The following is a 70,536-nucleotide window of genomic DNA, read 5'->3' as shown; positions in this document are numbered from 1 at the left end:
AAGCAAGTGCTGCATGCTGTGTCTTCATCCAACAAGATATAATCTGATGGTGTTTGATAAACTTCTTTTTCTTGTTGAAATACATTGGGGCAAATTCCCTAACCGGCGAAAATTCACCAGTGACAGCTTTGCTTCCACCGCAACACTTTGCCAGGCGTAAATTCCCTAGGACAATGCCAATTCACTAAAGTGCGAAGTTGCGTCCAGGACGCCGAACTCTGGTGAATCTTCACTAGCGTTACTTCAGCAATCAAAGTGAAGATAGCCTAATTTGCATACGGCGGGAAATGATAAAGTTACATGGACGTATATGTTGCAGCAAATACATTACATTACACAAGTCCAGGGAACCTTAATAAAGAAAATAGAGTTGTTATATTGCCCTACACATGAGCCCACTGTATAGTTTATGTTCCATATATTAGAAAATGGAGGGCGGAACACGGTTACCCAAAAAAAAAAATGACGGACCTTTGCAGGCTATCACTCAAAAAAGGAAGAGTCGCCAGCGTTTTTTGGGACTTAGAAAAATTTTGCACTAAAAATTGAGGAAGTCCTATGCACTCCATTGCACTTCGTCTGGTCTGAGCTGGGAAGGCAAGTCTGGCGAATGAGGTAACGTTCAGTAAAATCCGCATCTTAGTGAATTTGCGGAGTTACGTCCGTTCGCCAGAGTGAACATTCGCCTGGCAGAGTGCGAAGCAATGCTAGCGCCTATCTCCTTCACTAGCGAAGTGACGCCTGTGCCCATTAGTTAATCTGCAAAATTCCGAAATGACATTATGCTGGCAAATCTTTGCTACTGTTAGCCACTTTAGGGAATCTGCCCCATTGACTGTTGGATGTAGATGCATGAACAATCTGCCTAACATTACAGTTGTGGGGATCAGATTTTGTAAATTCCTACATCTCATGTTACGTGACAAGATTTTGTGGGTTGGATAAAATGACAAAATCTGATCGAAATCTCCTGTGTAGTTTAGCCCTACTATTTCACAATATTTCACAGCCCCTATATTATTTAGGATGCACCTCAAATGTTAGCATATTGCGGCATTTTGGAAAACCGCTTAATACAACTATTATGATAACTTTGTACACACTGGTTTGCCATAATAAACTGTGGGACCACATACACCTGCGTAGCCAAACCCCAGCCCCAATTTACCCAAATCTCACTCCTGTTACATGAAGTCCCATTTCATAACCCAAATCCTACCTTGTGCAGCACAGTGTCTGATTCAGTCTTTGCATTTACGAGACAATTGGCAATTGACATTGTTGTTACCCTCCTATCTGTATAGCTTATTACCCACACCACTTATATTTTAATCTTAAAACTGTATATATATATATTTTTTATTTATTGCAATGTTTGTTTTCCCTGTCTACTAATAGTAATTTAATTTTTGTGTTGCATGTAAAAGAATTGCTATATACATTTAATGCTCACATACACAACCAGCTACTTTATGCATGTACAGTACCTACATTGAAAACAATAAGGTTTTGTTAAAGACCATGGCCATTTAAGCTTTTCCATGCAAAAAAACTCTGTTATTTCCTCACTGTTTGCCAAGTCTAATTCAGCAGTTGTCATAACATAAAACTTTCTATGTAACTATGGCCAAGATATTCATCACCATGGAGATTTGTAACCATTCTTTAGGGTGTAACCTGCTGCCCTACAGTTGTAGCAGCTGTCTTTTAGCAATAAATGGAAATATCTTACAAATATACATTTTAAAAAATGTTTTTGTAGAATTTTGCATTTTGGTTGACCGTTAACCCATGCAAGTAATCTGCACTGTACTTTGCATGTGCTCCCACTTCCCCAGTTGCTCACACAGTTCTCAGCAGTTTTGCAGAGTTCACGTTCCTTTGGAATTTTTCTAAAAAGGAGTGCACACAGTATGATATGTTCACCTTTACATATCTTCCGCTTCAATGTTGGAAGGATTTCAGCAGGAATGCTGTAATTCTTGTAACATGCTCATACAGATCTCACAGTGGCTAAACAATTTATAAACAACCAGAGCCCATTTGAGTTCTGGACTGAAGGAAAGCATTGTGTGTGAGCTTTTGAGGCTTCTAGCAAGAAACAGACATGCTTGAGTCTTTCCTGAACATCCCTCATATACGGTTTTGTAAATTTAGGGAAAAATGTATTACTTAAGTTTTGACTTTTTGACATGTCTCTAATTTACATAGTGATGGAATTTGTTGAAACAGTGCAAAAGATTACATTGAAACTATACCATCATTTGTATTTCCCCCCACTAATTACAATGTATCAAGATTGGAGGCAGTAAGTCATATATGACTGCAAATTGGCAAATGTAAGAAATGTAAAAAGCATTGTATGTTCATAAAAGTCCAGATATGGGAATTGGGTAGAGGCTCTGGCCTAGCCACTTGCCAGTGAGGAATATGAAGCACTTTACAAATATATGAAGCACTTTACATGCGTTGTCAGATCAATATAGTTATTTACATGAATTCTTTATTGGCAAAGATAAAATAATAGCACATATTTTGTATTATATAATATGATGTACACATGTATGTTCTTAACAATATGTTTATTAAATGGTGAAAAATGTTTTTATATGCACATTTGAGATGACCGCCACTAGGGGTCACACTAGTTTTGCCTATAAAAGTTGTACAATCTCTTATGCTAATTGTCACTGAGGAAGGGCCATGCGGTCCCGAAACGTTTGAACATTGAAGTGTTGTGAGCACCATGGAATAAAGTTTGGGATTCACCCGTTTTGTAGCAGACAAGGTATTGGCTTTCCATTTATTTTTGACTATTTCAAAAGCATTGTATGTGCCACTCTTTATGAAAACATTGTTTATCCTCAAAAGCTGAATTATAAGACTGCAAATCCTTTTTTTGTGGTAGATAGTCCATGATGATTAATGGTGTGAACTTTTATGTTTACTCAGTAATATGTTTGTATGCAATTTTATCATTGGATTTATATTAATAAATGGTAAATGGTTTAAAAAAAAAAAGTTTGGACGCAGTAGTTGTATTTTAATAGTTTTTTCCTCCTTTTCCTTTCCTAAGAACGAATAGCACTAAATCCTTCGACTTCGATATTCGAAGACCAAGGATTTAACTTCGACAGTCGAATATCGAGGGTTAATTAACCCTCGATATTCGACCTTAAGTAAATTTGCCCCCAAGTTTTAACAAAACGATGAGTCTGATTGTTCTTCTGCAATGAATGAAAAATATTACTAGACCTGGGGAAAATGTATAATCAGTATCATCAGTACGTCATGTAATACATCCTTATGAAACACACTGATGATGAGGTACAACAGCAGGTCTCCACAGCCCCCAATATTGATCCAATTGTTGGTCCAGGGCCAACCTAAAAATGGACAACTGCCAAGCTAACGCATTTGGAATGTTGTCTCCATTGTTAAAATTATAATGCAATAATAATATTGAACTACATTCAATATCAGAGGTTTCCGGGCCATAGGTTAGGTTATTTCTTGTTCATGCCAATGCTATTTTATTTTTGTGGAGGTCAGGGAAAATGTTCTTGGCACAACCATATAAATAATTTATAACATATGGGTTACTCTCATTGTTCTGCAGCCCCCAGACCTATGGAAGAAAGTCAAATAAGTTGCAAAAGCAAACAAAAAAAAAACATTTCATAATTAAATAAAGGAAACAATAGTATAAAAAATAAAATGAGTTTAAAATAAATAGAAAAAATAAACAGAAATGAAACAGAGCAAAGCAATTTATGATTGTACCCTTCCCACAATGCATGGGCCTAGTCATATGATCTACCTTAGCAGGCACAGGCAGGCACTCAAATAGGAATTAATGCTGAGGACCCCTACCAGCCAGCACATAGTTGAACTCTTAGGTTGAAAAATTCTCTTAAAGGAATTGTTCAGTGTAAAAATAAAAACTGGGTAAATAGATAGGCTGTGCAAAATAAAAAAAATGTTTCTAATATAGTTAGTTAGCCCAAAATGTAATGTATAAAGGCTGGAGTGGCTGGATGTCAATAGACAGAACACTTCCTGCTTTTTAGCTCTCTTGGTTTACACTGACTGGTTACCTTGGTTAGTAGGCAGTAACCAATCAGATACTTAAGGGGGGGGGGGCACATGGGTCATATCTGTTGCTTTTGTACTGCCAATCAGAGCCTCAATGTAAGTTGACAATCCAAATAGCCAATAACAGCCCTTATTTGGCAGCCCAAGAACATTTCTCATGCATCTGTTGCTCCCCAACTCATTCTATACTTCTGAATGTTACTCACGGGTTCAAAAGGTTGGGGATCCCTGCTTTAATGGGATAGCAGTACACAAGCAGAGATAGTGATATATTGAAGAACTGACCTCTCAATGGATAATACCACAGTTACAGCCACCTATTTCCACACTCAAAGGAATCACTTACCTTTTGTACTTGGGCTACCAATTGGTAATAGACCAGACTTTGTAAGTAGCCTGTAATAGTGATGAGTAAAAGTTTTGTGAGGCTTCGCGGAAAAAAAGATGCCCATAGACTTGTTGCCCATAGACTTTAATGCATTAGACGAGCTCTTCATTGTTTCGCAAATTTTCAGGGAAGTGAAATGGGTCAGATTCGCCCATCACTAATTATGACTGCCTGATTGAATTCAAAGTCAGAGCTTGACATTTGCAACTTCAACTGTAGCATGTGATATGGCATAAAACTGGCAGAAGTTTCATGTAGTTAAATGCAATGTGGTTATCAAAGGACTCTGATTCACAGATGGTTTGATTGTGTGTGAACTACTTGGTGTCCTCCACAGATCATTTCCAAGTATTTCAGTAGGATTTAAGCATAATAATACACTCCATGTATAGCATTGGATGTTTATATACTACTATTTTACTAAACAGCAAGCTTGGCAACAGCACTGAGTGCCACACAGCTGATTAGACTTTGAAACTTATAAATTGGGTATAGATTCAACAAAAGAAAGCCTAAATATGTATGTTTAAATCACACCGTAGAAGAGGGGAACACTGAGTTTTGGTGCACTATTCAGGAGGTATATCGTTCTGTTGTGGATCTATTGTATGTTGCCTGCGTTTATATTGTTTGCATGTTCCCCTGACGAAGGCCCCAGCTACGGGGTTGGGTTTTTTTTTACAAGTATTCAAGCACAATGTAATACAATAATTGCTACTTTCTTATACAGGTGTGCCCTTTTCTCTTACTGCTTTCTAAATCATTGGTTGAACAAAACTATGATTAAACCTTCCTCTGTAGTAACATAGAACCCCCAGCATCTAACGCTCACCATGAGGCTGCACGCCCAAAAGCCACCCTGGTTATTTGCTGTGAAATCAGGGAGTACACCCCTTTTCAGTAGTTCAGACATTTAAAGATATCTAGATAGTAGAGCGCACAGCTGAGCAGGGAAGCACTAAAGGTTTCTTAAATGTGCAGCATTAAATATCAGTGTGTATGTAGTCATAGGAATAACAAGTAGCAACCCAGAGCTCTTTTTATTCAGGCTACTGCAGCAAGGATAAAAAGAAAATGACATCCCCAAAAATATCAGGTCCTCGGGAGGGCACTTCTGAAGAAAAGATTGCATAGTACAGTGCTATTATCATTTTAATATCCAAGGAAGACTGGATGATGCAAAATGCACAGAAATACTGTAAGGGAACTTGTATCAGTCTACTAAATATCTGAAGCTTGGGTAAAAGTTAATTTTTCAGCACTCAACAATGATCCTAAATATTGAACCAATAGAACACTGGATTGATGATTAGCAATAAGATGCAGTTAAAGCCCCAAGGTCCTCTATATACAGTTGTGCTCAGAAAAATATCAGTGTGTTTAAAAAAGTGAATAAAGTTTAAAATCCTTATAATAGCTTTTATTTCCATACACAAACGCATTGGGACACTGCACATTCTATTCCAAATCAAACCATGGAATAAAGTGAAGTGAAGAAAAGGGAATACTAGGCTCTTCCAAAAAATAGCAGTATCTGCTTCTTCTTTACAAACTCAAACATTCACTGTATAAACTGAAAAATGTTTCTTTGAATCACTAAACTAATATTTAGTTGTATAATCAGTGTTTCGGAGAACTGCTGCACATCTGTGTTACATGGAGTCCACCAACTTCTAGCACCTGTTACATTCCACAATTCTTCTGCATTTCTTGGTTTTGCCTCAGAAACAGCATTTGTGATGTCACCCCACAAGTTTTCTATTGGGTGAAGGTCCAGGGATTGGGCTGGCCACTCTATAACATCAATGTTATTGGTCTGGAACCAAGATGTTGCTCATTTACTGGTGTGTTTTGGATTGTTGTTTTGTTTAAACACCCATTTCAAGGGCATTTCCTCTTTGGCAAAAGGAAACATGGCCTCCAAGTATTTTGATGTATTGAAACTCATGATCCCTGGTATGTGATAAATAGGCCAAACACCATAGTATGAGAAACATCCCCATATCATAATGCTTGTGCCACCACAATGTACTGTGGCTTGAATATAGTGTTCTGACAACTGTCTGCAGCCCCTAGACCCAAAAAGAACAATCTTGCTTTCATCAGCCCACAAACTGTTGTGCCATTTCTCCTTAGGCCAGTCAATTGGCGAATTGTAACCTCTTCAGCACGTCTTTTTCCAACAATGGGACTTTGCGGAGGCTTCTTGCAGATAGCTTGGCTTCACATAGCCGTCTTCTAATTGGAACAGTACTCACAGGTAACTTTAGACCTTCTTTGATCTTCCTGGAGCTGATCATTGATGGAGTTTTTGCTATTTTGGCTATTCTTCTGTCCACTTGAATGGTAGATTTCCGTTTTCTTCCACAACTTTGAGGTTGTAGTTGCCATTTTCTAGCATTTGAGATCATTTTTAAATAAGTTTTCCCCTCTCAAATCAATTTTTCAATCAAAGTACGCTGTTGCTCTGAACAGCGTCTGGAACAACCAATTTTACTCAGATTTGCACCAGCATGCACAACATTTATTCACGCTCATTATTCACACACTGACAGGAAACCATGATGGTCTGTCTGTGCTGCAAGGACCAGTCTCCCCCCCATTACCCACCTTTAGGCTCACAGAGTGATCAAACCCCTTCCTCACATTGTTATATTTTGGGAATTGCCGCGCATCCTTTCCAGAGAATCTGTGGATAACCCACAATGGAAAGCAGAAGGACTTCAAGTCCCAGAATTCATCACTGCACAGTGGAAAGTGGAGGGAGGGATACATTTATATATTTTCAACTTAAGCCCAACTGAAGGCGTTCATGTAAAAAAGGAGGTATAGTATCCCTTTGAAGCTGTAAAGTAAGACATTTCTTTCCATCATGTAGTGTGTTCTGACAAGGATATATGTTAAAAAAAAGTTTGTTTCTTTCCATTTCTACTACTTTGCTCCTCACTCCCTCCTTTCAGCTCTATAACACCAGCTATATTTTCCAAAGCTTTTATTCTCTCCTTCATACAACTTTTTGCCTCACTTTATTTTACTTTCCCCATAATTGCTTTTGACCTCAACACCATTTTCTCTTCTGTTATGCCTTTATTGTTTTAAGTTCTCTGCTGAAACATTACTTGAACACTCTCATACTATATTTTTTTTTAACATCTCCCCATTACTCATCTCTGAAAACTTTTCCCCTCTGCAGCTGACCCCTGTCTTTGTATGCACAGCACACCACACTTCAGGGAGAAAGTGCTATTTACAAGAACAAACAGCGCAATTTAACTTCACTGTCCATCTGTAGTTTGCAGGCAGAATGGAAGACTTTTCGGTATCCAGTGCTTGTTTAGGTAAGCTCACACTGGCTAAATTCTCAGCTCTTCTAGAGTAGGACCGTGCAGTGAACAAAGCTATTTAATACACTGCAAATTCTGCTAGCATTGTCAAAGACAGAAAGTAAACCGGAGCAAAGCAAAGAATGCACTTTATTCTAGAAACACTTTCTTTCCCCAGAAGACAGTCCATTACTCATTCAGATAATATGCATCTGATTATATAAATCTGGGTCATGGTACAAAAATATAACTGCTTTTTTTCCTATTACTTGGAGTAACCAGGATTACTGTGATGAGGTAGCCTGAGCCTAATTAAACCCAAACATTGCCCTGTGCTGGTAAAATTTGAATGCAGGGGAATAAAAGATTGCTTTGCTCAGACATGAAGGGGCCCAATCACTAAGTTCGAGTGAAGGAATAGAATAAAAAATATTTTGAATCTCGAAGTATTTTTTTGGCTACTTCGACCATCGACGACTCCTCGAACTAAAAATCGTTCGACTATTCGATAGTCGAAGTACTGTCTGTTTAAGAAGAAACTTCGACCCCCTCGTTTGATTAAAAGGATTTCATCGTTCGATCGAACGATTATTCCTTCGATCGCTCGAACGAATTGCGCAAAATCCTTAGACTTCGATATTCGAAGGATTTTAATTAACCCTCGATATCCGACCCTTAATACATCTGCCCCGAAGAGGGTCTTTGTTTGAGAAAGCCAACACAAACAATATACTGTTAAATGCAAAATGTCAGCATAATGTTAATTCTCTTGTGCCGTCTCGTTTTGCATCACTTTTGATATAGAGGTTATTTTATATTAAATACGTTTTGCAGCGAGTAAAGGTGGCTACAGTTACTGGCAGCTGCTCCACCCTTCATTTATACCAAAGCAGGGAAAAATCAAGTGTAGTGGAGATCCCCAGTCCCACAGCAGACAAATCACCATAAAATTCCTTACCTTGCCAGATTCATTAGATTCACTGTAACACTAAACACAAAGTGATCCCAGAAAAGGCACAAAACAGCATTTGGCCAGGATCAGGCCCACCAGCCCAGACCAACTCCACACAGCTGCCTGATACTGTAAACTATTCCCTGACCTGCCACGAACATGGCCACATGAAGAGATAATGTGTGCACTGGAGAGGGAGGTTGTGGCAGGGGTGGGGGACATGGGCCCCTGATGTGGCAGCCCTGGTGGGCCCACATTTGGTTCTATGCTGGTCAGGATCAAATATAGTATGTATGTAAAATATTTTAGATGTGGAGATTCTAATGGATCTGTATGGCAAGGGATTTTCATATAATTCTGCGGATTTCCCACAGGTGACATATCTTATGTGCTATCAAGGGAAATACTGGCAGAAGAGATGGGACACATGACAGTAATAAAGAACTACAGTGAGTATCTACAGCTACACGTTGCCTTCACCCATCAGTCACGTGACAGCAAGGGGCCACTTTTGGGTTTATAGGAGAGAAATCAATGGAGGGTGTAAACATACTCCTCTCACGCACTGGAGATGGCCCAAGAACATGCTTGCAAAAAAAAATAAATTAATTTTGTAGTATGTTAAATAAAATTAAAGGACCGGATAGTCTACATAAATTCTGGGCTGAGATCCAGGTAGGATTAAAAAACAAGAAGAGTTCTCTGCCAATTGCGAGAAGCAACTTTGGTATCATGTCACCAATTATATGAGAAATGGAAAGTTGTATGGAAGCACTGTGTAAAGAAAGATGTCAGGCCTAAGGCATATTCTCTCTTGGAAGTGACTTGTTAGGAATAGGTTAACTATTTGCCCTATAATATTCTTTATAAAATATATACACAGGGTTATGGGAGATAGCTCATAGTACAAGTTGATCCAGGGACTAGTCCGATTGCCATCTTGGAGTCAGGAAGGAATTTTTTCCCCTCTGAGGCAAATAAAAAAAATAAAAGGTTGAACTTGATGGACATGTCTTTTTTCAACCTTACTTACTATGTTCCTATGTATAATCTATTTCCAGTTCCAGCAATCATTGCAGGGCATATCATTTGCACTATAATAATGCACTGAATAGCTTTTGTGTTGTATCTCACCACTTTCTCCACAACAAATAAAACCACACAGCAGCTCTGGGTGTTTGTTTTTACATCCCTAAAATGCTACTGCCAAATATGGATTTATTTTGTACAAAACAAAAAATTACAAATAGTTCATGTGGCGCAGCAAATGTATGTAGAAAAATAATTTCATTTCAACATATTCTTTCATTTAGGTATATTAGCTAGACAGTGACTGGCAGTGATTTGGCAGTGAGTGAGGCCAGAGCATAGCAAAAGACAACCAAGCTTATTCTTTACTGTTACTGCATGGAAAACCATTAGTTTATAGTGGATGGTGCTGTACACCTTCTATATAACTGTGTAGAATCAAGACCTTCTAATTATGGATAAAAAGCCCAAATACTGTTATGTACTGCAGCAAAAATGTTAAGTGCTTAAAATTTGTAAAATGCTTCTGTAAGATGACATAATGGACTTAATAAAGCTGGAACAATACCGACAACCTCTACGAAGGGTTTGCCAAGCAGTCCTCTTATCACAGGGATGGAAAGGCTATAAGACGATTTTCATTACATTGAGAGGAGTAGGTGTGTTTTTTGCATTGTAGATGTCTCTGGTATGGATTCTGTAACAACTCACGCGGATATCCAAAAATAGAAACATTTTTTCATAAAAGACAACAAAAAAAGTTCTTATTCACAAAGAGGCGCAAAGCCGAGTTCAAAATATCAGAGGTTGATGGGTACATCGAAGAGATCACAAACTCCTTCACTTTCATCTAAATTATAGACATAGTCGTGATCACCGGGAGGAGGGGAGAGTCTGAGCAGAGGAGCAAAAACTGAAAACAAAAAAACAACAAAAATCATGAGAATATTTTCTAGCATATGCAGGTGCCCACATACAGGGCTTAACCTTAAGCAAGTGGTTCTATCATGATAGATATGATTTTTATATACCAAAACGAAATATATGCAAGATGTACCCATTATTAGGAACTCGCTTTAAAGAAGCAGTAAAATAAATAATAAAGCTTTGATCTGGTTTTATTGCAGCACATTCAAAAACAATCCTGCAGTGGCTGATTCGTATATAGAAGTCTGGTCTATAGTGTTAAAGGGGCAGTATGCCACCCATTTTTTTTTTTTTTTTTTGCCTAGCCTGTTGTTCAGTTGAAAAATACTGTATGTATGGTATTCATTATTTCTTGAAAAGAAAGTGCAACATCTAGAAATGGAAGTAATATTACATCTACTTCCTGTCCTACCAAGAAAGCTACAACAAATGAACAAAGAACCCTCTGTAGAATATGCTACTCCATCAATAAGGATGACAAGCTGGAGCTGGCGGTTTGCTCAGTCTTAGGGTCACATAGCACTAATGGTACAGTGAGGGAGCAGACATAAGACCCTCAAATTTCCTGTAGAATTATAATTACTGCAAGCAAATACAGTGGTACACTGCAGTTCTGTCTACAGACTATTAGAAAACGTTGTTGCTCTGGCCATGCCTTTGATTAAATCTTGCCACCATTTATTAAAAACTCTTGTAATATGATTTTAACCAAAAAATAAATAAATACAATAAACTTAATGAAGCAATACCTTGAACAGCGATACTTACCTTCTGAGGACATTAATTCTTCCAGTAAGTCTGAAGTGATACATTCTGGGAGATAAAAGAAGCATTGCATAGTTAATTTGGTCAGGAATCATCAATAAAATGACAAGAACTTTAAACATTTTTCATGGGACTTTCCCAATATATACAAACAATGACAATACAGTTTTTTGTTCATAGAAATTGACACTTAATACCTCAGTTAGGAGCAGAATATGTGTGGGCCTGTATATATGTGTGTGTGAAGGGTTATAATGAGTATGTGTATATAGACCAAGATTTCCTATGAAAAACAAACCAACATTACAATGTATAAATTCAACAGACATTTTTGGTTCAGAGATTAAAGGGGATGTTCATATTTAGAAAAAAAAGAGGTCTCTTCTGCAAAGTTCAACCACTTTTGTCAGACTTTTCTAAAGGTGAACATCCCCTTTACTATCATGCAGAGATAATTATTTTGCTGTGAAGAAGTATGCGAGTGGGAGCTGTCATATTGATTGCCTTGGTTATCATAGAGTCCCAAGCAGCAATACAAAGAGGGAATTGTTTTGTGCATACAAGAAGCTATGCACTTGGACAAACCATTGTCTGCCTGTATATAGTAAAACAGTCACTGTATTTAAAGTTCAGCAGAAAACTACCTATTTCTAAGCATTAATTCTAAGCACATTGTAATTATTCCAGTCACACATTTGCTGATCCAAACAGATGGAACATGCCTTACTATTTACTTCAGTTCAGGTTTTCTCCTGAACAGGCAATATAACTTAACATATATACAGGGGTGACTGTGCACTCGCTCTCAATTCCCAGTTTAGAAACTGGCATTTTTGCTCTTGAAGTTACCAGGGGAAGCTTTTTTTCTGGCAACCCATCAAAATACTGCAGCCTGAGCAAGATTATCACCTTGCCTCAAGGCAGGAGTGGCTCTGCATTTATACCAGGTAAGGTTTCTGCTGCTATAGTGATGAATTGAGAACTACCATATTTTAACTAGCCGTTAAAGGGGACCCATCACCCAAAAAAATTATTCGAAATCCTATTTTATCACATTAGTTAAGCTATGAACTTTGGTAACACAATATAAATTATTTGAATATTATTAGTCAGGAAATTCATAATTACAGCAAGCAGGTGGGAGCCATTTCGTGGACACTGTTATTAAGGCAAGCCTTGCATCATCTCAGAATCCTATTTGTGCAACAGAATGGGGGACTCGATGTCCATTCCCATCCACTGGCTACACAATTAAACGGTGAAGAGAACAGGGGAATGTGTGGGGAGCAGTGACATCTAGGAAGTGCTGAATGGAAAGTGAAAGTAATTGTCTGCCCCGCCTCTATGCCTAAAGGTGGGCTTAGACGCACAGATATTATTGTACAAAACAAATTTTCGTCCGATATTCGGTGTGTGTATGGTGGAAAAAGAGCCGACCGATATCGTCAGAAGACTTGGATATCGGTCGGCTCGTCGATCGGGCTGGACGGAAAATTTTGATCTGGTGCCTTTGAAGGCACCCAAACATCGCCCATTGTTAGTGCTGAATCGTCAGATATAGGTAGAATTCTATTGTTTTTACCTGTAATCTACCTGTATATCTGACGATTCAGCTCTACACTTGTGTATTGAAACAAACGATCTTTCTTGGAAAGATCTTTTCCAAGAAAGATCGTAATTGTTACGTCTATGACCACCTTTAGGCATAGAGGCCTAAACAGGGTTGCCTTTGCATGCAACATATTCTATGATAAGATATCACAAATAAAACAAAAACTTTTACATACCTTTTGTTTGATCAAAAAAATCAGAAATCATATCTTTAGGCAATTCCAGTACTAAATTAGAAAAACAAAATTAATATTTTTACAATGTGCAGACATAGCAACTCCATTTTGATTTTGTTCTTTAAAGAAAATGTATGCAAATTAAGACATTTTAAGACGTCAACACCCTTGAAAAGCATTTACCAGAGGCGGCCACACTCTGGAATCAAGAATAAACCAACTCCACACAGCTGCCTGATACTGTAAACTATTCCCTGACCTGCCACGATCATGACCACATGAAGAGATAATGTGTGCACTGGAGAAGGAGGTTGTGGCAGGGGTGGGGGACATGGGCCCCTGATGTGGCAGCCCTGGTGGGCCCACATTTGGTTCTATGCTGGTCAGGATCAAATATAGTATGTATGTAAAATATTTTAGATGTGGAGATTCTAATGGATCTGTATGGCAAGGGATTTTCATATAATTCTGCGGATTTCCCACAGGTGACATATCTTATGTGCTATCAAGGGAAATACTGGCAGAAGAGATGGGACACATGACAGTAATAAAGAACTACAGTGAGTATCTACAGCTACACGTTGCCTTCACCCATCAGTCACGTGACAGCAAGGGGCCACTTTTGGGTTTATAGGAGAGAAATCAATGGAGGGTGTAAACATACTCCTCTCACGCACTGGAGATGGCCCAAGAACATGCTTGCAAAAAAAAAAAAAATTAATTTTGCAGTATGTTAAATAAAATTAAAGGACCGGATAGTCTACATAAATTCTGGGCTGAGATCCAGGTAGGATTAAAAAACAAGAAGAGTTCTCTGCCAATTGCGAGAAGCAACTTTGGTATCATGTCACCAATTATATGAGAAATGGAAAGTTGTATGGAAGCACTGTGTAAAGAAAGATGTCAGGCCTAAGGCATATTCTCTCTTGGAAGTGACTTGTTAGGAATAGGTTAACTATTTGCCCTATAATATTCTTTATAAAATATATACACAGGGTTTTATGGGAGATAGCTCATAGTACAAGTTGATCAAGGGACTAGTCCGATTGCCATCTTGGAGTCAGGAAGGAATTTTTTCCCCTCTGAGGAAAATAAAAAAAATAAAAGGTTGAACTTGATGGACATGTCTTTTTTCAACCTTACTTACTATTAAAACAAAATTAATATTTTTACAATGTGCAGACATAGCAACTCCATTTTGATTTTGTTCTTTAAAGAAAATGTGTGCAAATTAAGACATTTTAAGACGTCAACACCCTTGAAAAGCATTTACCAGAGGCGGCCACACTCTGGAATCAAGTTGGCTGTAGTGCTGGGCCCTAAATGCTCACACTAAATGATGTCAGTGGTAGGAAAACTATTTGAAGGGGGTATTAAGGGATAAGATGACTTCATTGTAAATCATAATACTATGAATATGCGCCAGCATGGTTATATGCGTAACCGATCATGCTAGAATTATTTAATTATCTTTTATGAGGAGGTGAGCAGGAACCTCGAATCTGAGAAGGCAGTGGATGTATTCTTCTTGGACTTTGCTAAAGCTTTTGATACAATACCACACAGAAGGCTAAAAGTGACCATACATGGGGATACTTTTATCATTCTGCGATGAACGATCGTATCGTTAAACAATCATCTGACTATTATTTTACCATACGATATGCCATCCACGGAGAACGATTATATGAACAGATATAATCGTATTGCTTTGTGTATTGCGTTGTTCAACAAACGAGGAGTGGTGCTAGCATTGTGTCACTGTCAGTAGTATATAGTCAGTTTCTCCCTCCCTGCTCCATGCAGACATATGGATTTATGTCTTGCATAATAAACTTCTTTCACATATGAGGTGATAGGGTGATATTCCTGCAGTCAGCACCAATTTATTTAGCAAGTCCAGTTGTTTTTAGATTTACCTATACTAGATATACCATGACCTGGATGAATGAAAATCTTCATAGTCACACCAATTTATTTCTTTACATAGTTCATATGGTTACAAATGAAGCTTTCAGCAAAGAACGTTCAGGTCCTTCCATATACGTTCGTACAATCCTGACACGCGCAAAGAGGGATTTTATCCCTGAACCGCTAAAATTTTTAAACTCATCCGATCAATTTTGCAAACGATAATGTCGAGATGAACGTTTGTACACCATTAACCATCCTATAGGTTATCGATATAAACGGAACATTCAATTAAGGAATTAAGAAGGATATAAATGAGCTGGAGAGAGTGCAAAGACGTGCAACAAAACTAGTTATAGGTATGGAAGATTTCAATTAGGAGGGTAGATTGTCAAAGTTGGGGTTGTTCTCTCTGAAGAAAATACACTTGTGAGGGGACAAGATTATGCATTACAAGTACATTAGAGAACATTATAGACAGCTTGTGGGGTATCTATTCTTCCATAGAATGGAGCATTGGACCAGAGGCCACCCCTTTAGACTAGAAGAAAATAACTTTTATACAAAGCAACGTAGGTGGTTCTTCACAGTGAGGACAGTGAGGCTGTGGAATGCTCCGCTGGATGATGATTCTGTTTATGATTTTAAGAGGGGTTTGGAAGTTTTCTTGGAAATACATAATATCCAAGGCCATAGTGATATTAAAATCTACAATTAATTTAGATATTGGTATATATAGTTTCAGTAGGTATGTGTAAGTATGTTCTGGATTTTATTTGGAGGGGTTGAACTTTATGAACTTTGGTATTTTTTTAACCCAACTTAACAATATAACTATGTAAAGATGACTCCGCACAAAGACAGCTCTCTACCATCTCCCCCTACAAACACACCTCAACAACTCATCTTCAATCAATCATACCCCTACCACCCACACCTTTGGTTACAGCAGAAGAGCAGTCAGCACGGGTATGGCATGCAGACTTTGTCGGGCACCCACCTGCCTACACCCTAGATACGTGCCACTTCTGTGTACCCCTAGTTCCAGCCCTCATTGGCTGAATATCAGGGCAGTCCCTCAATTTCAGTTTAAATAAGGCTAAACATATAAAAACAAATTAAACCCAAAAAAAAAAAAACATCAATGATGCTGTTTCATCACATTATTTTAATCCTCACTTTTATGTAGAATAGATTTAGAACTGTGGTTACCACACTGTAAAGCTGGCCCCCCTCAGTGGCACAAACAAGTGGCTGGGTGGCCCAGAATAAAGACCCGTTAGAGAGTTTAAGAGTTATTGCCTATTTGTTTTTATAGATACACCTGCCAGCCCAGCTTGAATGTTAATTAGGGTAAGACTTAGAACACTAGCTTCTGCTTTATATATTCATGCAATAAATATATTTCTATGGGCCGGGGGGGGGGGGGAGTTCAAATGTTACACCTCAAAGAAGAAACACTTAAATGGAAAGTAGCACCAAATATAACTGCTTTGTATTCATTTAATTGTAATACACTGTTAAAGTGGACATACACTTGCCAACCTTCAAAGTATCGAAGCCAAACAAATAATACTGCAAAGGCTCAAATGAATGGATCAGTCGTTCCTTTCACTTTGTTTTCTTGGTACATGCTAAATGCAGCAGTACAAAGTGCATAGGGAGTTTAATTGAACGCTAATGTGTTTACAGGATGGCCTATCAAACCTATTTACTGGGGTGTCACCCCTCAACTTGGCCACCGACCAAACTAGTAATACACCTCTTTTACCCTGCACCTACAACTACTATTCTAACCAACAAGAACAATCAAACCGGTTACCCTCACCTTATATCTCACTTCCTCTCCCTCTTAGAATGTAAGCTCTTGAAAGCAGGAACCCACTCCTATCGCCTCCCAACAATATCCAATTTTAACTGTGAATCCATTTTGGTGTAATGCTTTGTCTATATATGTAAACCATTTAGTCGTGTGATGAATTTCATACAAATATACAAAAAAAAGAAACTATGGGAAAAAACATAAGAGCAGACTCTCAAGCTCCATTTGGGCTACAGGGCCCATATTTTTATAAGCAGATAAGCTAATACAATAGTTTTAGTACTTAAGTGAAATAAATGAGGTGTCATGTCAGTCATGGCTCTCCACACACCTATAATATAAAAATATCTATCAAAGAAAAATGTTTTTGCATGTCCTGACATACAAAATCTTTAAATGTGTTACAGGCCTGTTTCCTATTGTTAATAATAAAGACCAGATTCATAGATTACCAATACAAGTGCCTTTATAACAAGAAGACTGAATGATTTGCATGAAACCCAAGCAGTAAGTTATAACGGTGGTAAATACTAAAGCTAAGCAGCATTTATAATCTGATAACAATAAATAAAATAATATAAATGCGATAAACATTCCTACCATCTGAGAGATCTGATTTTATTGGCTGGAATGAGGTAGAGGGATCTGGTGAGTCGTTACTGTTGTCCAAGGAGGCTGAAGACTGAAGGGGACATGTATCTATACTTGGAAGACGAGAGGAAGTTGTGTTTTCCATACTGAAAGTTTGGCCAGTTGGGCAATCTTGTGACTCTGTGCAGAAAAATTAATAAATAAAAAGTTAAGTTAAGTAAAAGGGTTTACACAATGCCAACAGTCATGCAAAATACAAAAAATTATACCTTGACCTCTTAATACTTCACTTAGATATATAAAAAGAAACGTTTGTCTGTTACGTAGCCAATTTTACTACAAGAATAACCAACAAACCTGCATTTGATATAGTACTGTGGGGCACAGTAGGGGCTGGACTAGTAGCAATATCATTTTGTGGAGTCAATGCTGGCCTCTGGGGTGTACTGGGTACTGCAGGAGGTGCTTGGATGAGGTCTTCTGGAGGTGGAACAGGGACGACAACTGGAGCAGAGCTTGATGTATCTTTGTTGACTAAAAGTACTTCTATTGGCCCAGTTGTACTTTTTAAGTGAATCTGAAATTTCTTCTGTCCATTGGTATTCTGAAACAAAATGCAATATAATTGAATGCTTTAAACACAAAGAAAGGGCCTTTTAAGATGAAGAATGATGCAAACACATACTTCTGGAACTGGCACTTCTAAACATGTGCCTGATGGTGCTCTAATTGCAAGTAAGGTGTCTCCTGAAAAATATAAATTGCAAAGGAAAAGTTAAATTTGAAACTATTTGCTGAAATTATTTTGAGTTAAGGATGTCATCTTTATTCTTACTCCTGAGCATCCCCACCCCGTGAAGCTTCATGTATTTGGATTTGACAGCAATTTGCACAACTGCATTAGATGCACACTATTGTGTTGCAAATTGCCTGTGATTGTGATAATCTACACATGTTGGGAACAATAAACTTGCTGATGGCTCCAGGGTTTTCCTGTGTCAAATGGTTCACTTGCGCCCGATTTACAACAGGAGGTGGGATGGATGCATTGGCCATTATATCAACTATACAGAAGTGCAAGGGGCGGCTTCAGATGCAAGTACCTTTAATGAATGGCATTGATTTGAGCAACAACTCGCTTCCTTTGTGCACAGAGGCAGTGGTAAATGAGCCCTATAATGTTCCTTTCATCACCTTATAAAGGTGATTAAGTGATTTGGGGTCAACTATTATCTCATCTGCAAGGTATTGATGGATCCACAGCAGGATAACTTATGACTATATATGAAATATGAACGCTTTAAAGCTCACAACTTGGGAATGCCAAAGCCAGCATTATTATGCACTACTGTGTCTAAAGTGGTAAGAAGCAAATAAGACTGTGGTTGTCGTGAAATTATCCATGGCCATAAAACTGCCAAGTGTACAAATAGTTTAAAACCGAATGTCATTTGGTCCCATGCTATCACGAAGAAACTGAAAAATCAGAAACAATGCTGTAAATTGTATAGGACAAAGAAAAAAGGACACTCATTTGTGCTAATCAGCAGAACGTTTTTATATTTTTAGACTCACCTCTAAAACAGCGGCATATATCTTCATGGTTAAGATATGCTAGCGTACTTCAGATTAAGGACCAAAGAAAGCTTATAGATCATGAGTGATTGTTTTACTACATTATATATCATTAACGGTATAATAATTTGCAAACTTTGTTAGTGTTATTCACTTCTATGCATTAAATGAGCTCTTCTCTTATTCCTAAAGCTTGCAGTTTGCTGCACTAAGTTTTATATATTACATTGACATAAAAAACAAAAGTTGCCAGCTTTTTAAAGGGGATCTATCGCAAAAATGAAGATAATATATAATAAATAAGAAACTTTCTAAATAACGAATAACTAATTCTGTACCATTTATGAAACAATCAAGTTACTCTTCACTCTTCATGCAGCAGGTGGAGTCTGTTTTTGATTGACATTTAAGGTAGGACTCCACGGGCGATTTCGTCACGATACGTCGTGCTGCGCAAAAACACAGGTGTCACATGTATTAGACCTAAGGGTAGGACTCCACGAGCACACAGGAATCACGTTGGATGCACCAGAAATAAGGTAATAGCATGGTGTCGCAGCGTTGATCAAACACGACTGTCTGATGCAGATGCTGCACGCTGTTTCTGCATCCGACTGTGGTGTCGCCTCAGATCAATGCTGCAACTTCAACCGACAATTCCATCTCTTACCTTATTTCTGTCGCATCCTACGTGATGCCTGTGTTTTTGAGCAGTGCATCGGATCACGTTGAAATCGCCAGTGGAGTCCTACACTCACGCTAAAAATAACTGGCTCTGATGGAAATCTTGTTTCTCTCCGTGCAGGGCATTTCCCAGAGTCAGTTATTTTGTTACCTTTTGTTTGTACTGGAGTTGGTTATTTGAGATATTCTCCTACGAAAGGGAACACCCCTAAAATATGTATTAGACCTACCTATAAATCAAAACCTGATCCAGACCTCAGCATGAAGAGAGCATAAGTGAGATACTGAAGAGTAACTATTTCTTAAATGGTACATCATTTTTAATTGACTATTTAGAAAGTTTTATTTAAGTGAGATGAAGCTTATATTAAATTTTCATTTTCGCTATAGATACAAAGCATATAACTGCATGAAAAATCTGCAACACAAATTAATATCTAGATTGCTATGCAGCATGCAGCTTTTATACTTATCTGTTTTTAGGTGACAATCGTTACTTTAAGTGTTCCGTTAATGTAGTCATACTTGGTAGCATTTGCCTGTAGAAAAATGTATCGAGTTGAGGTTATGTTGAAATACAGGAAACCCACAATAGACAAATTATGGAAGACTCCCTCTTTAATTGACCTGGTTATACTCTGATAGAAAGTTTGCTTTCAGTTTCTGTTGGACTTTCCCAAGGTTAGAAGGGAAGAGGTGAAAGTTCAAATTTACTTTTAAGAGTATCAGACAAGAAACAACTATACATCAATTATATGCAGTGAGCAATGCTTCTATGTATTTTATATAACAGCAGAACCATAGAGGCGATTCAGTACGGTGGCCAACACACAAACCAATAAGTTCTTATTTGCCCATGTGTAGCTCCCCTAAGCAACCATTTTTAATTATAAGATTTTCATGCTATAATGCTTCAGCTAATAAGCAAATAGATCTCTGAGTTGTTAAGGTGATAGAATTCAGTGCTTTTTCAAGAGCAGGATAGGATAAATTGGATAATTGAGGGAAAAATTCAGAACGTATGCATCGTCTACTCCCAACCAAGATCCTACTGCCATATTCCAGGTTTTATTAGTGAAAGGTCTCTTTAAAAATATCAGTTATTTAAACTTTTGCCTGACCCCCAGCTAATTATTCTTCTTTACCAGTGTTGGACTCTCATATCCGTTTGCAATACTGGGCTTAGGGAGGATGAGGCAACAACCTAAGAGCTTGAAGGTACAGAATTCTTGCTTATTGGGTCTTTGCAAGAGCCATGCAAAGAATCTACCACTAGTAAATAACAGAGCTAGGGAATGGAAAGTTTAGTTAAGTAAATATATTGCTAAAGAAGCCTTATCACACTTTACTTAGTGCTCAATATTTATTAAAAAAAAAAAAATACAGCTCATCTCTTAGTTTTGAATTTAGCGGTCCTTTTTAGGACAAAGCAATAGGTGAAGTTGTGACAAAAGTGTATTTTTACATTAGTATCATTTAAATGTATGTACAAGCAATCAAAAGGATATCCAGTATTCTGCACATCATCTGTGACATTTTTTATGCTCTGCTGAACCCACACACGCTGCTGGTCCAGTTCCTGTTCCCGCTGCTCAAGGTCAGCAAGTTCTGCCTTCAGGTCGATAAGTTTGTCAGCAATCTCCCGTGTATTACAGCCAGGGCCTACCCCCCTAATTGTAAAAAAAAACATCAAATGATTACACATATTACATGACATAACAGTGTATACACACACACACACACAAACATAGGAAAAAAAAAGGTACATGTCTACATTTTTAGCACAACACCCTACATTTGTAGTCTTAAAATTCTTTCATTTAGTCCTCAAAGGAAAAGTAAAGAATGAAAAGGGCAACTGAGGTGGTCACCTTAAGCTTATGGTTAGCAGTGAATCCAACAACTCATGAAGCGAGCTTCACTCGCTGGTCTAAGCCAAATAAAACAAGACACAATACTGGTAGTCTCTTGACTGCAAATACAAATAGATTACTGCACCCGTTTCTTAACCTCTTTCTCAGGGCTCCAAATTAAGCAGTCAGGTTTGTGATCCATCACGCATCACATTTTAAATCGAAAGGTCACCTTAAAATTAGCTTTTAGTTAAGTTATATATGACCCTATTCTAAACAATTTAACTGGTCTTTATTATTTATTTTGTATGGTTTTAAAATTATTAGCATTTCTATGCTGTCTCTTTCAAGCCTGCAGCTAAATGTACTAATGTTCATGGTAGTCAGGTTTATTGACCTCTACAATGAAAAAAAAAACAAACAGTAATGTAAGCAGCAGTAACCACATAGCAAGTTCCTGCAAAATTCAACTAAAATAAAGGGTCACAATTCCACAAACCAGCTAGCATTTATTTAACCATTTCCCTGCCAACAAAGTGGATTCTACATTGTTAGCAGTTTAATTAATGGGAAAGTACATTATTGTTCATAAAGAGGCAAAAAAAGTGCATTGATACTGGGAGATGGCTGTGGCTGAGATTATTGCGGGCGAGCAGCAAAGAAATAAGAAAGCTCAGCTGAGGCTGTGTAAACAGAAGCACTAAGGGCAATGTAGTATTGTCGCTCATGGAACATTGCCTCTTCTGCAAGTAACAAGTATTCAATAATTCCCTTTAATTCAGAAAGAATTATGAGCACTGCATTTAAAACATTTGCAATAAGGTGATCTAGATTAATCGCAGGAAAATGTGGAAGGTAGCAAAAATAAAGGGTATTTTCAGGCACTTTGTTGTCCACAGACACAAAACCTCTAAGACAAATGATATGTATTAGATAACTATATAAATATTTGAAATATTTGAAACCCAACAAAACTATTAAATTTGTGTGCAAAATATTAAATGGGGCTGAGTGATAAGAAGAAGTTATGAATACTATATGACAGAGTTTACAAGTATGGCTGTCAATTTTCAACAGTAAGAATTTTACGTGTATAAACAACATACTTCCACTGAATACTGTTCTTTGATTTCTTTTCAATCAATCCAATTCCTTCTAAAACATTAGTGATGTCATAGATTCTGCGTTTTTGTCTCACAGCTAAAGTGTCTGCTGCCTGTAGTGGAAGAATAAATATTCAAAACAATTTATACATGACATTATAGAATCCCCAAAATAAGTAAACATTTACAGAGATGAAACAAATAAACATACAAAAATTTGTAGAAAATATCTGGTTTATGATCCAGCATAACAGAAATTTGGCTTACATAAAACAACCATGTTTCTTAAAGGAACAGTAACATCAAAAAATTTAAAGTGCTTTAAAGTAATAAAAATATTATGCGGTGCTGCCCTGCACTAGTAAAGCCGATGTGTTTGCTTTAGAAACACTACTATTGTTTATATAAATAAGCTGCTGTAACATAGTAACATAGTAACATAGTAAGTAAGGTTGAAAAAAGACACATGTCCATCGAGTTCAACCTTTTTTTTTTTTTTTTATTAACTACCTATCTGCCAGTTGATCCAGAGGAAGGCAAAAAAACCCATCTGAAGCCTCTCCAATTTGCCTTAGAGGGGGAAAAATTCCTTCCTGACTCCAAAATGGCAATCGGACTAGTCCCTGGATCAACTTGGACTATGAGCTATTTCCCATAACCCTGTATTCCCTTACTTGCTAAAAAGCCATCCAACCCCTTCTTAAAGCTATCTAATGTATCAGCCAGTACAACTGATTCAGGGAGAGAATTCCACATCTTCACAGCTCTCACTGTAAAAAACCCCTTCCGAATATTTAGGCGGAACCTCTTTTCTTCTAATCAGAATGGGTGACCTCGTGTCAGCTGGAAAGACCTACTGGTAAATAAAGCATTAGAGAGATTGTTATATGATCCCCTTATATATTTATACATAGTCATCATATCCCCCTTAAGCGCCTCTTCTCCAGCGTGAACATCCCCAATTTGGCCAGTCTTTCCTCATAGCTAAGATTTTCAATACCTTTTACCAGCTTAGTTGCCCTTCTCTGTACCCTCTCTAATACAATAATGTCCTGTTTGAGTGATGGAGACCAAAACTGTATGGCATATTCTAGATGGGGCCTTACAAGTGCTCTATACAGTGGAAGAATGACCCCCTCCTCCCGTGACTCTATGCCCCTTTTAATACAGCTCAAGACCTTATTTGCCCTTGATGCTGCTGACTGGCATTGCTTGCTACAGCCAAGTTTAGCAATAGGGGCAGCCATTCAAATGCGTAAAGGCTCAGGTTACACAGCAGATAGCAGATAAGTTCTGTTGAACATAATGGTGTTATCCGTTATCCACTATTCAACCTGTGCCATATACCCTTTTTTAAATTTCCGCCATTGCTACACAGCAGTTTGTTTTTATGAACTATAGTAGTGTTTCTGAAGCAAACAGATCAGTTTTACCAGTGCAGGGCAAGCATTCCTTTAAGACAATATAGAAAACATGTGGTGTAGTTATACCATAGAAGATGTAAGAACTTTTACAGAAGCACAGTGCCTTCATGCTAGACCACTGACAAAGCAATAACTGTCTGCTCACTCAACATAAAACATTACATAGAAGAGAATATCAGTATTCTTAGTCTCTAGTTTCTGTTGGTGCCTCTGGTCCAGTGAAGGCTCACCTTAAGCCTACAACATACAATGAAATCTGAGGTAATTATGTGTTAACTAATATGAGGCAACAGTTTAGTAAAGGCTTTTTCCTGTCTGAGCACAATAAAGCCTTGAGGCACTAAGTGAGGTCCATATTTAATGTGCTTGCTGGACTGGGTGTGGAAGAAATTGGCTGACTTGCACATATGCTTGAACTAAATGCAAAGGATCCCATGTGGAATGAATAGGAATACCAAAAGCCAGGCCTGAATCAATAATGCTTTTGTAAGTAAATGGAAGAAACTCCCATCAAATTTCCAGCATCTATTACAAAGCCTTCCCAGAAAAGCAGAGGCTGTTATAACAGAGTATAAAACGGGATGTTGGACAAAATGACGTCTAGATGCCTTGTGCTATATAGTGCATATGGTGCAGCACAACATACCATATGGCAAAACATTAGCAGGAGAATAAGAAGTCATATTTTCCAAAAAAAATCTTACAATCTAGTCTAGCTATATTATTCATCATATTAGTCATACTATCCAGTGTGATTCAAACCAAAACCAGCTAGTGTTTCAACAGCCATCACTACAATTGCCTTGATTCAGTTATGCCTACACATAGCCAAACAGACAAGAGTAACAAATGCATCTGGCTCCTTTACTGGCCCAGCACACACTGTGTATATATGCGAGTCATGGGCAGGACAATGAAGGCCATGTTAGTAATATCCACTGGAGAACTTGGCGTTTTTTTGTCTAAACAAAACTGTCATACATTTCAATTCATATATTCATTCCTATACAGAGGGAAAATAATAATGTTACTTTTTCTCCAGAGGTAACTCGGAGTAATGTTGGCAATACCACCAGAGATTTCCAGTATTTCCAATGGAGAGAGGTATTTTCTGGAGATTTGTCGCCTGTACTCGTTCATAAATAACTGCGGGTGACAAATCTCCCGGTCAGTCACTGCCCTTATACTGCACTATAACTGCTCAATCAAATTGAAACGTAATAATTTAACTCTATTTACAGAGTCCTAAACTATGTAACAATTTATTTATAACCAGCAGGGATATTCAAAAAGCATACATCCCGAATACCAGTGTTCATGGGGATAAACAATTGCAGCAGCACTCAGATATGTGAAAAAAACTTTTTATTCGTGCAACTCCGATAAAGTTTTTTTTTTCACATAGAGTGCTGCTGCAATTGTTTATCCACGTGAAGAGAACCTGTGCAGAGAGGAGTTCAGCGTGCACCCGAGACTGCAAACAGTGAGTTGTGTGAGTGTGGCACTTTACCTCTGACTTTGAATACCAGTGTTCAGTTCTTTTTCAGATTTTTGAATTACGTGGAGGATTAGTATAATTTTCACAATTAACCTTACAATCTGTCAGGTTAATTGAGCATTAAAAACAAAAAAAACTGTACATATTTGTTGTATATAGTGCTGTAGCTCCCAAAAATTCTAGGCATTCAGAAATCAAGGGATGAATGGTACAGGTATAGGACCTATTGCCTGCAATGTTTGGGGCCTTGGGTTTTTCAACTAAGTGATCATTCCATAATTAGGATCACCATACCTGGTTGTTCACCTTCCAACAATTATTTTTAGTTCATCTGACTTCTAATAATGAAGCTCAAAGGGGTTGTCCACCTTCAAATACTTTTTCCAGTTCAGTTGGTTTCAGAAATAAAGACATTTTCCAGTTACAGCTCTGAGAGGGGGGGGGGGTCGTTGACTCTTTAACTGTTCTAAATTGATACATTTTGTGGATACATTTGTTATCTTTGTCCCTGCTGAGCAGAATCCACGATTTTCATTAGAGGCAGCTGTTACAATTGATAAAATAGTTGCTGATGCTCCAGAGATGCTGCTGAGAAATATATCAAGTCAATGTAGCAGATTGTAACAGGTCACAATTCGCCTGGATCACTGAGCTGCCAGACTGAAACACCAGACGGGAGCATTAAAATTTAAACTCAAATTTTGGGAAAACTGTAAAAAAATAAAAGATGGAAAGCAATTGAAAAAAAAGTCTTTGTTTATGGTGAATAATCTGAAAACTGAAAAGTGTTTGAAAGATGAACAACCCCTTTCATTTCTCACCTTCATATGAGGGGGGGGGAGAGGGAAGTCATCCACCTACCGCAAAATGTTCTAAATTGATATATTTAGTTGATACATTCCTTATCTTTGGCCTTGCGGAGCAGAATCAATGAATTTTATTAAAAGCAGCAACTGCTGAGATATTACTAATGTAATAATGTAGCAAACTTTAACAGTTAAGAATCTGAGTATGGCAGATCAGTAATCAGTGTGCAAACACGACAGACAGGGACATTAAAATAGAAACGGCCCTTGTTGGAAAAACAGTCACAAATACAACATGGAAAGACTTAGAAGTCTATTTCTTGTGAACAACCGCTGAACTGAAACTTTTTTTGGAAGATATACAATCCCTATAATAATGAGAAAAACTGGAGAGCCGTCAAGTTAGTGTAGATTTCTTGAGGCACTACATGTTTTGGACCACATAGTCCTTCCTTGGGTGCATGTTACAAACAATCTGAATAACATAACCTAATAAAGGAGAACTAAACCCTAAAGTTAAAAAACTCCTACCCTACATAGACCCTCCTACCTGCTCCCCCAGGCCTAGCTGCTACCGCGGGCAAATGCCACTAAGTCTTTACTTACCACTTTCCGTGCAGATACGGTCAAGCGGAGTTCATGGGTGCCATCTTCAGCCGATTCAGTAATCTTCAGAATGAGACCGGTGTAGCGGCACATGCGCAGTTGGAGCAGTTTTCTGTTTTGCAACAACTGCGCATGCGCCGAAACTCACGAAAATTGCCAAAGTGCCGATCTCATTCCGAAGCGGCTGAAGATGGCACCGGTGAAATCCGCTGGACAGAATCTACATGAAGGGGTAAGTAAAGACCTAGGGGCATTTGCCCGGGGTAGCAGCTAGGCTGGGGGGGGGTCTATCTAGGGTAGGGGGCAGGGTTTTTTTAACTTTAGGGTTTAGTTCTTCTTTAAAGCAGTTAAACTCCCATCAGCCCCATGGGTGTTTAACCATTTTAAAAGGTTGCTTTATTCAGATTGTTTGTAACATGCACCCAAGGGGGCAGGCACGTTTCAGGGGCTGCTGCCGCCTGAGGCAGCAGCCCCAATGCCGCCCCTCCTCCTGCTCCGCTCTTCTAACTACCAGCGTCGGAGCGGGTGGAGGAGGGGCCGCATCGCTAGTGCAGTGAGCGCTAGTGCAGTGAGCGCTATTGCGCTCGCTGCGCTAGAAGAGCCGAATTTCCGTTTTAAAAAACGGAAATTCGGCTCTTAAAGTTACCAGAGGCGGCTTTTTGCCGCCCCTGGTAACTGGCCGCTCCGTGCCGCCTGAGGCAAGATTCTCACCTTGCCTCATGGCCGGAGCGGCCCTGCAAGGGGGTGCGATCACATCCAGGCCCACACCCCCTCAAATCCCGTCAGAGCTTCATGCCTGGGCATCTATGTAAAGAACATTGTGTCTGGATGGGGGTGGGAGCCTGGCTGCAAGTTTTGCACCCGGGACCAGTGCTGGTTACATTACTGTAGATGAAGAAAAACAGTATGTCATTTTAATTTTAACAATCTCAGACAGACTGCTATATGAAAGATTATTTGGCACATTGATCAAAGGAAAAGTAACACAAACAAATAAAAGTGGCTTAAAGTAATAAACAGTCAAGCTGGAGAAAAGGCACAGGACACACAGTAGATAGACAAAACACCATTGTGTTTATCGGTTTTCTGCAGTGACCTGTGCATTTTCTCCAGCTTGAATGGCTGCCCCATGGCTACACATCAGCTTTTTTTATTTAAACATGAAGTAAACACAAAACCTTTACCAGTGCAGGACAACAATACATTATATTTTATTTACTTTGATACATTTTCATTTTTTGGTGTTACTGTTCCTTTAAGGCCAAAATAAAGGAATTATCAATTTATGAGCATTCAAAATTGAGTCTCCATGTTCACATTTAAACTAAAAGTTATAGTCTTCAAAAACGTGGCGGCCCATTTATCAACATCAGGGCACCCAGTGGCTGGGAACAACCACAGAGATCTGAGCACCTAGGTTCAAATTAAGAAAGATTTTACAATTTTTAGGGATGCACCGAATCCAGGATTCGGTTCGGGACTTGGCCAGGGTTCTGCCTTTTTCAGCAGGATTCGGATTCAGCTGAATCCTTCTGCCCAGCCGAACCCGAACAGGGGGCAGGGAGGGAAATCGCGTGACTTTTTGTCAGAAAACAAGGAAGTAAAAAATGTTTTCCCGGTTCGGATTCTGTCGAATCTTCGCAAAGGATTTGGGGGTCCGGCTGAATTCAAAATAGTGGATTTGGTGCATCCCTAACAATTTTACAATTGGAAAAGGACAAACCCCTCTGACATTTACATGACTGAACAGCTTTTAGATAGCAAAGTTTTGAATTATTATTCTTTGTGTTTTTTTTTTAAATAAATCCCAAATTTTTTGATTGTTTAAATTAGTAGAATCCAAAATTTCTTGCACTAAAATCGATTTAGAGAAAAGGAAGAGATACAAAAAAAATAGCAAATTAGCCCCTTAAGGCGAGTTCTCAAATGAGAATGTTGAAAAGCCATATATGGAAACTGAAAGTATCAATTTGCTCTAATACAGGCTTAACAGACATATGTAGTGAATTTTGTTCATGGTTTCCAAATTTACTAACACACACCTCATTACATGAGAGAAAAAGCTTTAAAGGAAAAGGAAAGGCTTCATACACTTGGGGGTGCCAAATTTTAGGCACCCCCAAGTGATTGTATTGACTTACCTGAAACCCCGGGCCGGTGCTCCTATCAGTAGAAAACTGCACCGGCCCAGGTTATACCAGTGAGCACCACAGAGCGATCCTCTTCTGTCTTCCTCTTTCTTTGAGCAGCTGCAAATGCACAGTAGAACAAAAAGCCGGACTTTAACTAAAAGTCGGCTATTTCGTTCAACTGTGCATGCGTCTGCCCCGGGAAATTTGAAGAAAGAAGAAGCCGGAAGAGGATCGCTCCATGGTGCTCACTGGTATAACCTTGGGCTGGTGCAGTTTTCTGATAGGAGCACCGGCCCGGGGTTTCATGTAAGTCAATACAATCACTTGGGGATGCCAAACATTTGGCACCCCCAAGTGTACAAAGCCTTGCCTACTCCTTTAACCATGTACAAAGATGCAATGCATGAATAAGCAGGTAGAAAGGAAACAAACGAAACAGTTGCAGTAGCACCAACTATATCAAATGCAACAGCATTACACATAAATAACTACACATAAGTCCATCAGCAGGCAAGACATGCACCTGCATATGCTACACAGCTGGTTACAGATGCTTAAAAGGTTTTATACCCAAAATGGACAATGAAAGAAAATGCAGCTGCAAGCAACTTCGAAACTCAAAATATGTAAATGCCACTGAAAGCAGTATCTGTCTGTATATCTTCTCTGCACTACTAGCTCTGAGCCCTGAAATAATGTAGAAGCCAGCTGATTGACAGACCTGGAAGTAAAAATAATGCCTGTTACATTGTTTCAATGTAAAATGCAAAAATCAGAAAAAACAAACTAAATACTGCCTTGATCGTAGTTACATTTACACATAAACACTGAACCCTTTTCATTAATGTATATTGGAAAGTTGCTTAAAAGTAGCTCTTTCTTATAAAGCAAAAAAAAAAGATAATGTTTTAATGTTAGGCAGACAGGAAGTGTTTCTTTTGCATTCCTCGCGAGTTGCTGATTTTTGAGGATGTCCCCACATATAAAACTTATCATGACTCATCAATCACTTGTATCTTATAAAAGTAACACGACAGTTTGAAATGAACTACTAATAGAAACAGAAATCTAAAGATACTCTATACTACTGTAACAAAATGGCTATGCTTCTGAAGCAAACTCACATAACCACGGGTGGTAGTGGGAACTGCAGTTTTACAAGTGGGGAGTACATACATATTTGTCTATCCCTGTTCCTATATGGGTGCAATGCCTTTGAATTTCGTAACCCAATTTTGCATGGTAAAAGAAAATAAAATTTTAAGCAACGTTCCAACGTACATAAATGTACATATATGCAATTTATTTTCAAGTTATTAAAAAAAAAATAGCAGTCAAACATTGATACCTTTCTGTTCTGTAGTTTGACCCTTGAAACAGTCAGGTCTCCCTGTATTTCTGTATCAGTTGGTTTGCAACATTGTCAGAGGAATCAGAGACAGGAGTGCAGTGAATGTAAACAGATACTGCTTTAAGTAGCAATTCCAAAACAAATACACGGAATAGCTTAGAAGTATATAATATACAAGAGCCATGAATATCCTGTAAATTATATCCTTATAAGCGGTGCTTAGTGATGTCATCAGTTATAATCGGAGCATAGTGATGCCATTTGTCACATGACTCACTGAAACTTGTGCATTATATAGTGAATAAAGTACCCCCTCTTGTAAAATATAAGGATATTATAAGTTACCGAGGAGTTTCATGACCATATAAAAGTTACCGAGGAGTTTCATGACCATATAAAAACACGAGGCCGAAGGCCAAGTGTTTTTATACAGGTCATGGAACTCCGAGGTAACTTCTAATATCCTCATATTTTGCAACGGGGGGTACTTTATTTATTATAATACACACGTTTCAGTGAGTCATGTGACAGAAATGACATCAGAACTCACCGTTTATAACTGATGACATCAGAACTCACCATTTATAAGGATATAATTTACAGGATATTCATGGCTTTTGTGTATTATAATAAAGTACCCCCTGTTGCAAAATAAGGGGATAGTTCCACGACCTGTAAAAAAAAAAACAGTTAGCCTTCAGCCTCAAGCTTTAATGTGGTCATGGAACTCCTCGGTTACTTATGATAGGCTTATATTTTACAAGACAGGGTACTTTATTCACTATAATGAATGCAAATTGGACAGTTGCTTATTATTGCCTTTTCTTTCTTTATGCATAAATAGTTTTTGGGTGGAGAAGCCCTTAGCACAAAAGCAGCAATAACCAGTGTGCATGTTTAAAAAGCTTAGAAAGCGGCCTATTACATACAGGCATGTGCAAGAGAAACATTTAGGGCGATTTAACCAGAGCATGAAAACCACAAATTGACTGATAGGAGAACAGCAAACCCTCACCGACACTCTGCAAGTCGTGTGTAGGTGCAACATCCTCGCAAAACTAGTCCACAACAATTCATCCAATATGCCCCAACTACAGGCATGTAATATAATTCCGCTAAGAACATACTATCCCATTGATATGGCGTATAAACGTATGGGACGCAGAGTCGCAGACACAGCAGAGCACTCGGTATAATTGAGAGACAGAGAGAGAGAGAGAGGGCACATGCGGACGTGCATATACATTAAATGGTGTGTTTATAAGAAACCTAGAGCTCATGTTTATACCGCCTTGAGGTCCAAAACCCCGTCCTCGGCCTCTTGCAAAAGAGAAACGAACTTGCTGGTGAGGAGCCCGAGGCTTTTCTCGTGCCGGCTTGGAGTGACCGTGAGCTGAGCGGGATCCGCCATGATGGAACACTGAAGCTGTGGGCGGAGCCTCCGGTCACCTGCTCAAACTGCTGCAGAGCAGCCGTTGCTTTCGCAAAGCACGCCGGGAAGAGTCGCAGTGAGAAGTCGTGCAGCTGGAGAGACTTTTACAAGCTGCAGAAGAAATGCGATTATTAAGGGAACTATAGAGGGCAGGACAGGGGATGAAGCGCAGCATGTTTCTGTGTAAAACATACAGCAGATTATCATAGTAAAGGTGGACGGGGAATACGGAAATCGATGATGTTTCAAGAAACAGCAGATAAAGCGAGTTAAACCGTATCTTTCGGATTTTTCCTATTTTGGTTTGCTGGTTGTGAAGCTGGCCATAGATGCAAAGATCCTATCGTATGAATCAAGGATTCGTATGATTTTCAGACCGTATGTGGAGTCCCGACATTTTTCATCCGGCGGAGATCGGTCCTTTGGTCGATCGGACAGGTTTGATTTTGTCCCGACTGATCCCGCCAGAGCCCATTGCGCTCTCATCGTAATCTGATCGTTCGGCCATCGAACGTTCCGATTACCCTTGATATAGCCATGCCCATTAGTGGCATATTGGGGAAAGATCGGCTCGTTTGGCGATGTCGCCAAACAAGCGGATCTTTTTATCTATGGCAGTCGACAGAAATTTTCTTACCTGTCCGATCGACCAAACGACCGATCTCCTCCGGACGAAAAATGACGGGACTCCACACACGGTCCAAAAATTGTACGAATCCTCGATTTGTTCGATCAGATTTTTGCGTCTATGGCCAGTTTAAGAGTTCTAGTCTAGAGTACTAAAAGAATTTATCATTTGTCATTCCTCGTTGTTTTATCGTTCTGCCTCTGCCAGCTAAAGCTGGCCATAGATGTTGAGATTTTTAAAAGATCCGATCGTCATCGTAAGACCACGATTATCTCGGAACGATATTCACGTTTGAATTGTCCATCAACTAAAAAGACCAATTTGCCAGGAAAACAAAGGGTAGCTGCCTGCTTGGCCCTGCAAACATAGATAGATTGCACTGGGACCGACAAAGATTTTTTAACCTGGCTGATCAATTTCCTGACAGATGTCGGCCGAAAAATCGTAAGATGTTCGATCGTTCGAATCCCACAAACCGCACGATAATTTCGGAAGATTGGTCGGACTTCACTAAAATCGGTCGTTCGGCAAGAGAAATCTTTGCATCTATGGGGACCTTAATGTGTGTGTGTAATGTGCTTGAATAGGGGCAGGGTTGCCTGGTATACATTTCAAAACCAGCCAAGGACTATCCAAAAAGTATCCCAAAAATAGCACAATTTGTACACTGAAAAATCTTAATAAAATAAAGTTAAACAACAAGGGTATTAAATCAATGAAGTGTCTGGAATTATCAAATAACTTTTTTACATTAAAGAGGGCATTTTTATATTTTTCCTGTAAGGTGGGACAGATTTCAATTGACATGAAAAAGTGCAATGCTGCATCAAATGCTCTGTGGAGTAGGATTTGCACAGGCTGTCACTGCAGTTGACTTGCTCAGTGTATTTGTTTCTCACTACAGCTAATCTCAGTGTGGAACAACCCAGCTCTCAAATTCTCCTTCAGTCCAGAATATGGAGCATTGATGATCCATTACAAGTTGCGGTTCTGGTCCAACATAACATTAATAATAGAAAACAAGACAGACATACCAGTTCCTCATGTATGGTAGATATTCCTGTGTAACTGACATGATACTGCAGCACAAATGTTATTATGCCAGTCCTCAAACACAGGGTCGCCAGATACTGAGTGTGTTTGCTCTGCATGGTACAGAAAGCCTCTCCTTATGGTATGTTGCATCTGATGTATTAAACACAGACAAGCAATGTCCTTCCCCTCATATATTGGTAACATGCACATACATCCAAAGCATACTAGATGCATCTCTGGATATTATACATAGAATTCACACCACAGGGGAGAGTGCCATAATGAGATACTCACAGGCTCCACAATTTTGTTTAGGACCCCATAAATCAAGTGATGTTGCCTTACATGAAAAACTCATTGATGTTTAGCATAAATCATTAATCCACAAGGTCCTCTTTATTCCAGGCCCCCAATAGCTGCAGGTTAATTTACCCTCCTAGAGTCATAACAGTGATAACTCTCTGCCTGCATTCTTGGACAGATGTAGCTGCTGCTAATGTACAGCAGTTTGTGAGGATTCACCCCCCCTCATATCAGGAACAGACAATCTAGGACACAGGGCAGTCTAAATAACAGTCAAAAATTACCACTCAGAGAAAAACGCAGTTCGGTAAATTGTGTGTGCCAAATAATAAGCAAGCCATTAAAAGGCTGAAAGTGTATGATTTAAAGTAGAATTCAACCTGTGGGGAAAAAACCTGTACCCCCACCGCAGGTAGACCCCCCTCCCTCCTCCCCCCAGGCTAACTACCACCCCCCTGAGGAAAAGCCCTGCACCTGCCATACGGAGCCTGAGCCTCAGAGCCTGATCACTGCACTATATTCCCTAACTCCCAGTTGTCACTCACCATGGCAATGTAATAAATGACAGGCAGCAGCTCTTGGCAGAGGAGGAGAGTGACTGGGACAGACTCTCTACATAGCAGTCTGCCGTGGTGGACCCGGCGTCGCGTGAACTCTTCTGTCGCCCAAATTGCCTCCCCCCCATCACAACTTCAATTTGCACTTAAAAGATATTGTATGGGTTTTGAAAGTCCAAACCCGCCGGAACATCCAAAACTAGCCCAAATCCATACATTGGCAGGTTTGAACCTTCAAAACCCGCCACTAAGTTTTAAAAATAGCCCAGTTTGGCTATAAAACCGCCAATCTGGCTGCCTTTATTAGGGGAGTGGCAGCCTGGCCAATTTGAAGCGTTTTTTTCTCAGTCACATTAGAAATTGCCCCCATTTAAAGTCAATGGGGATCACCACTCAGAACTCAGTCCATTCTTGTGAAAGGCATGTACTCCTTAAAAAATACAGCATTGCCCACATTCCAATAATATATGCCAATCAGTAGCCAGGCCCTTGTTCTTAGCAGCACTTTCCATTGACTTTACGTATAGAAATATGTCATTGGTTGACTCTCCCTACATGATTCCAAACTGTCTCTGAAAGCAATGACAACACAAGAACTGTTTGTTGTGAGCTTTGTAAACTGGGTTTAAATGGCTGAGGAGCAGCACACAAGCCTAGCAACACAAAGTGCATTGCCATAGGTTTGCTGGACCAGTAACATCAAAAAATTTAATTGTTTTAAAGTAATAAATATATAATGCAGTGTTGCCCTACACTAGTAAAACTGCTGTGTTTGCTTCAGGAACACTACTATTGTTTATATAAATATGCTGCTGTGTAGCCACGGGGGTAGCTATTCAAAGAAGAAAAGATCAAAGTTATACAGCAGATAGCAGATAAGCTCTGTAGAACATAATGTTATCTGTTATCCACTATTTATCCTGTGCCATATAGCTTTTTTCAATTTCCGCTATTGCTACTCAGCAGCTTGTTTATATGAACTATATTAGTGTTTCTGAAGCAAACAGATCAGTTTTACCAGTGCAGGGCAACACTGCATGATATTTTTATTACTTTAAAACACTTTCATTTTTTGGTGTTACTGTTCCTTTAAGCATGCTGAACTTTGGAACAGAGCAAATACATTATCTGCTTCACCATTATCTGGGAACAAGGGACCATCAGAAATACTACTAAAAGAATTGTTCAGTGTAAAAATAAAAACTGTGTAAATAGATAGGCTGTGCAAAATAAAAAATGTTTCTAATATAGTTAGTTAGGCAAAAATGTAATGTATAAAGGCTGGAGTGATGGATGTCTAACATATCAGCCAGAACACTACTTCCAGCTTTTCAGCTCTCTTGGTTTGCATTGACTGGTTACCCTGGTTACCAGGCAGTAACCAATCAGAGACTGGAGGGGGGGGCGGCACATGGGTCATATCTGTTGCTTTTGAATCTGAGCTGAATGCTGAGGATCAATTGCAAACTCACTGAACAGAAATGTACCATGCAGGCCCGCTTCAAGTCGCTGACTAACTCAGAGTTATAGAGCTGAAAAGCAGGAAGTAGTGTTCTGGCTATTATGTTAGACATGCAGTCACTCCAGCCTTTATACATTACATTTTTGGCTAACTAACTATATTAGAAACATTTTTTTTTTTGCACAGCCTATCTATTTACACAGTTTTTATTTTCATGCTGAACTGTTCAGGGATGACTGACGTAGTTGGCCAGCTTGAATATATTGCAATTTATGAACAAACAATCGCTGTTTTGTTTAAAGGGAAAAGAAAATGTTGTTGGCTTAATGCACAAAATGTCCTTTGCATAATGATTATGGGTAAGTACAGAGGACAGAGTACAGAGGATCTTTGTCTGTGTGCATATTGATATTTATGATTATGAAAAAAAAACAGAGGACTATAGGACACTCCAATGAAAAAAGCAACCATTTAGCAGTATTAACTTGGAAAGCAACTTGCAAAATGTGAAAAATGTATAATAAAATAATACAATTTTTAATGAATCCAAGAAAATGAGGACTGGTCACACCAGGTAAGACTGTAGCTCCCATTATTCCCAGCTACAATCAAGTTATCCCAGTGGTGGTCAATAAAAAGGGCAACTATTTGGAAGAGACCAGGGATGACTTTGAGGTAGTTGGCCAGCTTAAATATATTGCAATATATGGACAAAGTTTTGTTTAAAGGGGAGGGCTTTTTTTGTAACTTATTGCACAAAATGTCTGTGTCCTTAAAAGAACAGTTCAGTATAAATAATAAAAACAGGGTAAATAGGCTGTGCAAAATAAAAATATTTCTATTATAGATAGCCAAAAATGTAATGTATAAAGGCAGGCTTGACCAGATGTTTCACATAATAGCCAGAACACTACTTCCAGCTTTGCTGCTTTCTAATGAGATAGTCAGCGACTATTTGGAGGGGACATAACTGTTCAGGGAGTTTGCAATTGATGCTTAGCATGCAGGTCAGATTCAAAAGCAACAGTAATTTGCAAGATTTCAAGGGAACTGGTAGTCATGGACAGCTATGGGCTTTGATTTGAAGAATACACCCCCCCCCCCAAAAAAAATCCTGTGCACTTTCTTTGCATTACTTTGTCTTAGTGCCCAGGCAATTGCATCTTGTTTACTCAAGCATTCTATTTTGGTTGGATATTTATACACACACACACACATGCTAGGGATCATTTAGAGGGGATGAACTATGAAGGAAAAATAGTTGAGTGATTACAGGCAGGATAACTAAAAAAAAAAAAGCAGACCCTATGGTTGTTGGGGTGCTGACTGGATATAGGACTAGGATTATTCCAGCCATAGGAAGTAGAAATTCCAGCTTTTATTGTAGCATGAACAGGCTGGAATACAAGGTTAATAGTGCACGCACATATTGCTCTCCTTACCATTAAAAATAATTCTCAAACGGAAAATGTTCAAAGACCTCTATTAAGAATTCTGCAGGGATACATTGTTTAAATGCACCCCCTCTCATTGTCTAAAAGATGATATATGAAATACATAAAACATCAACTGCTTTTCAAGTTCAAGTCCTAAAAGTAGATGAAGAATACCTAGTTAAATAAACTAAACAGAAATTATTATATTTGGTCATGCATTTATTGAAAAAAATTATCCTATAACATATGTGTGTGGCAAAAGTAAGTGAATCTGTATTCACTTAATTTCACTTAGTATTTGGTGTGACCCCCTTTGCAGCAATAACCGCAATGAAACGTTTGCGATAACTGTTGATCAGTCCTGTACATTGACACAAAGGTATTTTAGCCCATTCTTTCATCCACACCATTTCAATTTGGTTAAGGTTAGGGCTTTGACTTGGCCATTCCAGAAAATTCACTTTATCTTTCTTTAACCATTTTTTTTAGAACGACTTGTGTGTTTAGGATCGCTGTCTTGCTGCATCACCCTCTGTCTCTTGAGACTCAATTCACGGACAGATGTCTTTACATTTTTCTTAAGAATTCTCTGGTATAGTTCAAAATTCATTGGCAAGCCATCCAGTCCCAAATGCAGCATAAGAGACCCAAACCAGAACACTCCCACCAGCATCTTTCACAGATGGGATAAGGTTCTTATGCAGGAATGCACTGTTTTTCTGTTTCTAAATGCAAAGCTCCTCATTTAAGACAAAAAGTTATATTTTGGCTCTATCCATCCCCAAAACTTTATTGCAGCATGCAATGTTTCAGGGTTACCTCCTTTATCAAGCATGATGCTTGATAAAGGCGGTAACCCCCGAAACGTTGCATGCTGCAATAAATCTTTAGCAAGGTCTAACCTGCTTGCATTACTTGTGTGCCGGTGAATTCTTGTCGACTCATGAACATCAACATTTGCCAATGTGAGACAAGCTTTCATTTGCTTAAAAGGTACCCTGGGTTTCTTTGTAACCTCTCTGGCTATTCAGAACCATGCAGTCGGAATTATATTTGATGGTTCATCACTTTTGGGTAGGGTAACTAGGTAGCAAATGTTCCTCAGCATAACTTCAGATGCACCTACAGTATATCTGCTAATGGCACGTGAACAAAAGAAGCCTCATCCTGACCTTTGTGGACCTCAGGGTCTTGGTCTGAGGAAGGAGGAAGAAAAGGCAAGGACCTGTTATACAGGCTCCTAAAGAATAATTATGGTGTCTCGTGTATACAGTTGTCATTCCAGATGTATGTTATGCATGATGAAAACAGAACATATATTCTCAGTAAAAAACATAAACACCAATGTTATAACAACAAATAAGACCATTATATGGTGTGCTACAGACTAAACAATTCTAGCAACTGGAACACCACATTGCAGGATCTGTACTGTGCTATCCACTGCAGCCTGGACACTGGGAAAGGCACAGCCTGCAGCCACCATTGCCTCAGGAATGCCATGTGACGCAGAGATGCTTTGGTTATGAGACCAAGTGTCTCTTCTGATCCTACAAAACTGCTTGTCAGGTTGTACCCTGCAGCTGTCTTCCTGCAGGGTAATAATCAACAAGATACATTCTGTTAATACGTAGGTATCATACTTACAAATAGTTAGTAATCATTCACCCATTTAAAATATAATCCTTTACCTATGAACATCTTAAGAAATCAATGCCACCAGACAGGATCAGGTCTGGAATAGGATTCAAAATAGGCCCTGGTTTCTCAAATACACAGAGGTTCAAATATCCCCCCACCAGGTTCAATAAATAATGACTGTCTAGGGAATTTCGTCATAATACAGAGTGCTGAGTGCAGAAATACAGGGAAAAGCACCAAGATTGTACCTGTAATGCACCTTTCTCTAACATATTTATGCTCACCACTCAAATCAGATCTCTGCACCTGATTCTGGAAGCAAAAGTATTTGTGCCTGACAATAAATGCCACGCAAGTGGTATAAGTTGCACCCGTCTTGCAAGGGTTGCTTGTGGGCAGGACATAAGTAACCCAGTTCATAACACTTAGAGGTAACCCTTTCAAAGTAAAGTAATTGAGTAGATATTTTCAAACATTTGCACAGTACTAATACCTAAATCTACGGTCTTTCCCTGCTGTGTGTAGTATTCTTCCATCTGGCAAAACCATTGTGCCATAACATACTGCATTGGTGCCTGTATCACTTGTAGCAGCCAAGCCACAAATACAGTCATCAAAAGTTCCACCACGTGATCAACAGTTCCACCACGTCACAGATTTTTGATTTATCATTTTAATGTTTGTAAATAATTAAACAAAACTAAAAGTTTCCCAAAATCTCTAGACTTCTTTGCTGGCTTTGTTAATATATCTCATTGGAAAATGGGATGGGTGTTTTGTTACCTGCAGACGGAGCTATTAATTGCCTCATTAATAATATGCCTTGAAATTGTAATTCTATGTGTGCTGTTGCACCAAGGTAAAATGAATGGATGACCCATCCTATATGTCTCCATTCATTTGAAAAGTTATCACCTGTAATCACTGACAAACTTGTATATCGTATAATTGAGCCTCTAAAATGATATATAATGAATATAAAATACACCTGGCAAATAACTGCTGGTTATCTGACTTTAAAGTTGTATAAATACAAAAGAAATTCTTGTTTTATTATTTACTCATTGCTTTGTAAAAAATGAACAGAAAGCCAAAAGATATTTTTAAATTCAACACAAATACTTTGTTTATTATCTAATTTACTTAAAGTAATTGTTCAGTGTAAAAATAAAAAAACTGGTAAATAGATAGACTGTGCAAAATATAAAAACTTTTCAATATAGTTAGTTAGTAAAAATATAATGTATAAAGGCTGGAGTGACTGGATGTGTAACATAATAGCCAGAACATTAGTTCCTACTTTGCAGTAGGAAATAGAGCTCACCACAGGTTGCCAGAGTGAAATTCTGCCATTCTCTGTTGCTTTCTTTTGGATTTTTGGAGGCAAATTTATCAGTATGAAAATAGGGGTTTGACCTTTGATAAATCCTTCTAAATATTTCCACATTTTTTGTATGACAAAGAAAATCTCAAGGACTGAAACGTTGGACATTGGTACAACAGAATAAACAATTGAGAATTTTTATATTGGAGTTCCGGTTTTCTTGAATACAAGGTTATATGTATTTTAGACAAATACAAGAGTCCTCTGCACTCAACCCATTATCAATATATTTAAGACAAAGACATTTTGTGCATACTGCTACTGAAAAATGCCTTACCCTTTAAACAAAACAGGGATTGTTTGTCCATATATTGCAATATATTTAAGCTGGCCAATTACGTCAAAGTCATCCCATATCTGGCCAGTCCTATGCTTAATTTTCATCTGATTCATTAAGAATTCTATTGCTTCATTATACATTTTACTTACTAGCTGCTTTCAAAGTAAAACTCCCAAACTTGCCTTTTTAATAGACACCAGTGGGATCACCTGACTATACCTGGGAAGGGTGGGAGCTACAAGATGGAGCTGGTCACTGCTCCTGTACAACTATAACAAATAAGGGAAAGTTGTGCTCACCACTAATTTTTAAAACCATTAGGCGGGGGTGCAATGAGGGTGTGACCACAAAATACATATAGACAAATACAAGAGTCCTCTGCACTCAACCCATTATCAATATATAAGACAGAGAGCATACTGCTACTAAAAAATGCCTTACCCTTTAAACAAAACAGGGATTGTTTGTCCATATATTGCAATATATTTAAGCTGGCCAACTACGTCAAAGTCATCCCATATCTGGCCAGTCCTATGCTCAATTTTCATCTGATTCATTAAGAATTCTATATATATATATATATATATATATATATACAGAGTAAAGAGGATTAGCACTCACTGTATTGAAGATGAAGAAAAATTCCTTTTTGTCTTACAGAATCATGTTGAATCAAATAGAATTACATATCTTGTTTCACCTCTGTAAGTAACCATCATTTTCTTTTCCATCTACATGCAACAAGAAGTATCCAATACAAAGCTCTTTTTTATACAATGTTTATTGTTCACTTTTAAAAACTTTTCCTTTTTTCATGGACACTTTTCAATACAGAATGTGGACACTGACATCTGCTGGTGGAAAGCAGAATTGCGCACTTACACTAAGGGGCCCATTAATTAAGTTCGAGTGAAGGAATAGAAGGAAAAAAACTTCAAATTTCGAAGTGTTTTTTTGGCTATTTCGACCATCGAATGGGCTACTTTGACCTTCGACTACGACTTAGATTTCGAATCGAACGATTCAAACTAAAAATCGTTCGACTATTCGACCATTCGATAGTCGAAGTACTGTCTCTTTAAGAAAAAACTTCGACCCCCTAAAAGCTACCAAGCTCAATGTTAGCCTATGGGGAAGGTCCCCATAGGCTTGCCTAACTTTTTTTGGTCGAATTATAATCCTTCGATCATTGGATTAAAATCCTTCGAATCAAACGATATTCGAAGTCAAAGGATTTTCTTTCCCCAGTAAAATATTGAGGGTTAATTAACCCTCGATATTCGACCCTTGATGAATTTGCCCCTAAAAGAACTGAAAAAGAAAAATCTTTGTTCTGATGCTTCTAATTGGACACATGATGTCATTTTGGCGCCATTATTCACTAATGGAGGTGGGTATTTAATGATGGTATCACTGTTACACAATATCCTTGAAAAAGGTCCCCAGGTGGGACTGAAACGTCGGATTAAGATGTATATCACTTGACAATAAAAGCGAATTTTCTTCATCTTCAATACAGTGAGTCCTCTTTACTCTGTACATGCATTTTTGATGGTGCACTGTGGGATAATATATATGACATTGTTTAGTACCGTGCACCTCAACTTCATCTCTTCAATCCATTCTTGGAAAATCTATCTGCTCAACATAAAGTGGAAATGGAAAGTGGCAGCCAAGGTTCAGTGCATGTAGACAGAAAAGAAAACTTCACTGCGGAGGAGATACAGAATATTCTGTTTACTGAAACGTTCGCAGACACCTTCGGGAATCTTGGAGCCAAGGAGGCTTATTATGAACTCTTGCGTCTGCATAAGAAAGACATAGAGTTACACCTGCATGGTGTTTAATTATCTGATTACTATTGTGAAAAAAAGATTCCAAAGGGTTTCAGGATTAGCAACGTTCCCACTATTGGAAGGAACAATCCTGAGTTTTGCCTGCGCTGGTGTCAGATCCTAGATCGCTGCTCTTTAGACCTTATTCTGCTCGTTATAGAAGAAGTAGGTTGTGAATTGAAGCAAACTAGGAGCGATCTAGACACCTTTTCATCGTTACACAATCCTATTATCGCAGCTGACAAAGAGACGGACTGGCAAACAAGACTGCAGGAACAAATAGACAAGCACGGAGCTGACATACTTGCGCTTAAAAGTTCCAAGTGACTACGGGTACAGCAAGATTACAAGGAGTCCCGTGTATACAGTTGGTTATCTGGGACAAGCTCCTTTAAGAAAAGAGGAGGAGCCAGACGACTGCCGAGAATCTTGGGGCAACAATCCGGAAGTGGACAGTGGAGCGGCAAGAGGATCCACCACGCGCTGTGCCTCACCCCCAGCTCAGGTTCCTTTTTTAGGGAAAGGTACCGCCGCCAAAGACCCAGGCAAACCACCCGCCTGAGTGGTAGGAAACACGCCCATCACAGCTCGTTCACAGCAGCAAATGAAGATAACGGAGAAGCAGATTTAATTTACAACCTGTCAACATACACACCGACCTCCACCGAGATGGCCGTGTTGCGCAGGGGATTAAGCTTCGTCCCAATGGTGAGTAGTCACCCTTTTGTACATGTAGTGGATAACTACAAATTCACTAGACAGCTCAGATTGCGTGAACGATTCTCTGAGGGAGATACTGAGACACAGACAATGGAGAGGAGTGATGAGGCCCTGGACACTCAGGCACACTTAACATTGGAACAGAGAACTTTTAAGCCCAAGAGCACGTACAATCCGCCAAGTAATAATGCCTCCCTGAAAAATTTTCACCTCCTGCTTAATAACAATGTGCTAACTGAGTATCATAACAATTGTAAATGGAGAGGGAATTTGAGCCTCGTGGAAAGAGAGGCCATCAAATCATTGAAGGCAAATAATGATATCATCATCAAAAGTGCGGATAAGGGAGGGGCGATAGTAATTATGGATTATAGTTATTACAAGACTGAATTGTTAGCACAACTATCTAATGTCAATAATTATGGCACGCTAACTTTTGATCCTACAAACAAGTTTAAAGGTGAACTTGAGTCCCTGGTTAAACAAGGGGTATCAAATGGTTGGTTATCCAGTGAGATGGGTGAGGTTTAAGTTCCCAAACATCCTGTCCTCCCCGTCATATATACGTTACCTAAAATCCACAAGAATGTGGAAAGACCCCCAGGAAGGCCAATTATAGCTTGTACAGGGTCATTGAACGAAAAGATAGCCCAATATCTAGACATTCTGTTACAACCATACATTACAGCTATCTGAAAGATACTACCGATTTTTTGAATGTTATTCAAAGTATTGATTTGGATGTTGCCAAATTGCTTTTGGTGACGTTAGATGTGCAGAGTCTTTACACCTGTATACCACATAACGAAGGTTTGGAGGCTGTGAAACATCTAATCACACATAATTCCAATTATGCAGGTCCACCCAATGAATATACCTTGCAATTGCTCAGTTTTGTACTTAACAAGAATTATTTCAAATTTGAGAGGCAATTTTACCTCCAGCATACTGGCACTGCGATGGGTTCCAGGGTAGCGCCTGTTTACGCAAGTGCATTCATGTATGATTTCGAACAAAAGCATATTTACAGCCATGAACTTTTCAAAAGGTTTGGCAGTTTCTTTCGGCGCTACATAGATGATATCTTCTTTTTATGGAGTGGGACACCTGAGCAATTAGAATCATATGTCAATAGCCTCAACGAGCTAGATACACCTGTCAAGCTCACGCTGAACTATAGCTCACAACAAATTAGCTACTTAGATGTGTTACTCTATAAATCCGATAAGGGCCTAGACACACGCATATATACAAAGGTTACTGACAGGAACACGTTGCTGCATTACAGTAGTCATCATCCCAAACACCTTTTGGACTCATTTCCTAAATCCCAAATGGTGAGGGTAGCCCGTATAGACAGTGACCCGAAACAAAAACGGGAAGATCTAGAAAAAATGGGCCAGAAATTTCTGGAGAGAGGTTACCCTTGCACACTGATTAGGGATACTATAGATTTAACAATGTCCCTAGATCGAAGAGAGTTGTTAAAATCGACAATCAGTACAAAAAGTGTGAAAGAAGGAGGGGACGTCTTTTATGTTAGCAAGTATAATCCCCACAGCAGCAGCACTAGGAAGTCAATACTTAAGCACTGGGAAATAGTGTCCAATGATGATATTCTGTGTGATAAGATTCCTCGTAAACCTGTGTTTAGCTATTCTCGTAACACTAATTTGAAAGAGCATCTAAGCCCATCTAACCCTGTACAAAAATACTCACAGCCGAGAGCTACACATTTTCTAACACCACGTCTCGGGGGGTGTTTAGATGCACGGGGTAGTGTGGTTTGCAACACATTGATTACAGGAGTTCAGACACCCTAGAACAGGCAAGCAATACAAGATTAGACACAGGATAACATGTACTACTACAATGGTGGTATATGTTATCAAATGTCCCTGTGGTCTGATGTATTGCGGAAAAAAACGTAAGGCAACTCAAGGAAAGGATCAATATGCATCGGGCAATCGTCAGGGCTGCATTAGACCCAGATAGGAGGGTGGACCCTGATATGCAGGACATTGTCCAGCAACCTGTTGCGAAGCATTGGCGTGAGGCCAGGCATGATCCATCCCAATTTAAATGTATGCCTATAGACCATATACCGACACCACCGAGGGGTGGATATATTGAGAAATTACTGTTGAAACATGAAGCCTTCTGGATTTACGAACTTGATTGTGCCGCCCCTAAGGGGTTAAATGGACAGTTGCAATTAAATAGTTTTTTGACATAATATTGGGGTCTGATATGGTGTATGATGCCATGAATGTGAGCTTTTTGATCAGTCATATTAACATATGTCTTTTTCGTCTTACAGAATCATGTTGAATCAAATAGAATCACATATCTTGTTTCACCTCTGTAAGTAACCATCATTTTATTTTTCATCTAGATGCAACAAGAAGTATCCAATACAAAGCTCTTTTTTTATACAATGTTTATTGTTCACTTTTAAATACAATGTTTCCTTTTTTCATGGACACTTTTCAATACAGGATGTGGACACTGACATCTGCTGGTGGAAAGCAGAATTGTGCACTGAGACTAAAAGAACTGAAAAAGAACAATCTTTGTTCTGACGCATCTAATTGGACACATGACGTCATTTTGGCGCCACAATTCACTAATGGGGGTGGGTATTTAATGATGGTATCACTGTTACACAATATCCTTGAAAAAGGTCCCCAGGTGGGACCGAAAAGTCAGATTAAGATGTATATCACTTGACAATAAAAGCGAATTTTCTTCATCTTCAATACAGTGAGTGCTGATCCTCTTTACTCTGTACATGCATTTTTGATCGTGCACCGCTGGCTACATCACGATTTGAGTGCTGGTACTGTGGGATAATATATACTGTATATATATTTTTATATATATATATATATATATATATATATATATATATATATATATATATATATATATATACAATATCAAAACAGGGGGGTTGTGGGAGCACTCTAAAGGCTTTAAAGTATATATATAAGTATAATAAATGCTATTGCATATGTACCCAAAACAGGGGTTATTTTGTTACAAAGTTATGATCATAAAATTGATAAGCCACCATACCACGTCAAGGTAAACCCCGAATGGCGGTCCCTAACTTGTTTTATATTTTATGTGCATTTTAGCATTACCTGTAATCAATGTCCATTGAACGCTAAATGAGGGCTAAATCCTCCCCAGCCAGCAATCAGGCTTTTAAAGGAGAGATATTCCCAGAGATATTCCCAAAACAAACGCCCAATTTTAAAAGCAAAGGATCACCACTAGTTTAAAGGGGGGGTATGGGGTGCTACAACCACTGAAGCTATGCCACAGCTCCTGGCTAAATATACAATATCAAAACAGGGGGGTTGTGGGAGCACTCTAAAGGCTTTAAAGTATATATATATAAGTATAATAAATGCTATTGCATATGTACCCAAAACAGGGGTTATTTTGTTACAAATTTATGATCATAAAATGCACATAAAATATAAAATAAGTTAGGGACCGCCATTTGGGGTTTACCTTGACGTGGTATGGTGGCTTATCAATTTTATGATCATAACTTTGTAACAAAATAACCCCTGTTTTGGGTACATATGTAAGGATTCGCCTTCGCGTTCCTTCCGGCACAGGCGCAGGCGCGCTCATCGGGGAATCGATGCGCGTCGGCGCGCGGTGTTGGACGCCAATGACGGACGCCAATGACGGACGCACTGACGTCAGCTGTGCGACGCCAGCGTGATGACGCTAGTTTGGCGCCAAATAGCTCTATTTAGTCTCAATCTGTACTCTGACTCCTTGCCTGGTTATTAGGTTATTTGACTGAACCCCTAGCATTATATACTATTGATCTTCTGTGTTTGACCTCAGCCTGTTTCCGGATTGTCTTATTGCCGCCTGACCTGACCTTCTTGCCTGACTACGATTACGATACTTCGCTGCCTGCCCACGACTTCGGCCTGTTTGACTTCGCTTCTGCCTGAACCCTCTGTACTTCGCTTGGTCAGTCTCACTGGCTACTCGTCACTTCACTTCTCCCTGTTCCACTCCAGGTGGGTTAGTGTTGTGCGAGGCGCTTGTGGGTTCGCATTCTGCTAAATCCTGCTCCTTCTTCGTTGGATCAGACGGTAAGCCTGACAACATATGCAATAGCATTTATTATACTTATATATATACTTTAAAGCCTTTAGAGTGCTCCCACAACCCCCCTGTTTTGATATTGTATATTTAGCCAGGAGCTGTGGCATAGCTTCAGTGGTTGTAGCACCCCATACCCCCCCTTTAAACGAGTGGTGATCCTATGCTTTTAAAATTGGGCGTTTGTTTTGGGAATATCTCTCCTTTAAAAGCCTGATTGCTGGCTGGGGAGGATTTAGCCCTTAGTGAAAAAACAGCGTTCAATGGACATTGATTACAGGTAATGCTAAAATGCACATAAAATATAAAATAAGTTAGGGACCGCCATTCGGGGTTTACCTTGACGTGGTATGGTGGCTTATCAATTTTATGATCATAACTTTGTAACAAAATAACCCCTGTTTTGGGTACATATGCAATAGCATTTATTATACTTATATATATATATACTTTAAAGCCTTTAGAGTGCTCCCACAACCCCCCTGTTTTGATATTATATATATATATATATATATATATATATATATATATATATATATATATATATATATAATGTCAGTACAGTGAGCACACTATTTCCGGATTTAGGATGTAGAGGGTGGTGCGTTGGTCAAAACTTCATAATACATCTTAGTAAATGGACCCGCACTCCTTCATTTTGGTGAAATAAATCGATGTGCTTTATTCACAAATTCATCTCCAACGTTTCGGTCCTCTCTGGGACCTTTTTCAAGGATAAATGACATGTGTGCAAGTGAGCCAAGAAATTGGCGCCAAGTGTGACGTCATGACTTAGAAAAAACCATTACAGGCAATTTAAAACACTTGTACAGATGTGAATGTAATTATAATACATACTTTTTCTCCACTAGGTGTCGCTGTTGTGCCAGCAGAAGATGTACTCAAACAAAGTGAAACAAAAGTGTCCATAAAAGTATCCATTCCAGGAAAGTCCATATAATCTGCAAATTTATACAAATGTATCATTTTGTTGCTGTATTGACAGATAAAAAACACCATTAAATAGTGATGGCTTACTCATAGCATTCTGTGTCAAATACTTATTTCTTAGCATTTTATATGCCATAAACTTCAATTTATACAATTCTATACCATCTTCATACAATAAGGTATTGATTCAAATCTGTCATAACACGATGAAAAAGTGAAAATCAACTTCTTAGGTTAGAAAACAGCTCAGCACTAACTGCCCATTAAGCCCTTTAGGTGCCACACAGTCCAACTTGTGTATTCAAAAAGGCCTCTCTTTTTAAAAGGGCTTTATCGCTATCACCACCTCTTGCCTTGGCTGGCACATGCTCTATTGGCATACATCTGAACGCTGCTGGGCTATGCTTCGCTTCTGTCCAATGGCGGGCCACCAATTGTTGGGCAATGTCCTGTTTCTTACCCTTTAACCTATCCTCTCTCTCTGGGTCTAGGGCAGCCCTGATGCTTGCTCTATGCATGCCTACACGCTCTTTGAGCATTCTAATGATTTTACCACAATAAATTAGCCCACATGGGCACTTAATGATGTATACTACTAGAGTGGTCGTGCAGGTCATCCTCACTTTGTTTGAGTACGTCTTCTGCTGGCACAACAGCGACACCTAGTGGAGAAAAAGTGTGTATTACAATTACATTCACATCTGTACAAGTGTTTTAAATTGCCTGTAATGGTTTATTCTAAGTCATGACGTCACACTTGGCGCCAATTTTGAAAGGAATTTAAGTACTCACTTGCACACATGTCATTCATCCTTGAAAAAGGTCCCAGAGAGGACCGAAACGTTGGAGATGAATTTGTGAATAAAGCACATCGATTTATTTCACCAAAATTAAGGAGTGCGAGTCCATTTACTAAGATAGATATATATATATATATATATATATATCTGTTAAATATATATATATATATATATATATATATATATATATATATATATATATATATATATATATATATATGCCCTTGTCTCACTGCTATTACAATAGCCCCATAGCTTTGACTCACCAACCTTTCTTTTCATTCCCTATCAGCTAGTGATCTCTACAAACAAATATATCATGTTTATCTCTGTTCTGCAAATGTGGCCTAGTTTTTTTTATCAATTTGTTACTTATTTATATTGCACATTGCAATTAAATGACAGATTTTAAAGTGCCTTTTATCCAGGGCATCTGTCGAAAGTACAATTTAGGACAGTGTGTGCAACTTTTTACTTGTAGTAGCCTAATTATTAGCCATTTCACATTTCCAGGGCTGGATTAATTAAAATTAAGTTGTTCCAGCCCTATGGGTTATAAAAATCCCTAATAAAGTCCATATCTCGGCTGCAGCTCTTGTATTATGTACTTCTAAATTAAAATGAACAGTCATGATTGACTGGTTAATTGTGCATTCTGGAGGCCATGCAATTTGATGGGCAGTGATACAGTAATGTAGTGGGCCTGTACCAGCTGTTTAATGCCTTCAAAATCCAGCAAAGTAAAAAACAAAAGGAGACTTCCAATTCAGGATGCTCCTGATTGGAGAAGCCTCCTGCATAGAAAAGTTGTCCCCAAACTGCCTGTTCTGCAGTGCTCCTGGGGCTGAATTTTCTGTACTGCACATAGACTTGCCAAAATGGATAGTAGACATCCAGAGGAGCATGCCCTACCCAGAGTCAGTGTATTTTTTGAAGAAGATGAGCACTAGCCATGGTAACAGGTAAGCAACTAGAATTACTGGAGTGCCAAACAATGTAGAATGCCCAAGTGCAATTTAGTACAGTATGTTTGTAATTTCCATCAGAAGACATGCTGTTCAATCATAACAAACAAAAGTCTAACTAATTACAGGTTTCAAGCAAAATAATATGACATCTACATACCATTATATTGCTGACTCCTCCTTCCAACCCTGTCCCGGTTCCAAATGGATTAATTGTCCTCCTTAAGAAAACTACTAATTTGTGCCTAACACCTGTGCCTAAGTGTTAAAGGCTGCTACGATTAGTGAAAAGGTTATCAGTCCACATAAAGGGGTGGTATACCCCCATTTCCAAAAGGAGTTCTATAAATAGGGTCTGTACTGCACATACTTTTTAGTGTATTGCTTTAAATGAAAAATAAATCTATGTTTCCCTGTTTGGCTACACCAGCCAAACAGAGAAACTGAATGTGCTCCATGTTTGACCTTTGAGAGGTAGATATCCTGTGAATGGATAATTCCCATGCATAATAAACTCCTACTTAAAAATCAGTCACATCAAAGGTTGAAAGGAGGGGATTGCATACTGGTACTCTAATGACCTAACTTGCAAGCAGGGTCCCCCTGATTGGCTGCCCCCTTGAAATGTGACTGGCGCAACAGCGTGTATGGTTCAGGTCTGGAGTTTGGAAGTGACAGGGGGGCCCTTGGTGTTGCAGCCCAGTGGGCCCCCAATGCTCCAGTCCAACCCTGCTTGCAAGGACTAGTTTGCACTATTAAGTATAATATGTTATTGGGAAGAACTGTCCCAGCTCTGCTACCTGTGCATTGATTCATCTCTTCCATGCTGCTCCCACACAGCTATTGCAGTAGAAATATTTGACTCTCCCACCACTGTTCTCAAGCCATCTATAAACTGACAAGAGAAATGTTATATTTAGAAGCCAAGTTACAAACTTCCAAATAGGGATGCACAGAATCCACTAATTTGGGATTCAGACAAATCACAAATCTTTCATGAAGAATTCTGATGAACTATGAACTCTAACTAAACCCTAATTTTAATAAGCAAATTATTGCAAGGAAGAGTTAAAAGGAACCTCACACTGTGTGTGCAGAAAAACAATCCCCAATTTTTTTGTTCATGTGAGGAAAAGATCAGGGCCAAAACCAGTATGAGTTCATGCAGGTGGCAGGTCCAGGTCCAGATGTTATTTATTGCTGGACTAGCTGCATTAACCTCTGCTCTGTCTCCCTGTCTTCTGAGAATAGGGCCTATCCCATCTAAACTGGCATGATTGGCTACCATGCCAATAAAAGGAGTTGTTTACCTCTCAAGACTTTTCCAGTGCAGTTAATTTCAGATAGTTCAGATAATTTCAGAAATAAAGACTTTTTTCAATTACTGTACTTTCTATTTTATATATTTTTTTATTTGTTTTTTTCTTATGTCTTTCTGGGAGGTAGGTCACTGACTCTGTAAACTGTTCCAAATTGATACAGTATATTTAGTGTCATTAATGGCACCAGGGCAGCTGTTAGAATTGATATAATAGTTGCTAATATTCCACAGTTTCTTCTGAGAAATGTATCCATTAATGTAGCAAATTTCAACAGTTCAGAATCAGCACATGGATCACTGAGCTGCCAGACAATGTGAATTATTTTGTTCAAACCATGGGTTTTCATAAACTCACTCAGCATTGTGTTTAGTTGTAACTACTTGGTAAAGTGCTTTTCTAGGCTTCCTGCTAGTGATCAGCAAATTTATCCTGTTTTGCTTCACTAATATTTTGCAAAACGCATCAAATTCTAAGGGCATTTTTTTTGTGACTGTGCAGCTATTTTTGCGGCAACTTTTTTCCCCACAATACATTGGAGTCTATGGGCATTTTTTCCAAGGGAAAACCTGTGAAAGTTTTTGCTCATCACTACTTCCTACTGATACTGCAATTTTTCCCCTCTGTCCCCATACATCTTACTATTAACTCTGTGTCACAAATATCACCTTTTCTCTAAATCCCCAGTGATATACTTATTAATTCCCTATTATTACCCCGGCTACTTTTCTATAAACTGCCTCCCACCTCCCACACCAAATTTAATCCCAAATGCCTGTCATATTTCATAGTCCCAATCTGCCACTGTCCCACCAAATTGGAATTCACCTAATTTTGTCTTTGCTTTGTGTTTGACGGCATTAGTCATTAAATTGGCACTGCTTTTGTTATACTATGTGTTGTGTAGCAATAATTATGAAGCTGGCATTGCATTTATCCTGATGTGTTTTATAAGGGTATTACAAATAATATTGGCACTGCATATGTACTGGTAGGTGTTCTGTGGGCATTAAACACAAAGCTGGTTCTACGAATTTCTGCATACAAAATGTGGGCCACAAAAAGCACCAACAGAAGATTTTAGAGGCAGTCATGAAGGGGTGTGCAGCAGCCAGTTATCTCAATTGGGTAAATTTGCCCCGAGTAAGGGGGGTGTCACTGTTTGAAGTACTTGCTTTGGGTGCAAAAATACCTGCGCACAAGCCTAACAAATGTGACCAAAATCACTAATGCTCTTGTGCTGTTGTAGCTGAATTAAAACAAATCTCTTTTGTGCATAGCATAATATCTGCAATATGTGTTAAAAATTGCACAACAGATAAATATGTAATTTTAAGTTCTCTATGTCATTGCATACTCTTCCTTCATGTTGATAATTTATTAGCCATAGCAAACAAGCTGCATTCATCAAAGATTGGGTGGTGAGCAGTGGTGCCAGGATTGTCCAGCATGATAAAGTATAGCACAGCAGTTTCAATGTTGAATTTAAAGAGTTAGTGATTGGGTCAATACAAAGTTGTGGTTGGAACACAGATGGTAGTTATTTGGCACATAGGCCATAGCCGCAACTTTGTATTGACTCAAGTGCAATTAGCACATTTCCCCTCGAACCCGGTGTTACCGTGTCAATCAGCCTCCTATACCTAACCTCAATTTTAATGTTGCTCTCTAGACTTTGGTTTTAACGATTTATTAAAGGTTAAGTTTTATTTAATTTGCTTCATAGGAGTCTTGGATTTACGGATGGGAAGGTGCAGTTATGTGGGTCAGTTCTTTTTTCTTTCTTCAATTATAATTACTATTTGACCCTGTACACCATCCTCTGTGTTTGATGGGCGGTGCTCCCCAATCACTAACTCTCTAATACTTAACCCTTTCCTGTATTTCCTTTGGAAAGTCGGGGTGTAGCACACATCTTGTTGATTTTTTGTATTAAGACAATGACGACACCTGTTGTCAACATGCAATCCCGTTTGGAAAAATGGTCAACCCAGTTATCTGATGTTTTTCAAGTTGAAACTGGATCTCAGAGTTCCCAAGGGGAGGGCAGCTGGAAACAACTGCTATCTGAATACCAGCAACAGCAGATTAAGTTCACCAAGGCGTGGTGGTCCGTCTCCACGTATGATAAATATATTGAAGGTATCATCATCCCCAGGGGTTTGCGGATTAGGATACTCCCTACCTTTGATATCAGGGATGATAATTTTAAAAGGAGGTGTTACATAATTGCTCGATGCAATAACTTACTCTAACTCGTGAACACGAGAAACAGACTGTAGTAGATCTTACAACCAAAATCAACGATATTGAAAAACAGTTGACGGAGCACTCACAAAATGAAGTGTATATATCACGTATGTCTAGAATTAATGCTGAGATAGACCTGGTAGCACTAGAAATTATTGATAGGAAGAAACAGAAATATTTTAGGGACACTACCGATTATAGCATGGGTACAGTATTCAAATGGGGGCGTAGAATCAATAATAAGAACACGTCACAAAGTGATCCCTCCAGATCAGAAAGATCAGATGATGAAACTGCCACTAGCTCTACTAAATCCAACCCCACAGTGCTTTTTTAGGTACAGACAACATAAGAGAATCAGGAGAGGGGGGAAGAGAACTAAGAAAAAGGGACAAATGGGCCTATCGGAGGCAGAATCACTGGGAACGGGGTTGGCACCGAGGGAGGAGACCTCAGAGACACTAAATGTCATGAACCTTAGCGACCATATCCTCTCTGAAAGTCAAAATTCAGTTTTGAAGAGGGGGCTATCTTTCTCTCCCAGTTATGACATAAATCCCTTTACCCTCTATAAGGATCTATTTTTGTTTTGTTTAATAGATATATATATATTAAAAGCAGCATTTTACTTTTTTCAGGGTACCAGATACAAATAGTGTGAAATCCAGGAAAAGGTAAAATAACTTATGCGTTATATATTGCATAACAATACAAACAAATTGTGTAAAATGAGGGAAAACTTAAAATCAGAGGATGTAAAGTTGAGATTTCACTGTATATATTTACATTTTTACAGGCATTGATAGGCTTTGAGGATGTTGCAGTCTTTTTTTCAGAGGAAGAATGGGAATGCCTGGATGGAGAGCAGAAAAAACTCTACAAGGATGTTATGCTGGAAAATTACAACATGCTCGTCTCTTCGTGTAGGTAGATAGCAAGGGTGTTACCATTGGTATAACTATATGACTGGCACTCATGACATACAAGTTTCCTAATTAGGTAAGGTAGGGTTGACCATGTTGTATTATAGACTTTGGTCATAGTAATAATATGGAGTTACTTATACAGACAGTAATTGTAGAGTTTCCTTATTTTGAATCAAACCATAATTGTACAGTCCCAAAACAAATAGTTTTGTAATTTAGAAGACATCAATTTGTTTTTTTATCTACAGATTTGTATATCAAATACTAACTTGGACAAAACAATATAGTGCAGTGAATATTTCTGTACTATAGTTTAACTCTTGGGATTGCTCTATAATGATAGGTCAACCTGCATTAATTTCAAACATTGAAAGAAAGCACAAACCATGGATAAGTGACATATGGGCAGATGAAGAGAAACCCCTAAATGGTAGGTCACTGTTAAGTACAGGATTATAGCATTTCTTATATTATATTATAGATTTATTATGCCAATTTAGTACAATAATATATATATGTATTTTCCGCAGAAAGATAGTACATACTATTATTAATATATATATATGTTTGTTATAGTTATACAAGAGCAGTGACCAGCTCCATGTTGTAGCTCCCACCCCCTCCAACTATAGTCAGGTGATCCCACTGGTGTCTAATAAAAGGGCAGCCAAGTTTAGGAGTTTTACTTTGAAAGCAGCTAGTAAGTTGCAGGTAAAACGTATTCGTCCCTTTTATAAAATGTATAATTAAACCATAGAATTCTTAATGAATCAGATGAAAATTGAGCATAGGACTGGCCAGATATGGGATGACTTTGACGTAGTTGGCCAGCTTAAATATATTGCAATATATGGACAAACAATCCCTGTTTTGTTTAAAGGGTAAGGCATTTTTCAGTAGCAGTATGCACAAAATGTCGCTGTCTTAAATATATTGATAATGGGTTGAGTGCAGAGGAATCTTGTATTTGTCTATATGTATTTTGTGGTCACACCCTCATTGCACCCCCGCCTAATGATTTTAAAAACTAGTGGTGAGCACAACTTTCCCCTGTTTGTTATAGTTCTACAGGAGCAGTGACCAGCTCCATGTTGTAGCTCCCACCCTTCCCAGCTATAGTCAGGTGATCCCACTGGTGTCTAATAAAAGGGCAGCCAAGTTTGGGAGTTTTACTTTGAAAGCAGCTAGTAAGTTGCAGGTAAAACGTATTCGTCCCTTTTATAAAATGTATAATTAAACCATAGAGTTCTTAATGAATCAGATGAAAATTGAGCATAGGACTGGCCAGATATGGGATGACTTTGACGTAGTTGGCCAGCTTAAATATATTGCAATATATGGACAAACAATCCCTGTTTTGTTTAAAGGGTAAGGCATTTTTCAGTAGCAGTATGCACAAAATGTCGCTGTCTTAAATATATTGATAATGGGTTGAGTGCAGAGGACTCTTGTATTTGTCTATATGTATTTTGTGGTCACACCCGCATTGCACCCCCGCCTAACGATTTTAAAAACTAGTGGTGAGCACAACTTTCCCCTGTTTGTTATATATATATATATATATATATATATATATATATATATATATATATAAAGCTTCCACAGTATTGTACAATAGAAGTCAATATACACTGCCCATGTATAGGCAATAACTGATACAAGAGATTAGAGGGCAATAGAGCTAACAGTATAAAAGTAGAAGGAGGTATGAGACACGAGGGGCAAGTGAGCCAAGTGATATAAGTGGCAGTGTGCTTTCCATTTAGCAGCTGGTAGTAGCATATAGTGTATGCTTAAAGAATGCTAAACTAGATGAAGGTACGCTTGTTTAAAGAAATGTGTTTTATGAGATCAATAAAGACAGAGAGATTGAGAGAAAGTTGGAGTCACTATGGGAGGGAATTCCAGAGAAGGGGTGCAGCTCTAGCAAATTCTTGAATGCAGGTATGCATATTGGTAATGAGTGAGGAGTAGATGAGCAGAATAATTTAAAAAATTGTTTGGTGAGTACTTGGTGATAATTTAGGTGGAATAGATTTGTAAACTGATTTGAATATCAAGGTCATTAGTTTCAATTTTACACTTAAAGGTAGCAGAAGCCAGTTTAGAGGAAGAGTAAGTATAGTCGGTGTAGAGGAAGAGAGATGCTAAGGTGTATGAGCCTGACAGCAGTATTTACTATGGATTCAAGGGGTGATAGGATCTGGAGAATTTGGTGGCATCTTGTGTGTTAAATGTTCATGTTTTGGAGATATTCCTTAGGTGAAAGTAATTATTATTAATTATTAAATGGAACGGATATGAGGAATGAAAGGCAAGACAGAATCAACGATAACTGCAAGGTACTAGGTCTGTGGTAAAGGGGTGGTAGTGGTGTCATTGACAGTAACAGACACTTCTGGAATGTTATTAGTGGGAGAAATAAAAGATAAAGATACATATTCCAGTCAAGAGGGAAAGGTTAAGGCTTTAATTAGATGGGATTTTCTGCTCATCTACTCCTCACTCATTCCATTTTGTAGTGCTCAGAAAGATCTTGAGTAGTTACTGAAGTACAAATAGGGTGCAGGGAAGGGGAGAGTAATACATTTAGGGGCAGATTTACTAAGCTCAAGTGAATAGTTATAATGCAAAAATATTCAAATTTCGAAGTATTTTTTTTGGGAACTTTGACCATCGAATGGGTCAATTCGATCGAATGATTCGAAGTAAAAATCGTTCGACTATTCGACCATTCACTAATAAGTACTGTCTCTTTAAAAAAAACTTTGACTTCATACTTCGCCACATTAAAGCTACCAAAGTGCAATGTTAGCCTAAGGGGACCTTCCAGAGCGCTTCCTGAGTTTTTTTTTTTTGATCGAAGAAAAATCATTCGAACGATCGCTTAAAATCGTTCACTAAAAAGGATTTTATCGTTCGATCTAACGATTTTTATTTGATCGAACCTTTTGCGCTACGGTTGAATTTGACCCTTGATAAATCTGCCCCATAAGGTTGGAAAAAATTGTGCAGCGTGAGAGTGCAGTGAAGTAGGTTTGTTTGGCAGGGCAGACATTTGTATTATATGACAAAAGAATAGATTTGTAGCTGCAGACATCTGTTCCTGCCCAGGATTTGCAACAGTTTGTTGCAGACTCAGCAGGCATGTTAAGAATGTGCACTTTTGTTAACAATGCACCATTTATCTTAGTTGGTTTTTCTCTTTTAATTATTTTCTTTTAAATGTATAGTAAGGTTATTATATATTTACATTTTATTGCACACACAGAAACATTCATCAATCCACTTATATCACTTACATGTGGCATTTCCCATACAGATAACTAGCAACATCCTGAAGCTGTTATAGATGGGTCTTTATTGGGAATAGCTTTGCAATCACATAAAGTGTTTCCTGCAAGGGTCAAAGGACAAGAAAAAAACGTGATCATATTCGAAGATGACCCGCTCTTATCCATTGTCCAGTGTACCTGGAGTACTTTTCAGAGTGTAGCTGCACCAATGTTCTGCTGTGCATTGATATTTGTGCATGTGCAGTACAGTTGAAAAGGTACTACATTGTGCATGCGTCAAACCCAAGGTGTCACAAGGGATGCCTGGGACACCAAAAACAGGTGGCACCATCATGTTCTGAAGAAAAGTACATTGGGCTTGAGAGAAGGTTTCCAAGTTCCAAAATTTTAAAACAAATATTGACTCTTTATTTGTCTTTCCTTACTCTCATAAATATAAAGATCAAAACTATGTAAAAAAATTAAAACATAATTATTGACTTTGTCTTTTCCTCTTTAATATGGTAGTAGATGAGTTTTTCAGCAAAAACATAATACAAATATATCATCAGGAGAGCATAATATATCATGTAAATATAATGATCAGAACAGTGTAACAGGAGGAGTTAAAACCTATTTCTGATTAAAATCTATTGGTCTTTAACCCACATGCATTTTGTTGCAGATAGAGCTTCTGAAAAAAATGATCTGCTGCACCACATAGCGTTAGGATTGCAAGTTCAGCCATCATCAAGTGACCGGTCTTCCCAAACTAATGAGAAGAACAAAGTCTTATGTCAGCCTAAGCTAACTGAGAGAAGTCAAGAAACAAAACCAAGCACTCAACCTCACAAACAAGTTCAGCCATCATCAAGTGACAAGCCTTCCCAAACTGATGAGAGGAATAAAACATTATGTCAGCCTAAGCACTGAGAGAATTCAAGAAACAAAACTAGGAACTCAACCTCACAAACAATAATCGGACAGAAAGAATGTTGTAGAGAAATGCCCTGAAGTCTTCTTGAATCCAAACACAGGACAGAGCAGCAATGACAATACTCCTGCAGTGGTAATTCATGATTTTGGTTATGATATACAGAATGATAATGGAAGGGATGAGAAGACTAAAGATCAATTGAGTGCTGCTATAATCAAACAGTCACACTGGTCAGAAGTTGAACTATATGACAAGCAATGCAGCAATGATAGTAATGCAGAGGAGGAAGTAAAGGGATTAAATATCCCTGCAAAAAACAAAAATGCTGAAATCAGCCTAAATTTTCTAAATGCATATCTGGACTGTGGGCTAACTGGAGAAAGCTATAATCTGAAATGTGTAAATAAAACAAAAATACAGAATAATAGAATAAATAAGGGCAAGGACAGAATGAGTTCATGCTTGGAAAAGAAAGAAGGTCCAAACTCACTTAAGTGCCTTAAAAGCAAAAGAAACATTCCTGCCACAAAAACAGAACTCTGCAAAATAGTCCATACCTGTTCACAACAAGCCTTCTTGGCAGGCAAAAGGTTGAAGCACAGTCAACCATTGCTGCTTTGGCACTTTTCATCAGAGGTGGGAGTTTTCAGCAAAGGTAGGAATCAAGCCCACGACCTTGTGGACCTCCCAGACTGGGGGGCATGCGCTCTACCAACTCTGGAGACTATTGGAGAATGCTTCGTTAGAGATGTTCTTCAGGTTGGTATTAACTCTATTAGTTTACGTAATAAAAAAAAAAGTTACAGCCAAATGGAAGGCGGATGATGGAAATCCTGCACTAGTCTTTCCATCACTCCCCGAGTTAGTTAAAGGGTAAACAACCAGTACAGCTCTGGCACTGAGTTTTCAGCAGAGACAGGAATCGAACCCATGACCTTGTGGGTCTCACAGATAGGGGGCATGTGCTCTACTGACTCTGCTATTTGGGAAGGCTCTGTAAAAGATGTACCTTAGGTTAGAATTGACTCTATTAGGCAGAAGATGGACTTCCGGCACTGTCAGCCAATGCAGATGCACAAGGGGAAAATCAGTTATTACGGTCATCCAGAACTGCTCCCAACAGGACAAGGCCGTGTGGCCCATCGAATGCCCGTAGTTCCAGGCCTGTTTGCTACCTGTCTGTTGAATACAAAGGCATAGGTTGCACCTTCCTAGGGCTACAAAATGCTAGATGGGGAACACCTGGCCTTAAGTAGATACCTGGGTAGCTTTGAAGGACAACCGCGGCTATGCAAACCCCAAAAAGGGTTCTGTATGGGGAAAAAACACCCAAGTTGATGCAAACGTAAGGGCAAAATTTTAGATGGGGAACTCCTGGCCTGAAGTAGATATCCGGGTAGCTTTGAAGGACAACCCCTTTAAGAAAAAGGTACAGCCAAATGAAAGGCGGATGGTTGACTTCCAATCAATCTCCAGAGTCAGTTAAAGCACAATCAACCAGTGCTGCTTTAGCACTGAGTTTTCAGTAGAGGTGGGAACCTAACCCATGAATTTGTGGAGCTTCCAGACTGGGGGGCATGTGCTCTACCGACTCCGCTATTGGGAAATGCTCCTTTACAGAGGTACCTCAGGTTGGTATTAACTCTATTAGTAATTAAAAAATAAGATACAGCTGAAAGGAAGGCAGATGATGGTCTTCTGGCACTTTTCTTTCCATCACTCTCCAAATTAGTTAAATCACAATCATCCAGTGCTGCTTTGGCACTGCGCTTTAGGTAGAGGCGGAAAGAGGTGGAGCTTCCAGACTGGGGGGCATGTGCTCTACCGACTCCGCTATTGGGAAATGCTCCTTTACAGAGGTACCTCAGGTTGGTATTAACTCTATTAGTAATTAAAAAATAAGATACAGCTAAAAGGAAGGCAGATGATGGTCTTCTGGCACTTTTCTTTCCATCACTCTCCAAATTAGTTAAATCACAATCATCCAGTGCTGCTTTGGCACTGCGCTTTAGGTAGAGGCGGAAATTTAACCCACAAACTTGTGGATCTTCTATACGGGGGGGGCATGCGCTCTTCCAACTCTGCTATTGGGGAATGCTATTTTAGTGATGTACCTCAGGTTGGTATTAACTATATTATTCTGCGTAATTAAAAAAAAAATGTACAGACAAATGGAAGGCTGATGATGGACATCCAGCACTTGTCTTTCCATAACTCTTCAAATTAGTTAAAACACAATAAACCAGTGCTTCTTTCGCACTGAGCTTTCAACAGCGGTGGGAATCGAACCAATGACCTTGCGTGTCTAACAGTTCGGGGGCATGCACTGTACAGACTCTGCTCTTTAAGAGATGTATATCAGGTTGGTATTGACTCAATTATGCAGAAGATGGACTTCCGGCACTTCCAGTCAATGCAGAGGCACAAGGGGAAAGTCATTTATTTTGGTCACCGGGAACTGCTCCCAACAGGACTAGACCGTGTGTCCCATCAAATTCTCCTAGTTCCAGGGCTGTTTGCTACCTGGCTGTTTGCTACCTGTCTGTTGAATAGAAAGGCATAGGTTGCACCTTCCTCAGGCTACAAAATGCTAGATGGGGAACCCCTGGCCTTAAGTATATACCTGGGTAGCTTTGAAGAACAACCACACCTAAGCACACCCCAAAAAGGGTTCTGTATGCGGAAAAAAGACCCAAGTTGATGAAAAGGTTAGGGCAAAATGTTAGTTGGGGAATCTCTGGCCTGAAGTAGATACCTGGTAGCTTTGAAGGACAACCCCTGTAAAAAACAAGGTACAGCCAAATGGAAGGCAGATGGTTGACCTCCGGCATTTGTCTTTCCATTAATCTCCAGAGTTAGTTAAAGCACAATCAACCAGTGCAGCAGAGGTGGGAATTGAAGCCATGACCTTGTGAGTATCCCAGATAAGGGGGCATGCGCACTACTGACTCTGCTATTTGGGAAGGCTCTTTAAGAGGTGAACCTCAGGTTGGTATTAACTATATTAGTCTGTGTATTAAAAACAATAAAGAGGTACAGCCAGATGGACATCCGGCACTTGTCTTTCCATCACTCTCCGAGTTAGTTAAAGGGCAAACAACCAGTGCTGTTGGCGAGCCGGCACAGACTAAAGGATTCTGTACAGGCATAAAGAAAGCTGAAAAGTCACCCAACCAGGATTTGAACTAAGGAACCAACGGGCAGAAACACAGGAAACTAGACCTTCTGGGAAAGGTTCTGGATGACTGTAATAACCCATTGTCCCCTTGTGCCACTGCATTGACCGGCAGGGCTGGAAGTACATCTTCTGCCTAATAAAGTTAATACCAACCTGAGGCCCATTGCTGAAAGAGCCTACCTGAATAGCTTAGTCATTAGCGTGCATGGCTCTAGTCGATAACCTGGTCCAAAAGGTTGTGGGTTTGATTCCCACCTCAACTCCAGAGCAGCTCTGGTCCACTGTGCTTTAACCAACTCTTGAGAGTGATGGATGCCCCTTTATCCAACTGGGGTTGTCCTTCTAAGCTACACCGGTATGTACATCTACTTCAGGCCAGGGCTTCCCCATCTAGCACCTTGCCCTTACCTTTACATCAACATAGGTATTATTTGCCCATACAGAACTCTTTTTGGGGTTTGCCTAGCATCAGCCTGAAGTTTACCATGGCAAATTGCTTAATGAGGACAGTGTTCTATGCCAAGCTTAAAAAAAAAAAGCATTTGAGAAGCTAACTAGCGAGGGCAGCTTTGGTGCGATTCTGCTGAAAAAAAAGTAGAGGTCGCTCTTCAATGCAGATGCAGAAGATGGCACAGATGAACCTTCTTGAAATTAAACATTTGAGAAGCTTATTAGCGAAGGACGTTTTGATGCTTTAACAAATGTGAAATATTGGTTACTCATTAATGTAGCCTGAAGAAAAGGCACCTTTCCCTGAAATGCACCCCTGGCACTCGCACGCTGGGCCCTTTGGGTAAAGAAACCAGGTAATTTGCTGCATGCGCCATAGAACAGCCATGTGGGGGTGCTGATTTAACTGTCTCCAAAGTATCAGTCGCTCTTGAATGCAGCATGAAGAAAATGCCGTCGGCGAGCCTGCACACAATAAAGGGTTCTATAAAGGCATAAAGAAACCTGAAAAGTCACCCAACCAGGATTTGAACTCAGGACCCCACGGGCAGAAACAGGCGCTTTAACCATTACACCATAGGAAACTCGACATTTTTGGGGCAGGTTCCGGGTGACTGTAATAACCCATTGTCCCCTTGTGCTTCTGCATTGACCGGCAGTGCTGGAAGTCCATCTTCTGCCTAATAAAGTCAATACCAACCTGAGGCCCTTTTCTAATAGAGCCTGCCTGAATAGCTCAGTCGGTAGAGCACAGGGCTCTGGTCGATAACCTGGTCAAAAAGGTTGTGGGTTAGATTCCCACCACTGCCAAAAACTCAACTCCAGAGCAGCTCTGGTCCGCTGTGCATTAACCAACTCTCGCAAGTGCTGGAAGACCATCATCCGCCTTCCATTTGGCTGCCCCTTTTTCCAACTCTGATTGTCCTACTAAGCTATGCCGGTATATATTCTACTTCAGGCCAGGGCTTCCCCATCTGGCACCTTGCCCTTACCTTTGCATCAACTTGGGTATTTTTTCCCCATACAGAACTCTTTTTGGGTTTTGCCCAGCATTAGCCTGAAGTTGACCTTGGCAAATTGCTTAATGAGGACAGTGTTCTGTGCCAAGCTTAAAAAAAAATAAAAAAATAAGCATTTGAGAAGCTGACTAGCGAGGGCAGCTTTGGTGCGATTCTGCCAAAAAGAAAGTAGAGGTCGCTCTTGAATGCAGATGCAGAAGATGGCACAGATGAACCTTCTTTAAATTAAGCATTTGAGAAGCTGATTAGCGAAGGAAGTTTTGGTGCTGTAACAAATGTGAAATATTGGTTACTCATTAATGTAGCCTGAAGAAAAGGCACCTTTCCCTGCAATGCACCCCTGGCACTCACACGCTGGGCCATTTGGGTAAAGAAACCAGGTGATTTGCATGCAGCATGAAGAAAATGCCGTCGGCGAGCCTGCACACAATAGAGGGTTCTGTACAGGCATAAAGAAACCTGAAAAGTCACCCAACCAGGATTTGAACTCAGGACCCCACGGGCAGAAACAGGCGCTTTAACCATTACACCAGAGGAAACTTAACCTTTGGGGCAAGGTTCCGGATGACTGTAATAACCCATTGTCCCCTTGTGCCTCTGAATTGACCGGCAGGGCTGGAAGTCCATCTTCTGCCTAATAAAGTCAATACCAACGTGAGGCCCATTCCTAATACAGCCAGCCTGAATAGTTCAGTCGGTAGAGCACAGGGCCCTGTCGATAACCTCGTCCAAACGGTTGTGGGTTCGATTCCCACCTCTGCCAAAAACTCAACTCCAGAGCAGCTCTGGTCCGCTGTGCATTAACCAACTCTCGCAAGTGCTGGAAGACCATCATCTGCCTTCCATTTGGCTGCCCCTTTTTCCAACTCTGGTTGTCCTACTAAGCTATGCCGGTATATATTTTACTTCAGGCCAGGGCTTCCCCATCTGGCACCTTGCCCTTTGCTTTGCATCAACTTGGGTATTTTTTCCCCATACAGAACTCTTTTTGGGTTTTGTCCAGCATTAGCCTGAAGTTGACCTTGGCAAATTGCTTAATGAGGACAGTGTTCTGTGCCAAGCTTAAAAAAAAATAAAAAAATAAGCATTTGAGAAGCTGACTAGCGAGGGCAGCTTTGGTGCGATTCTGCCAAAAAGAAAGTAGAGGTCGCTCTTGAATGCAGATGCAGAAGATGGCACAGATGAACCTTCTTTAAATTAAGCATTTGAGAAGCTGATTAGCGAAGGAAGTTTTGGTGCTGTAACAAATGTGAAATATTGGTTACTCATTAATGTAGCCTGAAGAAAAGGCACCTTTCCCTGCAATGCACCCCTGGCACTCACACGCTGGGCCATTTGGGTAAAGAAACCAGGTGATTTGCATGCAGCATGAAGAAAATGCCGTCGGCGAGCCTGCACACAATAGAGGGTTCAGTACAGGCATAAAGAAACCTGAAAAGTCACCCAACCAGGATTTGAACTCAGGACCCCACTGGCAGAAACAGGCACTTTAACCATTACACCAGAGGAAACTTAACCTTTGGGGCAAGGTTCCGGATGACTGTAATAACCCATTGTCCCCTTGTGCCTCTGAATTGACTGGCAGGGCTGGAAGTCCATCTTCTGCCTAATAAAGTCAATACCAACGTGAGGCCAATTCCTAAAAGAGCCAGCCTGAATGGTTCAGTCGGTAGAGCACAGGGCCCTGTCGATAACCTCGTCCAAACGGTTGTGGGTTCGATTCCCACCTCTGCCAAAAACTCAACTCCAGAGCAGCTCTGGTTCGCTGTGCATTAACCAACTCTCGAGAGTGCTGGAAGGGCAAGTGCCAGAAGTCCATCATCTGCCTTCCATTTGGCTGCCCCTTTTTTAAACTCTGGTTGTCCTTCTAAGCTACGCCGGTATGTACTTCTACTTCAGGCCAGGGCTTCCCCCTCTTGCACCTTGCACTTACCTTTGCATCAACTTGGGTAATTTTTCCCCATACAGAACTCTTTTTGGGGTTTGCCTAGCATTAGCCTGAAGTTGACCTTGGCAAATTGCTTAATGAGGACAGTGTTCTGTGCCAAGCTTAAAAAAAGAACTAAAAAAAAGCATTTGAGAAGCTGTCTAGCGAGGGCAGCTTTGGTGCGATTCTGCCAAAAAGAAAGTAGAGGTCGCTCTTGAATGCAGATGCAGAAGATGGCACAGATGAACCTTCTTTAAATTAGCATTTGAGAAGCTGATTAGCGAAGGAAGTTTTGGTGCTGTAACAAATGTGAAATATTGGTTACTCATTAATGTAGCCTGAAGAAAAGGCACCTTTCCCTGAAATGCACCCCTGGCATTTGCACGCTGGGCCATTTGGGTAAAGAAACCAGGTGATTTGCATGCAGCATGAAGAAAATGGCATTGGCGAGCCTGCACACAATAAAGGGTTCTGTACAGGCATAAAGAAACCTGAAAAGTCACCCAACCAGGATTTGAACTCAGGACCCCACAGGCAGAAACAGGCACTTTACCCATTACACCACAGGAAACTCAACCTTTTGGGAAAGCTTCCGAATGACTGTAATAACCCATTGTCCCCTTGTGCCTCTGCATTGACCGGCAGGGCTGGAAGTCCATCTTCTGCCTAATAAAGTCAATACCAACCTGAGGCCCTTTCCTAATAGAGCCTGCCTAAATAGCTCAGTCGGTAGAGCGCAGGGCTCTGGTCAATAACCTGGTCCAAAAGGTTGTGGGTTTGATTCCCACCTCTGCCAAAAACTCAACTCCAGAGCAGCTCTGGTCCGCTGTGCTTTAACCAACGCTCGAGAGTGCTGGAAGGGCAAGTGCCAGAAGTCCATCATCCGCCTTCCATTTGGCTGCCCCTTTTTCCAACTGGGGTTGTCCTTCTAAGCTACGCCGGTATGTACTTCTACTTCAGGCAGGGCTTCCCCATCTGGTACCTTCCCCTTACCTTTGCATCAACTTGGCTATTTTTTCCCTATACAGAACTCTTTTTGGGGTTTGCCTAGCTTCAGCCTGAAGTTGACCTTGGCAAATTGCTTAATGAGGACAGTGTTCTGTGCCAAGCTTAAAAAAATAATTAAAATAAAGCGTTTGAGAAGCTGACTAGCGAGGCAGCTTTGGTACGATTCTGCCGAAAAGAAAATAGAGGTCGCTGTTGAATGCAGATGCAGAAGATGGCACAGATGAACCTTCTTGAAATTAAGCATTTTAGAAGCTGATTAGCGAAGGAAGTTTTCTTGCTGTAATAAATGTGAAATATTGGTTACTCATTAATGTAGCCTGAAGAAAAGGCACCTTTCCCTGAAATGCACCTCTGGCACTAGCACGCTGGGCCCTTTGGGTAAAGAAACCAGGTGATTTGCTGCATGCGCCATAGAACAGCCATGTGGGGGTGCTGATTTAACTGTCTCCAAAGCAGCAGTCGCTCTTGAATGCAGCATGAAGAAAATGCCGTCGGCGAGCCTGCACACAATAAAGGGTTCTGTACAATCATAAATAAACCTGAAAAGTCACCCAACCAGGATTTGAACTCAGGACCCCACGGGCAGAAACAGGCGCTTTAACCATTACACCAGAGGAAACTCGACCTTTTAGGTAGGGTTCCGATGACTGTAATAACCCATTGTCCCCTTCTGCCTCTGAATTGACCGGCAGGGCTGGAAGTCCATCTTCTGCCTTATAAAGTCAATACCAACCTGAGGCTTATACCTAATAGAGCCTGCCTGAATAGCTAAGTCGGTAGAGGACAGGGCTCTGGTCGATAACCTTGTCCAAAAGGTTGTGGGTTCGATTCCCACCTCCGCCAAAAACTCAACTCCAGAGCAGCTCTGGTCCGGTGTGCATTAACCAACTCTTGAGAGTGCTGGATGGGCAAATGCCAGAAGTCCATCATCCGCCTTCCATTTGTCTGCCTCTTTTTCCAACTGGGGTTGTCCTTCTAAGCTACACCGGTATGTACTTCTACTTCAGGCCAGGGCTTCCCCATCTGGCACCTTGCCCTTACCTTTGCATCAAGTTGGGTATTTTTTCCCCATACAGAACTCTTTTTTGGGGTTTGCCTAGCTTCAGCCTGAAGTTGACCTTGGCAAATTGCTTAATGAGGACAGTGTTCTGTGCCAAGGTTAAAAAAAAAAAAAGCATTATAGAAGCTGACTAGCGAGGGCAGCTTTCGTGCGATTCTGCCAAAAAGAAAGTAGAGGTCGGGGGCGGTTCCAAGATGGCGACCTGAGCAGAAGCAACAGTTAGCTGCTCCGTACCGATCCTGTTAAATATTCTAGGCTGAACACTTTTTACCTCTTAAAAGAGCTTGCTAAGACATCGCAGTTCATCATTGCCAAATCCGGTCCCAAGGCCAACGCGTCCCGCATGGATAAATACCTCTGTGCTTCCCAGCCGGCATCAGACCGCGATGCAGGCCACGAGGAGGCTGGAAATGTGCCGCCCACTGTTGCAGGCGAGGGTGCGGCTCCTCCGGCTCCGGGCCCTTCCAATGCTGACCTTGTGCAGGCGATAAAAGAAACGCACGCAAGTACCTCCAATCAATTGGACACTATTAAGATTGAAATATCGCACATTCGGCAGGATGTACAGACCCTGCGTGAGCGCACCACGGAGGCTGAAAATCGCATCGGCATCCTTGAAGACACAGTCCATCCCTGTTGAGCTGTCCCGCATGGCCAAGCAGCTGGCGGAGGCCACAGCGAAATCCGACGATCTGGAGAACCGGCTCCGCCGGAACAACCTGAGGCTTATCGGTTTGCCAGAATGCTCTGAAGGCCAGCTGCCGGAACAATTTATGGAAAATTGGCTGAGGGAAGCACTAGGGGCAGATGTATTTTCCCCACTGTTCGTAATCGAGAGGGCGCACCGAGTCCCAACAATGCCGCTACCCCCGGGAGCAAACCCGAGGCCACTGATAATGCGTTTTCTTAACTACTGAGACCGGGACGCAGCGCTTGTCGCCGCACGGAAAAAGGGCCAGCTGACATTCAATGGATATCCTTCATTCAAGGATGACATTCAAGGATATTCGAGGATATCCTTGTTCCCGGACTACTCCGCCATTGTGCAGAAACAGCGCGCGTCCTTCGGTGGGGTGAAAAGACGCCTACGCACGCTTGGATACAGCTACTCTATCCTGTTCCCGGCAAAGCTTCGTGTGATCGACGGAGACTCATCTCATTTCTTCGGCTCACCGGGGGAAGCGGACAGATGACTGGATGGTCGTCAGGGACGGAATCCCCCTCGTGACATTCCGCCTGAGTAGTGACTTGATGGATGGGGTCGTCGGGTGAGTGCTGGCTAAAGTGTGTGGGGGGGTCATTGTGAAGGCCTTTACTGTTTGAACTATTAACGCCATCAGTTACCCTGCCCCCCGCTGGGCCGCAGTTTGGCCAGTCGCCCGCTCACGGTTGTCCACCCAGCAAGTTGTGCCACTGGTGAGGGAGTTCGGCAGTTTTTGTTTCGACCACCGCTTATTGCCCCTCCAGCAGCAAGCACGGTGCCCTTCTGCTGTTACTGGTGCACATGGCATGAGGCATGTGGTAAGTCGGCGCTGTTCTGTCCACACTACACTCCAGTCCATAAGAGCCGACTCCTTTATGTCCACGGAGTATCGCTGGAACTTTACAATTGTTGGAGCAATAGCTCATCTATGGGTTGCCATGGAAAGGTTCAGCTTCTCACAGACGGAACGGCTGGTGCTATGGTTCTGGGGCGATATCTGGGACATTGCGAGGTGACTGTGCACCGTGGCCGCAACTCTTGTTACCTACCACTATAAGTGTTTGGAGCCTGCCATTATTGGTACGGAAAGCTAAGTTCGAGACTACTTGTACTAGCGGTCTCCGCTGTTTGTTCTCCCCAGAGGAAGTTCCTACAGTTTGGGGTCAAGGCTCGCCTATGTTTGGAGGTTGGGCAGGGTGGGTAATTGGGTTTTTTGGGATATGTATAACTGTTTACAATCTTCTTTCTTGCTTTGTCTTTTCCTTTCTTTCTTTTTCTCTCACTACAAATGTTTATTTCAATGTCATTACTCATGAAATGTGTGGTTGCCACTGTAACTGTTTAGCACTGATACCCTGTGGAAATGCTCAGCTAATATCTTATCTATATACAAAATGCAATGCAGAAACATAATGTCCTGGAATGTCAGGGGCCTGAACAGCAAATTTAAGCGAGCTCTCCTTTTCGACTACATTAAACGTTACCACCCAGATATTCTTATGCTTCAAGAAACTCATTTGACTGGCCAGAAGCTTCTTTCTCTCAAAAAGCAATGGGTGGCTCATGCTTACCATGCGCCTTTCTCGACTCATGCCAGGGGGGTCTCCCTACTGATTCGCAAGGGAGTGGTATTTGAATTCATGGATATTCGCACTGATTTTTATGGTCGATACATAGTGCTACAGTGCAAACTTGATAACAGGCCTTTAACCCTAGTGAACCTATACTGCCCACCTCCCTTTTCGTTAAATCTGTTGGAACATATTTATAACTTACTTGTTGCACTACCTCCAGCTCCTCTTTGTATATTCGGTGATTTTAACACTACGCTTGATCCTCTACAAGATAGGTTGCGACAAACCCCCGGTTGCCATTCAGGATTGAGCAGATGGATTGACTCCATAGGCCTTTTGGAACTATGGAGATGGAAGCACCCTACCGAACGCCAGTATTCCTGTTATTCAGCCAGCTATGGTTCGCTCTCACGCTTGGACATGGCTCTAGCGTCTGCAGACTTTGCCCAACTAACAGTCTCGGCCGAATACCTACCGAGAGCCTTCTCGGATCACACTACGCTAATGGTGTCATTAAGGCCCACCAACACTAGTGTGCGCTCTAGCTGGAGACTGAGTCCGTTGTGGTTGTCACATCCCCTTGTCAGGCAACGTGCGCAAGAGGAGTACATTAATTACTGGACTACCAGCGGCGGTACGGCGCCCCAGGGCACCCTGTGGGAGGCATCCAAGGTGGTTGCCAGGGGAGTCCTCATTAGCGGTATTGCCTCAGCCAGGAAGGG

At 40.0% G+C, this 70,536-nt stretch overlaps 1 protein-coding gene across 1 annotated transcript; it reads right to left on the bottom strand.

The window, feature by feature from the left end:
* Window positions 1–9,956: 9,956 nt before the first annotated feature.
* Window positions 9,957–32,048, bottom strand: e2f4.S (E2F transcription factor 4 S homeolog). Its single transcript, NM_001093237.1, is given in 10 exon segments — window positions 9,957–10,700; window positions 11,483–11,527; window positions 13,267–13,317; window positions 17,600–17,770; window positions 17,948–18,194; window positions 18,276–18,337; window positions 19,166–19,209; window positions 21,358–21,519; window positions 22,809–22,918; window positions 31,911–32,048. Coding segments are annotated over 10 exon segments (1,128 nt in total). The 5' UTR covers window positions 32,034–32,048; the 3' UTR covers window positions 9,957–10,587.
* Window positions 32,049–70,536: the final 38,488 nt, after the last annotated feature.

The sequence above is a fragment of the Xenopus laevis genome, chromosome 4S (genome assembly GCF_017654675.1).
Source record: "Xenopus laevis strain J_2021 chromosome 4S, Xenopus_laevis_v10.1, whole genome shotgun sequence".
NCBI classification, from domain to species: Eukaryota; Metazoa; Chordata; class Amphibia; order Anura; family Pipidae; genus Xenopus; species Xenopus laevis.
The sequence above is the reverse complement of the archived record's forward strand: the minus strand, read 5'-3'. Positions and strand labels throughout refer to the sequence as shown.